Here is a 72,089-nt window from a genome sequence, read left to right on the forward strand (position 1 = left end):
ATGCTGCAATGAACATAGGGGTTCATGTATCTTTACACATTTGTTTTTGCATGTTCTTTGGATAAATTCCCAGCAGTGGAATAGCTGGATGCTATGGTAGTTCTATTCTTAATTTTGTGAGGAATCTCCATTCTGTTTTCCATAGTGGCTGCACCAGTTTGCACTCCCACCAGCAGTGTATGAGTGTTCCCTTCTCTCCCCATCCTCTCCAACACTTCTTGTTTCCTGTCTTGCTAATTATAGCCACTCTGATGGGAGTGAGGTGATACCTCATTGTAGTTTTGATTTGCATTTCCCTGATAGTTAATGATGTTGAATATCTTTTCATGTGCCTGTTGGCCATCTGTATATCTTCTTGAGAGAAATGTCTGTTCAGATCTTTTGCCCATTTTTTAATTGTGCTGTTAGTATTTTTGTTGCTGAGATGTATGAGTTCTTTATATACTTTGGATATTAACCCCTTATCAGATATATGGTTTGCAGATATCTTCTCCCAGTTGTTAGTTTGGTTTCCTTTGCTCTGGAGAAGCTTTTTAGTTTGATGTAGTCCCATATGTTTAATTTTTCTATTGTTTCCCTTGCCCGGTCAGACATGGTACTTGAACATATGTTGCTAAGACTGATGTCGAAGAGTGTACTGCCTATGTTTTCTTCTGAAAGTCTTATGGTTTCAGGTATTACATTCAAGTCTTTAATCCATTTTGAGTTAATTTTTGTGTATGGTGTAAGAGAATGGTCTACTTTCATTCTTTTGCATGTGGCTGTACAGTTTGCCCAACACCGTTTACTGAAGAGATTTTTCTTTCTCCACTGTATATTCTTGTCTCCACTGTCGAAGATTAGCTGTCCATAGATGTGTGGGTTTATTTCTGGGTTCTCAATTCTGTTCCATTGATCTGTGTGTCTGTTTTTGTGCCAGTACCATGCTGTTTTGATTACTATAACTTTGTAATATATTTTGAAATTAGGGAGTGCGATACTTCCAGCTTTGTTTATTTTCCCTCAGGATTCCTCTGGCTATTTGGGGTCTTTTGTTGTTTCATATAAATTTTAGGATTCCTTCTTCTATTTCTGTGAGAAAAGTTGTTGGAACTTTGATAGAGATTGCAATGAATTTGTAGATTGCTTTAGGAAGTATGGACATTTTAACTTTGATAATTCTTCCAATCCAAGTGCATGGAATATCTTTACATTTCTTAGTCTTCTTTACTTCTTTCAACAATGTTTTATCTTTTTTTATTTTTTATTTTTGTGAGGAGATCAGCCCTGTGCTAACATCTGCCACTCCTCCTCTTTTTTTGCTGAGGAAGACTGGCCTTGGGCTAACATCCATGCCCCTCTTCCTCCACTTTATATGGGAAGCTGCCACAGCATGGCTTGCCAAACAGTGCGTCGGTGCACGCCTGGGATCTGAACCGGTGAACCCCGAGATCCGAACCGGCGAACCCCAGGCTGCCACAGCGGAGCATGTGCACTTAACCGCTTGCCCACTGGGCCGGCCCCCTCAGCGATGTTTTATAGTTGTCAGTGTACAGATCTTTCACCTCTTTTTTTAAGTTTATTCCTAGGTATTTTATTCTTTTGTTGCAATTGTAAATGGGATTGCATTCTTAATTTCTCTTTCTGCTACCTTGTTAGTGAATAGAAATGCAACTGATTTTTGGATGTTGATTTTGTATCCTGCAACTTTACTGTACTCATTTATTGTTTCTAAAAGTTTTTGGTGTGTTCTTTAGGGTTTTCTATATACAAAATCATGTCATCTGCCAATAGTGACAGTTTCACTTCTTCAATTCCAATTTGGATCCCGTTTATTTCTTTTACCTGCCTGATTGCTCTGGCTAGGACTTCCAATAATATGTTAAATAAGAGTGGAGAAAGTGGGCATCCTTGTCTGGTTCCTGTTCTTAGAGGAATAGCTTTCAGTTTTTCTCCACTGAGAATGATATTAGCTGTGGGTTTGTCGTATATGGCCTTCATTATGTTGAGGTACTTTACTTCTATACCCATTTTATTCAGAATTTTTGTGATAAATGGCTGTTGTATCTTGTCAAATGTTTTCTCTGCACCTATTGAGATGATCATGTGATTTTTATTCTTCATTTTGTTAATGTAGTGTATTATGTTGATTGATTTGCAGATGCTGAACCATCCTGCGTCCCTGGAATAAATCCCACTTGATCAGGGTCTATGATCTTTTTAATGTATTGTTGTATTTGATGTGCTAGTATTTTGTTGAGGATTTTTGCATCAATATTCATCAGTGATATTGACCTGTAATTTTCTTTTTTTCTGTTGTCCTTGTCTGGTTTTGGTATCAGGGTAATGTTGGCTTCACAGAATGAGTTAGGAACCTCCCTTCCTCTTCAATTTTTTGGAAGAGTTTGAGAAGGATAAGTATTAAGTCTTCTTTGAATGTTTGGTAGAATTCAGCAGGGAAGCTGTCTGGTCCTGGACTTTTATTTCTTGGGAGGTTTTTGATTACTGTTTTGATCTGCTTATTGGTGATTTGTCTATTCAAATTCTCTATTTCTTCTTGATTCAGTTTTGGGAGGTTTTATGATCCTAAGAAATTATCTATTTCTTCTAGATCATCCAATTTGTTGGCCTATAGCTTTTTATAGTATTTCTTATAATCTTTTGTATTTCTGAGGTGTCCATTGTAATTTCTTCTCTTTCACTTCTGACTTTATTGATTTGAACCTTCTCTCTTTTTTCCTTGGTGAGTCTAGCTAAAGCTTTGCCAATTTTGTTTATCTTCTCAAAGAACTGGCTCTTAGTTTCATTGATTTTTTCTATTGTTTATTTAGTCTCTATTTTATTTATTTCTGCTCTGATTCTTATTATTTCCTTCCTTCCACTGATTTTGGGCTTTATTCTTCTTTTTCCAGTTACTCTATATGCACTGTTAGATTGTTTATTTGAGATTTTTCTTGTTTGTTAAGGTAGGCTCGTATTGCTATAAAGTTCCCTCTTAGAACTGCTTTTGCTGTATCCTATAAATTTTAGCAGGTAGCATTTTCATTTTCATTTGTCTACAGATATTTTTTTGATTTCTCCTTTGAATTCTTCATTGACTGAATCATTGTTCAGTAGCATTTTGTTTACTCTCCATATGTTTGTGGCTTTTCCAATTTTCTTCCTGTAGTTCATTTCTGGTTTCATACCATTGTGGTCAGAAAAGTTGCTTGGTATTTTTTCAATCTTCTTAAATTTATTGCGACTTGTTTTGTGGCGTAATGTATGATCTATCCTGGAGAATGTTCCATGTGCATTTGAAAAGAATCTGTATTCTGAGGTTTTTGGATGGAATGTTCTCTGTATTTCTACTAAGTCCATCAGGTCTAATGTGTCATTTAAGGCCAATCTTTCCTTACTGATATTCTGTTTGGATGATCTCCCCATTGGTGTAAGTGGAGTGTTAAAGTCACCTACTATTATGTTACTATCTATTTCTCCTTTTCTGTCTGTTAATAATTGCTTTGTATATTTACATGCTCCTATGTTGGGTGCATAGATATTTATAAGTGTTATATCCTCTTGTTGGATTGTTCCCTTGATCATTATATAGTGCCCTTCTTTGTCTCTTGTTACAGTTATTGTTTTAAAATCTATTTCGTCTGAGATAAGTATTGCTACCCCAGCTTTCTTTTCATTGCCATTTGCATGGAGTATCTTTTTCCATCCCTTCAATTTCAGTTTGTGAGTGTCTTTAGGTCTCAAATGCGTCTCTCATATGAAGCATATGTATCGGTCTTGTTTTTTTATCCAATCAGCCACCCTAATCCTTTTGACTGAAGCACTTAGTCCGTTGACATTTAAAGTAATTATTGATAAGTATGTAGTTATTGACATTTTGTTACTTTTTTTTCTGAGCGTTTTAGTAGTTCTTCTCTGTTCCTTTCTTCTTCTCTTGCTGTCTTCCCTTGTGGTTTGATGGCTCTCTTTAGTAGTATGTTTGGATTCCTTTCTCTTACTTTTTTGCGTATTTTTTATAGGTTTCTGGTTTGTGATTACCATGAGCTTCATATATAATAACCCAGGTATATAGAAATCTATATTAAGTTGGTGGTCTCTTCAGTTTGACTGCTTTCTAAAAACTCTACTCTTTTACTTCCCTCCTCCCACATTTTATGTTTTCGATATCAAATCTAACCTCTTTCTGTGTGTGTTTATATCTGTTACCCTCTTATCATGGAAACAGATAATTTTAGTACTCTTGTCTTTTGACCTTCATATTATCTTCGTAGGTCGTTGATCTGCTCTCTTTACTGTATTTTTGCCTTGAGCAGTGATTTTATTGTTTTTTATGATAATATTTTTATTGCTATTTGTATCTTCTTTTTTGCACTTAAATACATCTCATTAGCATTTCTTGTGAGACTGGTTTCTTGTGACAAACTCCTTTAAGTTTTGCTTGTCTGAGAAACTCTTTATCTTTCCTTCCAATCTGAATGATAACCTTGCAGGGTAGAGCATTCTCAGCTGTAGGTTTTTCCCTTTCAGCACTTTAAATATATTGTGCCACTCCCTTCTAGCCTGTAAGATTTCTGCTGAGAAGTCAGCTGATAGCCTTATGGGGTTTCCTTTGTACATCGCTTATTGCCTTTCTCTTGCAGCTTTTAGGATTCTCTCTTTATCTTTAATTCTTGACATTTTAATTATAATGTGTCTTGTTCTGGGCCTCGTTGGGTTTATCTTGTTTGGTGCTCTCTGTGCTTCCTGTACCTGGATGTCTGTTTCATTCCCTAGGTTAGGAAAGTTTTTAGCTATTATTTCTTCAAATAGATTTTCTGCCCCTTTGTCTCTCTTTTCTCCTCTGGGATGCCTATAATATGGATGTTAGTGCTCTTCATGTTGTCCCAGAGGTCCCTTAGACTGTCCTTATTCCTTTTAATTCTTTTTTCTTTTACTTGTTCAGCCTGATAGAGGAGAACACTAGAGGTGATTTCCTCTAGTTTTTCATCCAGGTCGCTGATAAATTCTTCAGTATCATCTACTCTGCTATTGAGTCCCTCCAGAGAATTTTTCATTTCCAGTATTGTATTCTTCATTGAATTTTTCATTTCCAGTATTGTATTCTTCAATTCTTTGTTGAAATTATCACTGAGATCATCCATTCTTCTCCCAAGATCAGTGAGCATTCTTATGACTTTTTCTTTGAACTCTTTGTCAGGTAGATTCTTTATTTCTGTTTCATTTATTTCTTTTTCTGGGGTTTTGTCCTGTTCCCTTACTTGATATGTATTCCTTTGCCTCCTCAGTTTGCATCTTTCTATGTGCTTATATCTATGTATTAGTTAGGTCAGCTATGTCTCCTGATCTTGGAGAGGTGGCCTTATGTAAGAGATGCCTTATGAGGCGCAGCAGTATGCTTCCCTCTCATCAGAGTTCCAAATGTTCTGGGAGTGACCCTTGTGTGGGCTATCTGTGTCCTTCTGTTGTGGCAGGGTTGCTCTAGCTGCAGGTGCCCAGGGAGCCGAGGGTCCTAGCTGGCTGGTTGTAATGCTCAGCTGTGTGTGGCTGCTATGGACCTGTCAATCACTTTATTGGGTGTGAGGGGCCCCAGCACGGTTGGCTGCAAGGTCTAATAGCACATTCCTGTTGCAGTTTTTCTGTTAAGTGAGTAGGCCCCTAGCATGACTTGTTGCTTAGCTCAGGGGCTTACAATTGCTGTAGCCCTCTGGCCTGCTAAGCTGTTGTCAGCTATCAGAATTGTAGCTGAGTAGGGTAAGCCCCAGACATGGGAGCACCCAATTGTTTCAGGCTTTGGAAGGTGCGGCCCATCCCTTATGTGGCTGTTCGAGAAGCATCAGTCTGCTGCAACTGACAAACCCCACTGCTCACAGGTTCACACACACTGTCAACACAGTCCTACCCCGTGCATGTGCCCCAACTCACTGAAGTGGACCCAGTCACCCCACTGCAGAGGACCCACACACTCTACCAATGCCCACACACTCCACCTGCTCCTCATGCATGCCCTGCCCCACAGAGGTGGATCCACTTGCCTGGCTGCAGAGGATCCAGGCACCCCACTTATGCAGGCCCACAAGTTGCGCTAAGCCTTTCTGTTGGGTTGGGCCAGTCCTTAGGGTAGGCTGCCTGCCCTGACTGAACTAGATTAAATCAGTGCTCTAGTTGGTGGGCAGATCCCTATGCTAATAGGCCCCTGGGAGAACTCTAATAGCATCTGCCAGCATCCGTGTCAGCAAGCCTATACTAGGTGACAATAATGGTCTCTGCAATGTCTCAGCCCCTGGAAAGGTCTCACTTTTCACTGAGGTGCACCCAGAGCCTATCAGACGAGTCTCTCCGGAAGGGACGAAAGAGCTGTGTACCTTACTTTCTGGTGATTTTAGGTTGCTTTCTAAAATGGGTGAATTTGTGCTTGGGCCCTTTAAGAGCTGGCTTTTTTTTCCTTATGTCCAATAACTTTTCTGGGTGTATTCCCCATTGTAGTTAGTAGCCAGCAAAGCCAGATATGACACTTTTCTCAGTAGTGCTGAGTCCAAAAGCTGCTTATAGCACAATGCTCTCCCGCTTAGATCCCCCACTCCTCCAGGGAAGGGTTCATACCTTAGGATTGCTCCTGGCTGGCCTTGAAGCACCATGGCTCATGAAAGTGGCTTTTTTTCTCTCCAGAAAGGAATTTCTTCCTCTTCCACCTCAGTTAGCACTGTCCCTTGTTGCAGGGTTTCTTTTAATCCAGTTTTAAGTTTTCTCTCAGGGGTAGTTGTTCCAAGAGTAGTCATAAATTTGTTCTGTCTGTGGGAGGAGGTGAGTTCAGAGTCCACCTATGCCACCATCTTGACATCGTCCCTCAAGTTTTTAACTTTTAGACAGTAATACTGTTGGAAAATTTTCAAACTACCATCTTCTGTTTTCTATTTATGAAGAGAAGCTAAACTGAGAGGAATTTTGGCAAAGATTTAGTGTCAAATAGTATGTGTGTGGATATATACTTATATGTGTGTATGTATGCAAACTCTTCAGAATTATTCTACATATATATCAAGCTCAACTCACTTCAATACTTGGGAATGGTAGAGTTTTTTTGTGTTTTGATTAAGTCACTAATTGTGTATGAATTAGCGAGAAAAATGTAAAATTGGGTGATGAAATTATGTCTGGTACAGCACAATGCACAGAAACTGCCCCCACATTTGCATACCCTACCATTCTCCCATGCCCAATAATCTGCAGACGATTATTATTTGTCTTATTTCAATGAATGGAAGCAAAATCTATGGAAAGTAAAACCTTCATAGTTATCCCAAGGAATCCAAAGATGAGTAGTGAAAATTCCAACCTTCCTCTGCTTTGTGACTTTTCAGTACTGTTGACTATACTGCTGACATTTCATCATTTCCAAGTTAAGCAATTATCATGATGAATCAGAATATATACAGAACAACTTTATTTCAAATAAAACTGCATTAAATGGGGAAGTTACTTTCTTATAGGTGATACTGCTTTTGTCTCTTAAATTCAAACATGATATTTTTCTTTTACTTACCATTTTGACCATTTAGAAACTATTGTCAGTATTCATGTGGCAGGAGGCATATCTACTCAACAAACTCTTCTATAAATTTTGATCTATGAATATAACTTCTAGAAACATATCTTTAAAAATATAAGTGGACAAGTGCACAAAGATATACATAATATTATTTAACACAATGTTTATATTAGTGAAAAATTGAAAATGATATAAATGTATCACAATGATAGGTCAAGTTAAGGAATGAAATAATATGTAAAGATTAAAAATGATGATGAACATCTTTGTTTAGTATGCACTAGTGTTCATAATATATTGTTATGTAAATAAACCATGGTTTATAAACCATATGTAGAGGTGAACCATTTTTGTAATATATCACACAGGTATATAATATACATATTTTTGATAAATGTATAGAGACATTTTTTTCTTGTTTCTGGATATGGTAACTCAAGTTATTATATTTTCTTTTGGGCTATATTAATTTTCTATTTATCTTTAATAAACATACAGTGTATATTAAAAAGAATACAGCTTAAAATGCATTTTTGTTCCTCCAGAATTCCATGAATAGGCCAGTGTTCTTTTGTTATGCAATATAATGGATTTGTCACAAATAGACACATTCAAGAGGCTAAAGGACGTGTTAATAGTATATAATGATTAAGGATAAAAAATAAAATACTAAAATATAAAGAGTTTCAGGCAAACATTACTTTATGGCACAATTTTAGCTTAGATAGAGTACCAGGAGCACAGCTTCCACTCTGAGTAATGTCTTGTGATGTAAATAGTCGCAGGTCACCAGAACCCTGTACAGAATAGTAAAGAAATGCATTTCTAAGGCGTTTGTAGTAGGCATTCAATTTTTCATTCAAATCCTTCTGCCAGCAATTAGCCATAGGGGCAGAAATCAGCCTGCAAGTAATTGCATTTGTAATGGGTTCCTTGAGTAATAACTGTTACCTGCTCCCTAAAATGAAGAGACTTCTCTTCAATTGTATGTTCAATTACATCATTACGAGGTCAATTATTCTCAGCCTCAATTTGGCCAGTGCAAAAGATTTGGAGGTCCAAATGGTGAATGTGTAAAGGACAAATTCTAAGAATGTACTCATTCTAGTTATTTATTCCTGTGCATTACGAACTATCCAAACTTAGAGCCGTAAGAAACAACCATTTACTAAATATGGTTACGTGGTTCAGAAATTTGCCAGGACTCAACTGACCAAGTCTTCTACTCCACATGGCATTGATAGTGGTTACTTGGTGGTATCTAACTTGTGAATGGGCTGACTAGGTTTTACTTCCATATCTGGCAACTTGATGGCCGTGGCTCAATAGTGGCGATCAGATGGGTCTGTCAACCAGAGCACCAGCTGGTGGCATTAGGTTAGTTGGAATTTTTATCTGGGGGTTCACAAAGTCAAGATGAACTGTTCCAGGGAACAAGACAGGAGGTGCATATACTTTTGGCTTAGTTTTGAAAGTCACTTATTATCACTTTCATAATCTTTTGGTTGAAGTAGTTACAAGCCTTCCCAGATTTAAGAGGAATGGTGGAGGAGTGTCAAAGAATTTGTAGTCATATCTTAAAACTAGCATAATAGCCTAAGAAAGAAAGGTGGGAAATACAATAGAGAAAAACGTATTTATACTCAAGCACTAAATGAGTAAGTGAAGTAGAATTTTTCATAGATTGGATGCCAAAATTGAAAATAGAATAAACTACTTGTTACAATAAATGTATGAAATCTTTACCGTGTATAAAATATAGATGCAGAAATAACAAACTGCAGAGAAGCAAAATATCCTCTTGTTTAAAATGTCAAAGATGCTTCTCTAAGTTTTCAATTTATTTGTTAAGCATGATAGCTACAATTTATAGATCATGGGCTCTATGCCAGACACTGTATTAAGTGCTCTGAATTCATTATCACAATTAGTTCATGAAACAATGAAATGGAGATACTATTCATCTCTGTTTTATAGTTTAGAAAATTGACATTCGAAGAGGTTAAGTAACATAGCAAAGATCACATAATTTGTTAATAGAAACAACCACAGTACAACCCCAGGTCATCAGACTCCAAAACACATTGTTTTAACCACTACATTTTACTACCTTTAATTTCTTTGAAGAATGACTTTTAAGTAAAGATATCTTCAAGTTAAACTTTTTTTGAAATACGATTACTGAAGTGTCAGAGAAAATTATCTTTAATAATGTATGTCCCCGGACTTTTATGGGACAAGAACTATTCTGAAACGTAATTCAATCACTAAAAGTAAGCTCAGAGTTATAGGAAGAAATCTGTATTATTTTCTATGTTCATTTATTAATATTTGCCAAGAATTTTTGTAAAGAAGCTACCACTTTGGAATTGTCAAATCATAGAAACTTAGAGATGGAAGGGAATGTGGAGGCAGCCTAGTCAAGTAACCTAATTTTATAGTTGATTTTTTTGCAAAATCATGAAAAAGCACTAAAATGGTACCTTCAATGGAATAATTTGGAGTACCGAAGTTTTCATTGTAAATTGTAACTTTTACCAACTCCACCTGTCACCTTAAATTTCCTAAAATACTTGTTACTTTGGAAGTACCTTTCAATTTTTGCCCTAAAAAGAAAGAAAAAAGTTCATCAATATCTACCATAAAGGCTTCTAAAGAAGGCTATTATCCAAGGACTCTGATGATATATTGATCCACCTTCCTTAATGTATCCTGAAAATTTTTTGCTTGAAAAATACTAAATAAATAATCAATTATGTATTGCACACTAAGATATGAAGCACATTCAAAAGTAATTTGAACCAGATGTGACAAATCTAGGTGATTTTCCTTAAGAAAAGACAATGAAGGTTGGCTTGAAAAGGCAAAATTATAGTCCGTTTTCTGAAGTTGTTGAAAACTAAAATGATTTAACCAAGACAGAGAGATTTTCCAAAATAAACACAGCATGACAATGCTTTGTTTTTATAGCTCAACAGAAACCCAAATACATCAATGAATGAAACAGGACCTGAAAACCGGTTTAAAGATTCCATTTTGCACAATTATTTCTATAAATAATTTATAGCTCCAATATTTACATATTTGCATTTATTTATGTTATATCTTGATGGTATAAAAAATATAATCTCTAAATTTCTCAGTACACCATTCTAGGCTCTTCTTGGACTAGCATTTAGACTTTTTCCCCAAAGCAAGAATCCTAGGTTAATCATATGAGGCCACAAAATTTCACCTTCATGATATTTATTGGGTATTCTGAAACCTTTTCTCAATTTGAACCATCAGTCCAATATGACCTTATATTTGTTTGCCTGTGGGATCCTTGGTTCTCTCTAAAAGATCATCTCAAAAATCTCTTCCTTCTTGAAATCTTCCTTCATATATCCTCTTTTACTAGAATTTGCTTCTTTCTTCATATATTAATATTGTTATTTAGCAGTTGCCTCAACAGACACGTATTGCTCAAACTAGATTCTCAATAAGTACATACTGAGGCAGATAAAAGGGAAGAAAGGAACAGAAAAGGAGGAGGAAAAAGAATGGGTAAACACAAAATGCAGGATGACAGACAGGCTCGAAAATTAGTATATAAAGGGAGGTTAAAACTCCCTTTATATCAGACATAGTTCATATTATGTGCAACACTGGACAACTATTAAGGCCTGAGACTGTGAATACCAGGAAGACAGGCACCATGTCTGTCTTGCTCAGTATGTTTTCCCAAGTTCCTAGAAGAAGACAGACTAAGCAAGTTGAGAAGTCCCAAAATCTGCAGTTAGAAAGCTGGAGACCCAAGAGAACCAATGCTTTAGTTTCAGCCCCAAAGCCAGCAGGCTCCAGAGCCAAGGAGAGGTAATGTTTTAGTTGGAGGCTGAAGGCAGGAAAAACACAATGTCTCAGCTCAAGCAGTCAGGCTGGAGCAGTTCCCTCTTCCTCTCAGTAGGGTTAGACATTTTATTCTATTTAGGCCTTCAACTGATTGGATGAGGGCCACCCATATCAAGGAGGGCAATCTCCTTTACTCAGTCTACTAATTCAAATGTTAATCTCTTCCAAAAACACCCTCACAGAAATACACAGGATAATGTTTTATTAAATATCTGGGCATATCATGGGCCAGTCAAATTGACACATAAAATTAACAATCACATCACAAGTCCACCCCTTGTCATCTTTCCATTCCTATGCATCTCTTTAAACCACACTTAATCTCTAAGTGAAGACAATAACAAGGTCACAAGTCCAACTAATATGATACAGCTAACCTGTGTAAGACTGGAAATGTGCTAAACTCTTCCCCAGAAGACGAGGTAAAGTCCTTGAATTATGGTTACTCTTCTGTTTGATAATCTGTAACTTAAATAGTATCATGTAAAGTCAATATATCTTATGTTACATGATTGCGGAATGAGGAAAAAAAGATACTGGAATGACACAATCACACACACAAACATATTCATAACAAAAGAAAGAGAAAATATTCATGACAATTATAGTTCTTTCTGTAACTAGTCACGTGGTCATACCTGGTATTTATAGTTACCTTCTTCTAATATCAATTTGGTATTCCCTGTGGCTTTAGCATGCACCTCAACTGGTTATGGTTCTTTACCCGGTGGTATGTTTCAAATCTTAATTCCTGAAGGATATGGGCCATTAGTAGTCCTTCCTGGATTGGGTTGTTGTAGTTTACCATTGACCTTAACTATAGAGCATGGTAATACTAAGAGACAGCCCAAGGAATGCTGTATTCTAGGCATACTCTTTCTTACCTCCATTGTGGAGAAGTAGTCCAATTTCCCCTTGGTAATCGGGATCAATCATCCAAGCCAATACATTAACTCCCTTCTTTGCTTGTTGATTCAGAGGTGTGAGGAGCCAAAGTGGCTGGGTTACAGTCTTAACTTCCAGTTCAATGGGATCATTGTTGCGTCTCCTGGTGGAAGCATCATATACAAAGAAGACAAATCTATATCCAAGTAAGTGTTTATTCCATCAAGAACAAAATGCTGACTCTTCCATGACGGAAGCTATTCATTGTGATTAACCTACCACCAGGTAGGTGGTTGAGCACCCCAAAGAATGATACCATAGTGGGGACTCAATGTTGGTCTCTGCTGCTGGTAAATTGGGCACTCTGCAGCGGATGTAACCAGGTTAGCCTTGGTGAGTGGAAGTCTATGTTGCTGAGTTCATGCATAATCTCCATCCCTACCACCATGGCAACTTTGCTTATGATCCTATTTTGTGATGATAAGAGTGACTGGGCAAAGAGGTTGTCGGGTATCCACAGAACAAGTTAACCAATCCACTTGATTATTAAAAACCTCCTCTGCTGAGTCACCCTTTATTGAGCATTCAAGTGGGTCATAAATATCTTTATGATTTTTTCCCATTGAGAGAAGTCCATCCACACACCTCTTCTCCAACTCTCCTTGTCATTAATTTTCCAATCATCTTCCTTCAAAGTCCTTGACCATTTAGGGGCCACAGCCCTTGGCCACATTGTCCACAGCCTATGAATCAGTATATAATTATATATTTGGCCATTTCTCTTTCCAAAGTGAACAACAATGTACACCACTCAAAATTCTGCCCACTAGGAGGATTTTCCTTCACCACCGTTCTCCAGGGATGTCCCACAAAGAGACTATAGTATTGCAGCCATCCACTTTTGAGTGGTTCCTGCATATCTTGCAGAAATACCCGCAAAACAGGCCTGAGTCTTCTCTTTCTCTGTCAAGTGATCATAGGGAACTCTCCAAGAGATCATAGGTAAATGCTGGGTGAGAGAAGGCAGTATAGCAGGCATGGAAACCATGGATGTTTGAGCTACTTTTTCATATAACTTACTTGTGCCTTCAGGGCCTGCTCAGACCTGATCTTTAGGCACCGTTCCCATTTAATGTTGGAGTGCTACTGTGCATGCCCAATGTTATGGCTTGGTGGATTAGATAACACCCAGTTCATGATGGACAATTCAGGTCACATGGTAACTTGGTGGCCTATGGTTAAGTGTTCAGTCTCTACTATGGCACAGAAGCAGACTGGGAGCTGTTTCTCAAAAGAGAAGTAGTTACCTGTAGAAGATGGCAGAGCTTTGCTCCAAAACCCAAAGAACCTGTTCTTCCATCTACCTATAGTTGCCTGCCAAAGTCTCCAAACAGCATCCCTATCTGCCACTGCCATTTCAAGCACTATTGGATATGCTGGATCATGTGGCCCAAGTAGTAGAGTAGCTTACACTGCAACCTGGACCTGTTGCAGAGCCTTCTCTTGTTCCTGGTCCCACTTAAAACTAATAGCTTTTCAGGTCACTTGGTAAATAGGCCAGAGTAACACACCCAAATGAGGAATATGTTGTCTTCAAAATCCAGAGGCCCACTAGATGTTGTTCCTCTTTTTTGGTTATAAGAGGGACCAAATGCAACAACTTGTCCTTCGCTTTAGAAGGGATGTTTTGATATACCACTGAGGTAGAGGCCTCTGAATTTTAGTCAGATTTATTTGCCACCCTCTGACACACATATATCTTATCAATTAGTCTAGAGTAGTCATTACTTCTTGCTCACTAGGTCCAACCAGGCTAATGCTATCAATGTAATGGATCAGTGTAATATCTTGTGTAAAAGGTAATCAAGATTCTTGCGGACTAAATTATGACATAGGCCTGGAAGTTGATATACTCCTGAGGTAGACAGCAAAGGTATATTGCTGGCTTTTCCAGCTGAAAGCAAACTGCTTTTGGTTGTCTTTATTGCCAGGGATGGAGAAAAAGTCATTTGCCAGATCAATAGGTGCATGCCAGGTATCAGGGAATGTGTTAATTTGTTCAAGCAATGAAACCACATCTGATTCAGTAGCTGCAATTGGTGCCACCACCTGGCCAAGCTTACAATAATCCACTGCCATTCTCCAAAATATATCTATCTTCTGCACAGGCCAAATAGGCGAGTTGAATAGGGACGTGGTTGGAATCACTACCTCTGCATTTTCCAGATCCTTGATGGTGGCAATAATCTCTGCAATCACTCCAGGAATCTGGTATTGCTTTTGGTTTACGATTTTCCTAGGCCGAGTCAGTTCCAGTGGATTCCCTTTGGCCTTTCTTATCATAATAGCCCTCATTCCACAGGCCATGGAATCAATGTTTCAGCTGCTGAGTGTCTATTCCAATTTTACATTCCAGAACTGGAGAAATAACCACAGGATGGGTTCAAGGACCCACTGAGCTCACTATGAGATGGCCTAAGCTAAAACTCCATTGATTGCCTGCCTTTCATATGCCACTACTTTGACTGGTGGACCACGATGACATTTTGGGTCTCCTGGAATTAGCTAGTGTCCAGTAATCCCTGCAAATTCTGATTATGTCATTTCCCCTAATGGACGATTACACTACTAAAACACTCTCGGTCCCTTTGGGGAACGTGGGGAGAACAATTAATGTATAAATTTTAGACAGTGTATTGGGGTTCTTCTGCAAGAGGACCTGGCCTCCACTTTATTCGAGTGATTCTGGGTCTAAACTGGCTCAAGTCTGGGAATAGATGGAGGGGCCATGACTCTGTTTTTATGATTCAGATTGGGATTTTGCTCACTAGACTTAGAAGTTTCTGCTTATACAGACGGAGTAAGAAGTTAATAGGCTTCCTATCTATTTCACTTCTAGGAACACGATGATCAAGTAGCCACTGTCATAAACCTACATGAGTCAGATTGTTCTGATTGCTGCTTTGACTCTGCTTTGCATTAATTACAGTAAACCACACCCACCTTGCCTTTGGTGGTTAAGTACCGTCACTTGGCTTCTGCTAACCCCATATCCAATTACTCCTATTGCATTTAGGTTTCTCAATTCAGTGACTGCCGTCCCCACTGTATAGTCTAGCTTATAGAGGGGAATGATCACAGAGATCTTCAAGAATACTGAGGCTCCCTCACAAATTTATTTCTCATGTTGGTGAAAGGTATGTCTTCTGGACTCTCCCATTGTAGACTGAGTAGGTCTTAAATGACAATCCTCTCTAATATTCCAATTTCCCTAAGCCTTTGACTCCCTTACGTTACATTAAATGAAGACAGCTCTGGCATTTCCAACTCACTCATTATGGGCCACATTTTGGGCCATATTTCAGCCAAACAACCAAACAGTTAGAGCCCTTTCCAACTCCTGGAGTTACAACATTAAATGCAGAATCTCTGCTTAGTGAGCCTATGTCAGTAAACTTGGCTCGATCTGACTTTATGTTACTTCCACAATTATGGTCCTGTTTTATTTATTTAGAAGTAAACTTTGCTCTATTAACATTATTGCTCCTCATTTTACCTAATCCTGGGCCTGGGACATCAAAAGCGCTTAGTAGATATTCACTGATAAAGAAATTAACTAATGAATGTCTTTAGACTTTTAAGCAGAGGTACTACTTTGTAATGAAGAGTTGAGTTATTGCTTCTATTACTAGAATCAGAATGTGTAGGCGAGGTTACAAAACATAAGGATGTGACTAAGAGTTATTAATTCAAGCAAGGTAGATGTTTGAGAAAGAGTTAGCTCAGACTGGTGGCTCATTCCTGAGTTGCCTTCTATACTGGGAAGTACTGATTTAAGACTTGGATTAAGAGACAGCAAGCTAGAGAAAGCTCAAAATTTAACAACTGGCTTCCTAGTCTCAAGATAGGAGTAAGATCAGGGACTAGGCTGACCCTATGATTAGCCTCTAGTCTAGAGAAATCAAAGACAGATACAGCAAGGAAAAGAATACAGAAATAGAGAAAAGAATCCAGAGCAGCTCATCTCTGTAGCCTTGGAACCCAAACTCTTCTAGCTTACAAGAGTGTTGTTCATGAGGAAGAATCAAGGAAATAGAAGGTCACTTATTTCTGCTTTTTTGTATGCGTGATTTTATTTTTTACATTTATCTAGCTTTTTAAAGTAATCACACATGGTATAGAGCAGAAAGTTACTAATCTATACCTAATTCTGATTGCAAAAGCCAATTCATTTTCTCTACCTTAGGTAATTTAAGTGCAGAGAAAACAATTAGGCAGAGAAAAAGGCCTAATGTTTTTACTTTATTCACGTTATGTTTCTAATTTGTCACTGAACTGGCAGTCCAAAAAAGCTGGAAGGAAAAACTCAAACGCATCTTGCATTCTAGAATTTGGCTTTAGACTTTCCAGGTCAAGAGTGAAGCAAAACATGTGTGTAGGGTTTGTATGGATAGGTGTGTGTGCACGCGTGTATATTTCTAGGTGGAGATGCAGAACTATCCTGAGGTACCTTGCCATTTTAATAGCTTATTTTCAGAACAATGAAAAGAGAAAGGTTTGCCCTTGATAAAGAGAAAAACGTGGTGGGACATCAGCAGTCCTTTCTCAAGGCACATTTCTCTTTGGGATGAAGTTTAGAAAATGAATGGGGACAACCTTAGATTATGTGCTAATTTGTTCCAGGTTGCAAATTTATTGATCTTTGGCTGCAGGCAATTACTTGAATAGGTGGCAACAGGCACAAAGTGTGACAAGAAAGAGAAGGAACAATGTTCATCATGTAACTCAGAGTCTGCAGACATCACAGCTTCAACTCAGAGAGAAAAACCCCCAAGGAAGCCTAAAACTCTTTAGTGGAGAAGAACAGATTTTTTTAAGGCATGTTTTCTCAACCTCAACACTATTGACATTTTGAGCCGGACATTTCTTTGTTGTGGAGACTTTCCTGTGTATGGTAAGATGTTTAGAGCATCCCTGGTCTCTACCCACTGGACACCAGTAACAACTCTCCTTCACTCCCAAGTCTTGATAAGCATAAACTTCTAAATATTGCCAATAGTACCCAAGGATCAAAACCATTCTCCCTCTCCCAACTGCTTATGTGTTTTAAGAGAATAAGAAACACAAAGTATTGAATTCAAGTATTGAACTCCTTATGGACAGTCTATATCCTCAAATAAATAAAATACACTTTTAATGTAAAATATGGAGGATTCAAAGCAAGATATAGCAGTTTAGTCAGTCATAAAGTTGACATTAGTAATTCATTCATTCACTTATTCTACCAACATTTACTGAATGCTAACTAGATGTCAAGCCCGTGCAAGGATCTAGAGAGCTTAGTCTGATGAGACAAATAATAAATAATGGGACAATTTTAAAGGAAGATATGCACAGGGTATTGTAGAACCTCTTTGTTGAGTGAGCTAACCAGTCTGAATAGAAGCATCTTTCTAATTATTCCTCTCCATAAAATCTCTTGACATATTTTCTCTTGGGACATGACAAACTTTTTCTGGCAACCCATTAATACTCTAATCTCCTCATACCACAACCACCCTTTTTATTATTTTCTTGGTGTAATGTTGGAGTTTAAAAACAAAATTAGTTTTATTCCTTGGCATTAGCAGTGTAAGTCCTCATGTGACAGCAGCTTGAGTGTCTGGGAACGCTCTCTCCCTGAGAGCAGCAGCAGAGGATGAACTGGCTTTTAAACAGAATCATATTCGCAAGTGGCCAGCAGGTTGGAATGTGATAACAGCCAGCAGACACTTCACACGGGTTTACTCAGCCAAATTTGGGAAGCTTCTGTCATACGCCATTGTAAAGTGAACAATCAAAGTTGGTCTTGGGGGAAGGTTCTTGCGCACTGCCACCAGGTCTGTTTACGGTCGTTGAAAGAGGAGGGGAAAACCATATAGATTAAAAGAGAAAGACGAGTTGGATTTTGGGGACAGATTGCAAATTTTACAGACATTTCCGAAAAATAGGTGTATTTTGACTATCCTGACTCAATCTGTATTTTTCATCTAATCCCTCTCTTTCAGTATGCCTAAGAGATTTAATTTAAAGAGAATGGTTGGGCCACATTGTGACGCAGCTTTTTGTAGGATTCATTTTATCTTTACTTTTCAGAATATGGCTGGGGTGGGGAGATTGTGTCTGTGTTGACGTCTCGTAATCAGCTTGTTACTTATGGAATGAACTCTAGTATTTTAAAACATGAAAATGATGATATTAAAATAATATTTACTTGTTTTTAGTTTTATTTATTTCCCTGAATTCCAAATGTTCGGGAGTCCCTCTAAGTTAGAATATCTCAGAGTGCTAAACTGAATAAGATAAATAAATGTTAAACATGTTAAATTGAAGATTTATAAGATAAATAAATAATTTGCATTAAAATAAGTCGTCCATTGTATGAAGCAAGATTATTTCACCAAAATGATTTAGCAAGGACTGTGCATGATTTTATGGATAGTGGGGTAGCCCTGGGAGAAGAAGGCTAATCTAGGACTATCAGAGTCAATAGGCACTTCTGTTATAAAAAAATGCATGCTAATGCGATAATTTACAATTGTTATTTTCAAAGAAGTACTTGTCTGTCTTTTTTTTTTTTTTTTTGGTGGGGAAGATTGGCCCAGAGCTAACATCTGAAGCCAATCCTCCTCTTTTTGCTGATGAAGATTGGCCCTGGGCTAACATCCATGCCCATCTTTCTCTACTTTATATGGGACACCACCACAGCATGGCTTGATGAGCCGTGTGTAGGTCCTTGCCCAGGATCAAGACCTGCGAACTCTGGGCTGCCGAAGTGGAGCACATGGACTTAACCGCTACAACACTAAGCTGGCCCCAAGAACCATTTTTCTTACGTAAGATTGTTCCAGAACCCATAATAATCATCAAAAAAACTACAGACCAAGGTGAAGAAAAATGTTTACTTTTGAAGTATAAGTAGAACTTAGAAACTTTTTCAACTCATTTTTTAAAAATGATGTTTCTACCTCTGCTTCTAGTAAAATAAATCTTATTTTAGTGGAAATAAATGGCATAAATGTAATTTACTTTTCTGACATTTATGTGTTTGTTTTCTTTTCCCATTTAACTTTACGGGAACTATAAAACCAAATTAGTTAGAAAACCACTCCTGTGCTTAAAAATGTTTTCTGTGTAATTGGTGTATGTTTTACGGATATGAGATCACCATTAGTAATAATATTAGTAAATGTAGACCATCATTTATATTTAAATGGTATCCCATTAACAATATGTAATCAGAAAATTATGCAATTGGTAATGGAATCGATTTTATAAAACTGTTATTATACTTCTCAGAAGTGTACTTGGGAGGTAGTGTTAGAGTTTCCTTTCAGATCATGTCTAAAGAAGATAGGGAACAGCTAGAGCTTCTCAAAAGAAGTCTGCATTTTTTTATTAAAAGTGTATCAAATGAATATTTAATATCTTTGTTAATGGTATTATCTGATTGGTTTCATTACATTTAAATGTTAAAAAATGATTTTTTTAAACAATAGTATCTTAAATTATCAGTTTTCAAAATACTTTGAACAATTACTGCATCTGATCCTCAGGACAATAAGGGAGATGGAGCCTAGAGTGATCGCCCTTTTTACAGATGAGGAAAATTAGTAATATCTGAGAGAGACCTATCTCACAGTATATATGAGTCTGAACCCTAACAAGATCCAACAGTTTTACAGTATAACAATATGGCAGTGGTTGACTCGCCACAGAAGGATAGCTAAATATATAGATATTTATTATAAGTTTAAAAAAATGTCATGTGTTATATGTAATAAATATTATACATCACAGACTGAAGAAAGAAAGAAACTATGGGTAAAAACTTCCAGAAGAAAATTGCTTTCAGATTTAGATTATTTAAGCAAATCATCCAATCTAATCTAATCTAATCTAATCTTCAAAAAGTGTTTATTAAATGCTTAATTATAGTGTCCAATTTTAAAATATTAAAATATGCAAATCAGGGGCCAGCTTGGTGGCATAGTGGTTAAGTTTGCATGCTCTGCTTTGGCAGCCCAGGGTTCTCAGGTTCCGATCCTGGGTGTGGACCTATGCACTGTTTATCAAGCCGTGCTGTGGCAGGAGTCTCACATATAAAATAGAGGAAGGTGGGCACAGATGTTAGCTCAAGGCCAGTCTTCCTCAGGAAAACGAGGAGGATTGGCAATGGAGGTTAGCTCAGGGCTAATCTTCCTCACCAAAAAAAAAAAAAAAAGCAAATCAAACAACACACGGCGTTAAGAAAAGCAAGATATCTTTCTACGCAGCTGATATCATTGAAAGATTAACTTGGGCTACTTTGTTCTGTAGAATGGGCCTAGTAAAGGTTATACACACACAGCAAGTACAGAAGGAGAAGGAGAACTGCATTTTGTTTAACAGAAACCTAATGGTTCATTTTGGTTGTTGAAAGTTGGCTCTCAGTGCAGGACTGAAATGAAATAGAGCGGACAAAGGAAAAGCTAAATTGCTCTGCAAAATCAAGTGAGGAGTAATTAGAGATTTTCATAAAGTGAATGAATGATTTCCAGTGAATGAGGAAGGGAGGGATTTAGGAAGAATTTTGAGAAATAGAAGCACATCATAGTAGGAAATAAACAGAAGTTAGGTGGAAAATCTTCCTATTTTTCTTCGGGTGTTGAGTACACACCGGGTGTTAGGCACCATTATCAGCACTGAGAAAGCAGAAGTGAACTGAACATACAATGGTCTTTAAAATCTACTGATGAGATATGCCCTGTGTTGGTCATAGTTAAAAAGTTTCCTATGAAAATAGATGTCCGATTAGACCTCTCTCCCACTTATTAGTGTCTCTCTCTTACTCAGAATCTCTTCACTGCTGTCTTGTACTAGTCTGTTGCTTTTAAGACCAAGTCTTCAGTAAAATTTAACACTGTTATTTGTATGAGAGGTAATTTGGGGGAAAAAAGATAAAAAGTTCGCTATAATATAGTTTTAGATCTCATGAGGAAGTAAGAGAGAAAGAGACAGAAGAAGCCAAATTAGAATTTGACCAAGGATTCAGCTTGAATAGAAAATCACAGCAAAGGTGATTATGACTAGAAGCCCTGAATAGTCACAGAAATATTGGGAAAAACAGTGAAATTCTGTCAACACGTAAAATAGAATATGAGCATTTTTTAAAAAGGTCAGGATGACTTCAGGTGATATCTGGGTTTATATACTTCAGAGGATTGCAGTTAAGATAAAAATAATAAAATGTATTAAAACAATCTAGCATATTCCTTGGCTTGTAGATCAATAAAAAGGCAATGTCTCTTCCACTGCATCTTAACTCAAGTGACTGATAATGGGCCACAGTAATGATGGAAACCCAGAAGTAATAGTCATGTCCCAAAGTGAATGAATTTTGTTATTCACTTGTAACTAATTCTGTCACGACGACACAGATATAACATAAGTGTTTGCAAGAGTATTAGGGGAAAAAAAGGCTTATATGAGATTTGGGGAGAAAAAAGGCTATCCCTTTACATTTCTATTAAATATTTTTCAGTCTATAGTCTCATAACTGGATCTTGAGATACAAAATTAAAGATTGCAGAAGCACCAATAAAAACAAGTGCTCATCAAGTATGGGTGGTCTCATATAGACCTTTACATCTAATTGTGCAATGTGTCTGGAGAGCAGGCAGCTTGCTGAGAATAATAACAATTCTGGAACTGGCAAATGGCAAGTTTTAAAATATTTTCAAAGGTGCTTCATTTGGTGATCAAGTTTTGACTGAACCCATCCTTCACTTTAAGATTACACAGTATGTAGAATTGTTATGTAAATTACGACAGGGAATGTATTGTAAAAAAGTTCCCAGTGCTAATGTCTAAGCTTAACACACACACAAGCACAATATATAAAACAAACTCTAATGTATAAAAATTAGAACATATAGATACACTGGATGGGTAGAGACTTTCATATAAAACATTTGTCCTGTGATTTTGGGTTTAGGATTTTGCCTAGAGAAACAAAACAAAACAAAAACTCTAAAATCAGAATAAAAGAGATTATAAAAACCTAAAAGGAGATTCTCTATTTCTGAGGCGGTTGTCTGTATGTACTTGAGAAACAGTTGGAAATGAAATGAAAGCAGAGCATGAATCTTGAGCAACATTCACAATGGTTGAAAAGTGGTCTTTCCTAAGACTATATCAATAATATCATTTAATGGAAAAGGGAATTATTTTCAGTATCCCCAAGTGGGTCACTGTTAGAGAATAAAAATCAAAATAATAAAACCTAAGAACATGATTCCTTTAAACTTCAATGAGTATAGATATATATTCTTTATCTGTCTAGATTTAAGCTTTTATATTAATAAAGTTTGATTAAGATGCTTTGTTTAGCATCAACAAGCACTTACCATTATTCAAAAGAAAAATAATATTCAAATTTCTCCTAATAGATGGTCTATTCGGACTGAAACTAGTCTACATAGCAAGAAATACTTGAATTGTATTTTCTTTTCAAGGACTTTCAAAATGACTGATATATGCTAGAATTTTTAAGTACATTTAGATATTTAAAAATTAAAATGATCTCTAAGAGTAATTAGATCTTCAAGTAGCCACAAGAAAGCTGACTTGTGTAATATCAGATTTAAGAGCATCCTAAGCCTGGTAATTTCTCCCAAGTGTTATTAAGGCATAACACTGTGCACTGTTAAAATATTTGCTAGTGAATTATGTGTTATCTTAAACGGTGAATTAACATCAAAATAGTGTGAGCAAAGATTTACTTTAAACATCAGGTATAATCTAGACCACTGTGTTTTAAACCCAGGGGCACTGTTCACATTGTCCTCATCGTCTCTACTAGGGTCGGGCAGTTCACAGTCTCACGGACAGAAGACGCAAGCCTGTATATAATTCTAATACAATGAGGCCTTAGATATAAACGTGGTAGCTACTGAATAACAAAAATTGCACCCAAATATGGGAAGTCGGTTTAGTATTTGATAGGAACTAGACTAAGAACTCAATATCTATCATCTACTCAATCCTCTTAATATCTAAAGACCGGTAAAATATCTAGCACATGGTAGGCACTTGATAAATATTCATTAAAAAAATGAATCTTTATGTTTGAACTAGGAAACTGAGGCTTGGAACCTTAAGTGACTTATCTAAGGGATTCAAACCCATTTCTTTCTGATTCCAAATTCAGATCTTATAACCATAGAGAATTTTAGTTGACAGGTTCCTACTTCAAATCCTAAATAATCTATGGGTGGCAAAAACTGTCTTTCCTTCTAGGTCTGAGCATCCCTGATATAGTAGACAGATGATTCTCCTCATGACGAGTCCAGATTTGCCTTAGTTGGGCTAGTCTGCTGAAAGCAGCCTATACTTATGCCGTTCATGATAAAAGTGGTACGACTGATAAATATTTACAAATTGTAGCTAAATAATGTGACTTGCTTGTTAAATATTCATTAAGCCAATATCCTCAGAAGCAGACTATTAATTTTTCAGAGAAGATTTTTTTTAAGAAACAGGAATAAGTGAATTAGTTAAATTCTTTTCTTATTTTGTCTGAAACAAAAATAAAATAAATGCAGGTCTAAGTTTTGGCCCTAAGATTTGAGTATCCTCTAAAACTCAGTAAGGTTAGCTTTACATTTTTATAAATAACACTTATTAGAGATTGTGTTTGCAGGGCTCCAAGACAACCTTTGGGATCAATGATTTGTTAAAAGGACTCCAAGAACTCAGAAAAGTTGTTATACCTGCAGGTATAGTTAATTACAGCAAAAAAAGATACAGATTTAAACCAGCAAAGTTAAAAGGTGCATAGGGTACAGTCCAGGAGAGACCATGTGTGAGCTTCCCATTGTCCTCTCCCAGTGTGGTCAAATGAAGAATTCCTAATTCTCCCAGCAATGATATATGACAAGGTACACGAAGTATTCCCAACCAAGGAAGCTACATTAGCCTTCATGTTCAGGGTTTTTATCAGAGTTGGTTACACAGGCGTGGCTAACTATGCATAAGGCTGGTCCTAGTTACACAGTGTCTAGCCCTTCAAGGTCAAACTGGTATCATATGACCCAAGGCCCTCACCATAAATCACATTGCTGGTATAAGCAATGTGGCATGGCCCAAGTCCTCAGGTAAACAAAGATGCTCTTATCAGGCAGGCTATTCCAAGGGCTTATAGGTTATCTCTAGGAGTCAGGCAGGGCCAGACTTTTCAATGGAGTGAGCAATGTTCAGACACCCAATCCTGCTGAATTAATTCTTTACTGCACAGGGACTGAGCAATGGGTAAAGTAAAACTGACCAGTGTTAATCTTATATATAATATTTATAATTGTATCTAAATTTAATATATTTTGACATCAATATGCACATTATCCAAATCATTAACTTCCCTATCTGTCATCCCCTCCTCCATTCCTATATATTTCCCACTGAAGTCTGAAATTTCTTCAACATATGATTGGGAGAATTGTGCTGTGCCTCTTAGGCAAAGGGAAGAGAGATAGACATAAAAGCATTTGGAGGAAGATGACTTGGAGGCATCAGCAATAAATAGAGGTAGAAGTAGAAGAAAAATTGAAATGCAATTTTAGAACTTATGACTAAAAACGCAGAGTTTTGAACAATTTGCATGAAGATGACAACTGAAGTTTCAAGACACAGATACAAGTGGGTTGTCTAAAAGAGAAAAGTGGTTAGAAATTATTGTTGTTATTTTTCTTTTGTGTATTCCCTATTTAATTTATTTGAGTTAGACTTCAAGATTCAAATCTCTCCAAATGTTGTTCCAGTAAATCTTGGCTCTCTGGAGAGTTTCATGGAAACATGTTGCTGTCTGTTGCCCCCACAGAGTTGAACTTGCTCTCATTTGAGCAGTTGCTTCTGTCTAGCTTGGTTGTTTCCAGTTGGAAACAGTTCCTATAACTCTGAAAATATTTATCTTGATTACATGTTAAACCCTATAGTGTTGAGATATTACATCTGCATACATGCATAAACACATGTGAAAATATATGTTTTTAATCATTTATGTTCAATCATGATGTACATTTTAATTTCTCTACTATATTCATGGTGTAGTATCCTACTTAGTTTTCCAAATGTTGGCTTCCTAGAGTACTTTGTAAAACACAATTGAATCAGTGGCTTAATAATAACTATGATTGTGGGGAAGTCATTTTGTGCTAGGCACTGGTTTAAGAGCATAACCTATTTTCTCACATAGTGCTAAGAAAACTGTTACAAAGTAGGTAATATTCATCACACTTTTTGCATGTGAGGAAACTGGACTTGAGATAATTTAAGCTGATAGTTGAAGTCCCAATCTAGTCAGAGGCTGAAATAAGATTCAAACCCAGGATTTCTGACTCTAAAGCCCTTCACATCAACACTGATGCTGTGTTCAGGGTTGTTTCTCAGGCCACAGCCTCCAGTGAACATGTCACAGCCCTTCTGCAGGCTGATGCAGATACCGATGCCTCTACTATCATGAAAAAGATGTAAGAAAACAGGCCTTTGTGAATATATATGCTTGGTTTGCCTAATAGGTATCTCTGAGATAGTACAATTCTGATTACTAATCTTTACCTATTTGCTTACTCTAATAATGTCAACAAATAATATTTTGCATGCTAATTGATGCATGCCAGTGTTTATCCTAGTAATATACGTTTATACATAGTTTTCTTTTCTTATGGAGTGGTTTATTTTGATTCCATCCTACAAGGCAGGTGGGAGGGCAGCAGCTTACATGAACTCCAAGCCCTTGACAGACGCCTGCCATGGGCGCCCACAAACTGTGCAACATGGTTGAGAGCACACACTGGGAGATGGAGATAACACCGGACATGGAGCATGGAGTGAGAAACAAGGCTGCAGTGACAGGTCCCTAGAGAGGGGCCTGGTCCCCCTACCCTTGTGGACAGGACAGGATAAATGAGATTCGTCCTTCTTGTAAAATGCCCATTTGCTGGGTACTTTCGTTCTCATCTTGAAAAATAATAAAAACTAAACACACAGAAAAAATATCTCAAAAAAGGAAGGGAATTGACCTCTAAAAAGGTGAGATGTGGGAGGCCAGGAGAAACCTGACCATGATAGAGGGCGTCTGCCTCCTGCTCCTCAGCCTCCTACCTTCTTGGCCCCTTTTGTGGAGCTCCAGAAGCCCCACAGGTGGGGCCATGAGAAAAGGTGCCAGGCTTAGGCAGGTTCCTTGGGGTAGGGGGTGTGGCAGAGGGGACACAGGTTGGGACAGAGAAAAGAGGCCCACTGACCCACTAGGCTTAGTTCTGGTTTGGGCCCAGGGAGTGGGGGCACCAGGTCCACAATCCATCCAGGTTCAGTCCCCACAGGCCCATGACCTAGGTGGAGGCTGGCGGTCACAGGTGCAGCTCATGGATTTTGATGTGCTCGAGCTGTTCGAGGAGCTACAGGAAGGAGGGCTGCGTGGCAGGGTCCAGGTGACAGCAGTTCTTCCTTACCTTTCAGACTGCAGGTGGGCAGCCAATGGGAGCAACCATCTCGTAGCCATTCTCCACCTGAGGGATGACGTCCTTCAGGGGAATTCTTGGATAAGGCACTTGCCCAAAGGAGTAGACTTCCCAGAGAAGGATTCCGAAACTCTATACATCAGATCTGGTGGAGAATTTCTTTTCTCTCAGGGCCTCAAGGGCTGTCCACTTGACCAGCAGCTTGCCTGTGTCTGGAGTCTGTACATGATCTTGGCCACGTTACCCCTGGACACCAGCATGATGCCGGAAGCCAGGTCCGGTGTATGAAGTTGTTGCCCTCTGGGTATTCCATGGCCTCACAGAAGTCTAGTGAGAATTCACAGAGACAGTCTCCACCCAGCATCCACTGACCCCACAACCACTGATAATCCACTAGGCTCCCCTTGGCCATGTACTCAGTAACGATGTAAAGCCCACCTTTCTCCTCCACGATCATGCCCAGAGGCTGTGCCTGGCTGCTATGCTGAAGTTGTGTCTTGACAAAGGCTGAGATGTAGTGCTCCACCTGCTGCATGAGGTTCTTGAAGTACACCTCCTCGTCAGTGCTGAGCTTGCTGGCGTGGTATATGATGCAGTAGTGCTCCACCTTGCTGTCGCAGTTCACACACAGCGTGTAGTCTCCGGGTAGTTTGTGCTCTCCCGCACCAGGAACAGGCCTGTCTCCGGGCTGGCACAGAAGTGCCCCCAATGGGAGGCGTGAGCTGGTGCTGTCCGTGGTGCTGATACTCCTACTGCTGCTCAGCTGGGGCCTCCACCGCCTCCAGAGACTCGCTGCAGGTCAGCGCCAGGGCGGGGCTGGCCCTTCGCCCTTGACCACCACTCAGGAGATGGCCTTGTTGGTTTTGTTGTCTTTTTATCTGTCTTCTGATGATCCTTTTTTGTGTTTAAACTCTGGGTGCTGGGAAACTGCTAAGGTTTTATACTAGTTTTTCCTTCCTTGTTTTTTTTTTTTTTTCTTTGCAAGAGAGTTGAATTCCTTATACCTCTGGAGTCCTTACTGGTTAGCCTGGCCTATGCAAAGACCTGGCTGGGACTGCTTTCCTCCTGGCTCCAGCCTACTCTGCAGAGGCCTGTCCTCAAGAAGGAGCCATCCTCTCCTGGGTTGGTCATATGGAGGTCAGTGGGGGGAGTACTGGTCACACTCTAGTGTCTGTGATGCCCAGAGCAAAGAGAAAATCTGAACGAATAGATTTTTGAAGGGTGAGGATAGCTTAATAAGCTATTGGTTTCCAAGAAGAAAAAATGTACACATTACATTACATTTACCTATTTTTTTCTATTAGTCAGTTTCCACTATGGAAATACATATTTGAAGATATATTTTACACATAACAAGAGATAAATATATAATATATAACAAGGCACAAAATCTGGATATGAAGCTGAATTGAGTTTCTGCAAATATTTTGAAGTAAAATATGCGGAAAGTTTAGTTTATCATAAATATTTGGGAAGGTTACCAAGGGAATTCTGTACTTGGTCTCTAGATGTCTTGAAATTGTCATTTATACCTCACAGTTATGTGCTAATATGTGTCTAATTCCCCTATAGGCAGGCAATTTGAGATTTAAGCTAATTCTTAACATGGAATTATTAAAACCTCCTTTCTTAAAAATGGTCATTATTAAGGAGAAATTAAACTTTAATCTAAAAAAACCTGCAATTTTAAATGTGATAGTTTAAAATTCATTAATTGAGCTATAGATCTTCATTAATTTATTCAGTAAAATTTTACTGACCATTTACTATAGGCCAAGTCTAATGCTTGGTTAGGAGAATGAAATATGTACAAGAGATAATTCCTGATCTCAGCGAGCTAATAGCAAATACAAGAAGGCTTACAGTTCCCGAAAAATCTCAGTTGAATATGATGAGTGTTGGGGATAAAAAAAGGTGTTAAAGTAGTTTAAAGAAGAGGCATCAAAATCAGCAAGTTATTTTCTTCTGGCTTTCGAGGTATCATTGACAAATTGTATATATTTAAGGAGTATGATGTGATGATTTGAGATATATATATATATATATATACACACACACACACACACACACACACGGTAAAATAATTACCACAATCAAGCTAATTAACATATCTATCACCTTACATGGTTACCTTTTGTGTATGTGTGAGTTGAGAATACACTTAAGACCACTTAGGGTGTACTCTGTTGACAAATTTCACATGTACAATACAGTATTATTAATTATAGTCATCTTGCTGTATTTCAGATCCTCAGAACTTATAATTGAAAGCTTCAACCCATTCACCAAGTTATTTTAAGTGGCCGATTTAGTCTTTGTTATATATTTTCTTTTGTGTGGAGATTTAAAAAATTATTTTATATCTAATTTGTATCTGTTCACATTCAGAATCATTTTGTTATGTTTTTCCCCCCAGAATTGTATCAAAAAGAAAAGAAATGTTAACATTTTGCGTGAATCAAGCCTAATATCGTAGAGTAGACTTCCTTCTCTTGTAAGCTCCCCAAAAGGCAGAGAAGTGAAAGATGATGAGCTGGTATGAAAATTACAGATAGGTGTATTGTCAGAAGAATTTCTCATTCACGTCTATAGTTGGAAATACTCATTTTTTCCCAAGTCCTTTTTATCTGCCATTTAGCAAAAATCCAATTACCGAGCATGAGCCGACTGCCTCATAAATAACATCCTCTTAGCTTTCCAATCACACAATTCCAATTCTGTATTTTGTCAGCAAAAGTCCTGTTTTTAAAAATAATACTTCGGCCATCTGCTTACCCATATGTGCTACACATCACTGAATGTTAGATTTTCTGCAAGTTTTATAGACAGTACTACAAATCTTGAATGTGTTTTCTCTCATAATTAGCATTTTACAACCACATTAAATTGATCACAGGTAAACTGTTTCATTTTGGCGTGTTATTTTGATTGTAATCAGACTACTTGCTGAAAAGTGATTTTGTAGCCAATATATTTTAGTTACAGAGAGTTTTCTTTCCTCTTTTATAGCAAATACATTATTTTAAAGGTCACACTTGTCAGACCTATAAACTGAATCCCAGACTTGCAATGTAAGGCATCCCTCAAAGGATCCTTCAATGTTTACACTGGGGTGAAAAATGTTATCTTAGCAGCTCTATCGATTTCAATGACTGATGATGTCATTTGCAATCTCTACAAATGGCTCCTCCCAAATGAAAGAGAAAACTGCTTGGTCAGGGATTCGGCTTTCAGTTTTCATGTTCTCCTAAGTCATATATGTTTTGACCATTCCCTTTTCCTAAAAAACAAGATAAACCGCAAGCAGATGTATAGTGGAATCTGAAGTTACCATAGCTGTTCAACTGAGAAACTGTCCTAATTATGAATGAATTAGGGAAATTTTAATTCTCTTGGAAACCTGCCAAACTTAGACTTCAGTGCTTTTGTAACACAATCGTGAAGAATAAAACATTTCGACTCCTGTTTTTTAGTACCTCGTGTTTTCATGGTTAAAATGTAAGTTGAGTAATTACACATGAAATGTGCAACAAAAAGTTGCAGTCCACAATTTGTGATGCACAGTTTTTTAGCTATCTTTGAATTATAATATGTAAATACATCTTTGTTTTATATTTTAACTCATGAGTGTATGAGCGTCAGCTTCTGGTTACCAATTTGCAAGACTGATTTTTTTCCTTCTTTCTAAAGCTTTGCTTTTTCGTTGATTCCTTTTTCCTAGAGATTTATTTAAATTTTATCTTCACAAAATTGGGAATTGTGCGATGTGTGTATTTCTCATTGGTTTCTTGCATGACACTACCCTAGATTTAATATCCTGCCCCTTTACCTAGTGCTGATAGGTGAAAAAGTTGAAATTTTTCTAGCTTTCGTTAAAAACCTTCATGGCACAATTTTGTTTTGGTGCTAAGTGCCCAGGATTCCTGCTTTCAGTTTAAAATGGTTCTCTATGGGCCGGCCTGATGGCATACTGGTTAAGTTCGCATGCTATGTTTCAGCAGCTGCAGATTCAGATCCTGGGCATGGACCTACACACCGCTCATCAAGCCATGCTGTGGCAGCATCCCACATACAAAATAGAGGAAGATGGGCACTCAGATAGCCTGAGGTAACATCTGTGCCAAACTTCCTCACCAAAAAAAAAAATTATTCTCTATGAATTTATTATTAGCATTTCTAGTCTCTGATACAATTCAAATAGTACTTTCTTATCCCTCTTCCCAGTTTTTCATGATTTTAATGTTTTTATTGGGATAGTTATTTATAGTTCTTATTAGTCATAGTGCCTTAAAACAAGGACTGAGTAACTGAGGAAAGCCACTTTTGAGAGTAATTTATTATAAGATTATAATTTGCTCATTTTTAACATCTTTTCACAAGTAAATTAATAAAAGGTTCTTATTATGTACAAGCTCTCTCAAATGTGAATTTAAAAGGACAACCTAATGGAAAGGCTTATATAATTTAACTTTAGTTATATTAGCTGCTGAGTATTCTTAATACATCTAATCCTTGCTAGATTGTAAAAATATTAAGGGATCTTAGTTCCTGAATGTATTCTGGTATTACATACAGGGAAACTGAGGACAATTATTATAATGAGATTTTCTTAAGGTCATACATCTAGCTAATGACAGTGAAAGGATTCTAATTCAGGACTTTTGACATTGATTTATCATTCTTTTCACTAATGCTAGCTTAAATTTATCATATAAGCTCTGTATTATGCACTTTGTGAAAAAAATTATCTTATTTAATCTTCAAACCAAAATAGTAGTTGTGAATCAGCAGCGACTTTATTCTAATTTTGCAGATAGGAAATTAAGTCTTGAAGAGGTTAATATTTGTCTTTCTTAAATTCATATCATGGGAGAGTAGCATGAATAGCATTAGTATCCATTGCTAGATTCTCCAAAAGCACGTTACTGTGTGTGTGTGTGTGTGTTAATGGCTATATTTCCAGTCTGTCCTATTACATGCCTAAAGGCTCTTAAGAACCACGTAATTAAAAAGTCGGTTTGTGGTGATGAGATTTAGGCTTACAAAGGAGACTTAAAGAACTCTGGGGGGCCGGCCCCGTGGCTTAGTGGTTAAGTGCGTGTGTTCTGCTGCTGGCGGCCCGGGTTCAGATCCTGGGCGCGCACTGACGCACCGCTTCTCTGGCCATGCTGAGGCCGCGTCCCACATACAGCAACTAGAAAGATGTGCAGCTATGACATACAACTATCTACCGGGGCTTTGGGGGGAAAATAAATAAATAAATAAAATCTTTAAAAAAAAAAAAAAAAGAACTCTGGGTTCGTTCTAATGAAGTGAACTACCAGGGTGCTAAATGAAATTCTGTGCTTGGCAAACTCTCTTTGCTTTTGCATGGAGTTGTATTTCTGGCTGGAATATTCTGACGATGAATGTTAAAAGCCCATGTGACACCTAGACTCTCTCCAGAGCTATTTTCTGAAAACACTCTGCAGTTTGGCAGCTGCCTTGCAACCTAGGAGTGTATTTTAATTGGCATCACATAACTTTATGACTGAGGGATTTATTCCTCTCTCCACAAATTCCCTCCCCTCTTTTAGCCTATTAGTAGAAATGTTTGAGTTAATATTATAGGCATTTCCCATTATAAAGTCTTTGGGGCCATAGTGTAATGAAATGTCCAGTTTTCCTCCAGAAAAAAGAGTCAAAATCAGGATCTGCCAAAAAATGATAGTTTTGTTAATTTTTAAATTTCATTTTTTCCTTTTGTCTTTTTGTTTTGATCTCTGACTACTGTTATTTGCCCAATATGACTCAATAAAGTTGAGAGAAAATTTATTTTGATAGACATACTTTGTCAATATTAGCATATCAGTAAAGTTTTCAGAGAAGAAATGTCTTCTGTATTACAGTCCACTGGATTTCTCTCAATAGCTCAGACAATTTGAGGCTTTCAGCTAGTTTTAAGTAAGCATTTTTGCTTGTTTCCCAGAAAGAGTAGCTCACATCATCAGTGACTACTTGTGTTTTTTAAAAGGCTAAGCATCTCTTCCATTGTTCCCTGGATTTATCTTTAATAAAATGCAAAGCATAAAGTGAAAGTGTAGTGACTAAGAACTTTGGCTTTGAAGTCAGAGATATCTAAATTTGAATTTCAACTCTGTCTTTTTGGATTTATCCTTGGACAAATTACTCATCCTCTTTTAAGTTTAGTTTCTTCATCAATGATAAGTTGAGGACAAGAGTATTAAGAGAAATGAAGAAATATGTCAAAAGCTTAGCATCGTGCTTGTCAGATACTTGTTATGCAGTAAATTAATAGTAGTTAACTATTGCAATAAAATAGCATAGTAAAATAGTTAATAATATTGTAAGCCGTGAACTGACAAGAAATGAGCTTTAGAGGAATTGTCCCACTTTGAAAGAACTAAGAAGAGAATCATAGATTTATGGTGTCTGAGATCTGGCATTTGGTTATTAAATAATAATTCAAGAAACTTATAGGTGGAGGAAATTTTAAGAACAACTGTAGTTCATTAGTAGTTTCAGATGGGTAATAATGTTACTTAAAATTTTTAAAGTGCATAAGTTATTTTGTGAATGTAAAATAAGAAAGAAATCACATTTAACTTATCACACTTTGTGAAAAATTTTAATGCATTTTTATTATATCATTTCATACTAAAGTAAACTTGAAGACAAAAAAAAAAATCTATGTGCTTCTCAGGACTGGCCTGGTTGCATAGTGGGTAAGTTCCTGAGCTCCACTTTGGTGGCCCAGGGTTCACAGGTTTGGATCCCGGGCACAGACCTATGCAATCGCTTATCAAGCCATGCTGTGGCAGCCTCCCACATATAAAGGTAGAGGAAGATGGGTGCGGATGTTAGCCCAGGGCCAATCTTCCTCAGCAAAAAGAGGAGGATTGGCAATGGATGTTAGCTCAGGACTAATCTTCCTCACCAAAAAAAAAAACCCCATGTGCTTCTTTTTGTGAACTGGTATATTAGTTGGATCAGAAGTAAAATAAAATAAAACCAGGATTAATGGATATGCTTTAGGCTCTGATGTTTTAGTTTAGTTGTAGAACACCATGGTTCTTAAATGTAAGTTTAACTGTAAATTGGTTTTCCCTCTGTGATTATATTATTTCTGATTCTCCGACTTGTATTAATTGGAAGGAATCTAATCATTCAATAGAGTATGCCAGTTCTAAATATTATATAAGATTTTGGAAAGTAATAGAGGCTGAATTAAAGGTATATGCACCCTTGGAAATCCTTTGGGTATTGTATTCTATTGCTTTCTAACAAATCTCTGGTATAAGATAAACTGTATAAAATAGAAAATATTGAATTAAGTGAAAGATACTACGGTAATCAAAGTCTCTATCTCATTGGTTTTGATTTATTAATCTAGTTGTTTTTAAATTATATCTATATACAATTTATATGCATATATATGTACTTATATATAAATTATATGTATATGTGTATATATATGTATGTGAGTGTATATATATGTATATTTGTGTATGTGCATATTGTATATATACACACACACACCAAAATGCTCACATATATAATACAGATTGATCACAACTATATATTGTATTATAACTAATAACTTAAAAAACATTAGCAACTTTTTTTTTTTTTGGTGAGGAAGATTAGCCCTGAGCTAACATCTGTTGCCAATTCTCCTCTTTTTGCTGAGGAAGATTGGCCCCGAGCTAACAACTGTGACCATCTTCCTCTATTTTATGTGGGATGCCTGCCACAGCATGGCTTGATAAGTGGTGCGTATTTCCACGCCCAGGATCCGAACCTGTGAACCCCAGGCTGCTGAAGCAAAGTGCATGAACTTAACCACTACTCCACTAGGCTGGCCTCCATTAGCAATTTTACTACAGAGTTATTTCTTAATTTCTAATGAAACTCTAATTTTTAAAAATAAATTAGCTGCTTTAGTCTATATTATAATATCAAAAACGCTAAAAAAGCTTTTCAGTTATATTAGATTTCCCACCAGTTCTCAGCATCACAATGTAAATCAGAATGTATTAGTTACCTTTTATGCGCCTATAAAATATGAATATAGGTTAAGAAATAAGATATGGTTTCTACCATTTAGATTTTTACCATTTTGATGGAACAGTTTATTTATTTGAAACCATAAGGTTCCCTAGTAAATAGTAAATGATGAGTTAAATTTTTTTGTGCGAATGGAGTATATGCATTTGAGAGGATCTGAGGGAAGCATTGTTACGAAAGACAGGATTAATAAAAGAAGGCTACAGAAAAAGGAAACTATTGAGTTGGGCAAGATTTATCAGTATTTGAATGAAAAAAAACGTAAGAAAGGGTGGTTTAGGTGAGGAGAATGGAAACAAAATTAAAAAAAAAAAATCACATTAGAGGAAGAAATGACTATGGCCCTGTTTTAGAACAACTAGAAACTGTTCTTATTGCCTAACTATAGGTATTATGTGAGTGAAGAGTAATGAAAAATGTAGATATAAATTAAAGGGGGAATTACAAGATGAGACAGATTTTCTCAAAAGGGTGGCAGAATACCACCAGCATCATTGTCGTATGCTATTCTTTTCACAATGCAGATCCTGGGCTCTACTCCAGAGCTACTGAAATATTTCCTGGCAGCTAGTCCCAGGGACCTTGCACTGTTAACACTGTCCCAGGCATTCTTCTCTATCCTAAAAATTGAGGTCTTTGCTATGAAACATTCCAAAGGCCAGTCTAAAAATTTATACTTCAAGTGGTAGGAAAGAGGTAGTAATTGTTTCAGTATTTATTTGGCTATACATCTGGAATGAGATAAATAAAATTTAAATTATATTGATAGACGTATGAATTTACATTAAAGGAAACTAGGCATTTTGTGCTCATAATCTATATCTCAAGAATCACATTAATTTTTGCACAATGCTCTATGAGATAAATATTAGGAAACTAACATGTACCCAAAAGAGTATGACTATAATGGTAAAAATCCCTTGCCTTTATATAACTAATTTTTCAAGAACTCCTGAATCAGTTGCTGTTGTTATTGCATGGTTACAAAAAATAAGATGCTTGGGGGCCAGCCCCATGGCATAATGGTTAAGTTTGGCAAGCTCCACTTTGGCAGCCTGGGTTCATGGGTTCGGATCCCGGGCATGTACCTATACCACTTGTCAGCCATGCTGTGGCTGTGCCCCACATACAAAATAGAGAAAGATTGGCACAGGTGTTAGCTCAGAGCTAATCTTTCTCAAGCAATAAAAGAGGAAGATTGGAAGATGTTAGCTCAGAGCAAATATTCCTCACCAAAAAAAAAAATAAAAAAAAATAACAGATGCTTGGAAGACTTATGGTTTGAAAATGAAAGCACAGATTTTTGTGGAAATAAGCCAGATCAAGCTTATAATATAGGAATCCATAAGTAAAAATATACATCTGCTTCTCCATTAGAAATTGCTAATAGCGTATTTAGAGACATAAATGAGTTAAATTAGTTATAAAAAATTCATCTGAGAACACATTTCATATACCAAAAACAAAACTTTGAAGTCCTGAATTATCTCTCCCTGCACTCATCACATTCTCCTTAGATCTCATATTCTACATGAAAATCAAAGCATTAATTTTGTGTTGATATGCATGTTAGGATATTAGATAGTTAATGTCCACAAGGGCAATTGTGTATATGTTAGATACTAGATTTTTTTCTCTGAATCACGTATGTCTCTTACTCTTCTGTATTTTCAATCTTTTTGTCTCTTCATGCTTCATTATGAATATTTTCTTATGACCTATCTTCCACATCACTAAATCTCTTTTTGGCTGTGCCATATGTGTTTTTTAAATAATCTATCTGTTTATTTTTTAATTTTATTTACTCTACATTTCAGTTCTAGTGACTCTATCTTGTTATTTTTTAATAGATTTCACTTTGGGGCTGAAATTCTCATTTTCTAAAATCTCCTTTATACTTAATAACGTTACCTATTTAATGTATTTTTCCATTGCATGTAATGTATCTCCTCCCCCTTTTTTTGATACTTGATCTTTTCTTATTTTCTTGCTTATTATGTTTTTATCTGATAAAGAAAAATGATTCTAAATTCTGAGAGGTATTAGTAATTTTATTTTTTGAAAAAATTGAAAGCTAGTCTTCAGTCCTTGCAATTCTACCTATTTCTGGTTCACTCTTACTCTCAGAGTATGATCTTCTGGAATTCTGACTCTTATGGTGTATTTCTTTGGAATCCTAATCCAATTCATGGGAGATTTACGAAGGTCTCCAAATCTAGGGCCCTGCATTCTAATCTTTGTACAGCTAACCCCACAAGGTTGTCTAAAGTAATGTGCAGCCTCTCAGCCTCTCAGTCATCTCTTCTGAAAATGACAGATGCCCCAAGGATAAAATCAGTCACAAATGCTGTCCTCAACTTTTCAGGTTTTCTCTTTTTGGATCTAGCAATTACTCATAGTCCATAATTCATCTATGGCTTATTAGCTCTGCGATACCTTTATGTCTTGTTAAAACATTTTGCTCTCTGGAGGTAGGAATGTGGTTTTTGTTTTGCTCACTATTAAATCTCCTAGATCTAGCACAATTAAAATAACCAACATTTATTACATGCTTAACATATCATAAGCAGTATTCTAATTTATTTATAGAAAAATCATTGTGAGATAATTACTACTATCCCTATTTTACCTACATGGAAACTGAGGCTTAGAAAGTTTAAATGACTTGCTCACAATTGCATAACTGGCAAGTAGCAAAGTCAAGATTTGAACCTGAGACTCTGACACCATAAACCAAAACCTTAACCATTGCAATATAAATTATGAGCATAGTGGTTTGCAATAATATCTCTTGAATAAACTAATTTAAAATTTAATTTCCTGCTCTTATTCTTCCCATATTGAAAAATTTTCTAAATTCAGTATTTTTACATTGTGAGATTACTATATAAAGTAAGTTATATTCAAGTTCTTGCAAATCTTTGACATTTATCTTGAATATGAGTCAAAATTATGTGTTTTGTTTTGTTGTTGTTGTTGGAGAAGGAATTTAGGAATGCTTACTAATCTATAAGCACAAACTCCAAGTTCTTTTTGGATTGAAACAGTGATAACATTTGTTTTCTTATCATTTGTACATTGCATTGAAATTGAAATAGAGCCAAAAAAAAATCTCACTTAATTAAGGCTTTCTGTTAGTTGGGTACTGGTTTCATAGAACTGCTGCTTACGTGTTTCTTGTTTTAAAAAGGACTTTGCTTTTGGAAAACCTTAAGATAATAATGTTTAGGGCAAGACTTTTTTCCTTAGCATACTTTGATGTCTAATGATTTATAATCTCTATTATCGTTACCAATTAACATTTATTGAGTGTCTGTGGGTCATATTTGGCTATGCTGAATATTTTCTTGACTTAGAAGTATATTATTTTGCATTTAATACTGTATATGTATTTGACACAAAAGAAAATACAATATGTAGATACAAAAGGTGTTGGGCATTAAAATACTTATCACACTAGCACACATACACACACGTCAAAAAAATGCTATACCACCATTATAAATGTATTTTTTTGGTCTTTACACTTATTCTTGTATAATCCTATGCTTATATAATGTTACTAATACGTTCATTTTGTTTCTGTTGTACATTTTTCCCTTTATATAATTTTCTATATAATTATGGAAATTTTATAGTGTTCCATTACAGCATATTATGTTTCTCTATCATTTATATGTTCATTATTTTTACAGTGGCAGTGTAATTCATCAAATAGATGTACAAATAATTTTCCTATTTTCTTTAGTATAAGATAGATATTTCAAGTATTTCTAAATTTTACAGTTATAAATAGTATGCAATGTATAGTTTCATACACTTAAGATTATGTATCTAGGGTAAGTTATAAAATATATGATTACTGAATCAAAAGGTGAAGATCATTTTAATGGTTATTTATAAATAGTAAAATGACTGTCTAAAATTGGTTTCATCAATTCGCAGATCAAAAAGCAGCAATGGTTTCACTGTCTTCTTACCATCCGTGGGTATTCACACTGCAGCAATTTTTCTTTTTTATTTATTATTATCTAAAAATTTTTTATTGATATTTGAAAATGAATAACTGTCATTCTTAAGAGCAAATTTTTCTTTAAATATACATATGACATTTATGCGCTGCCGTGGAATAGGTTTAGAATACTGAATTGGAGATTGCAGAAATTAATTTTCTCTGATAATCTAATGAGTTTATCTAATGCTAAAGTAAAAAGACTTCATTTCATGTCCCAATCTTTCATTCACAGAGATGTGAAAAACTACCAGCATTAGAAGCCAAATAAGCAAAATTAATTTGATCCCAACTGACGAATGACATGGTGGTGAAAGTTGATGATCAGTTGAATGTTGATCTTTGACTCTCAAGCCCCATAAAATTTCAACCTCAGGTCTCCCAGATGCCTAATAATTATGGAGGATGCCTCCAGTTTCCATGGCTTTTGCTAGGTAACATCAGTCATGTCCAGGCGTGATTCATGTTGATTCCTTGTCAGTTGTTCTTCATTCCAAAGAGGCCTTTAATCACCCAGCGTTCCTTTTTGAAGTTGGCTATAAGCAAGGAGACCTTGAATCCGTTGTGCTCAGGACAGAGGTTTAAAACGAGGTGAAGTTCAACAAGTCCATGTCAGGTGTTAACATGTTCCAGAATTTCTCACAAGTCTACCAAAGTGAGAGATTGATGCATCAACTCCTTATGGTCCTGCTTATGATTTAGGATAATTTTTTTTTTTTCCCAACACATACCAGTTTCAGTTGTGAATTAAAAACAAAGGCGATTCAGTACTCTTTTTCCTCCGGTCACAATATTAACAAAGTGTTTTAGCTGATAGCATACAGTTTCTAGGGAACAAGCTCTTTGAATGCAGTTTAACTTGAGTGAATGCTAACAGCTATTTTCCCTAAGGGTAGAGGAAGAGACCTGGTGATTGGGGGCTGAGGGCAAAAGGTGCATTAAAGATTATTCTGACATTAGTTTACTTTGAGCTAATCAAGTCCAGGTGGCCGCAAATTACTGCTCAAGGCCCAAATGTCACCAAAATATGGCCCTAGCACTCACTTTTATGCTAGAGTTGATCCACTCCAGGATGCTTTCCCTTAGCATCCTTTAGCTGCCAGAATAAATTATCTATATTCACCTTAGAAAAGTAAGCATTAAAAAAAATTCTGACTCTGCACATGTCACTGACACTAAAATATCTATAAATCAGTATCTGGTGAAATCATGACAAAATAATTTTTAGCTCTGTGTCCCATTTGTCAAGGGGCCAGATGTCTAGGCTAAAATTTTTTTTTCCTACAAACGTTTTTCTTTCAAATGTTAAAGATTGGTCATTTTGATAACGCTTAGGCACATAAAATGTCAGAATAACTGAAATTTGCACTTCTATGTGGAGTTTTAGGGATGTACTTTAGTCAAGAAGTCATTCCAACATTTCATTAAAAAATAGCTCTTAAGAGAAATCAGGGCTGTCTTGAGAACACTATTTGATAATTACACGAAGCTGAGTATATTAGAATGCAACCTGTAAAAGTTAGTCAATGACTATTGGTATGAAAGACTTGATATGCCAGGTATGACATTTATCCCACCTAAATAACAAAAGAAACATGATTAAAATATTGTTTATCTGAGCAATTAGTTCACCATGAGAATTATTTATGTCTGAAAATGCTTCAGAGTTGTAAAGTAGTAAATAGTAAGAAGGAAGCTTTAACCGAGAGGACGGAAATACATGCTAGAAAACATTGTCCGTATAAGTCTTTGGTAAATGCGTCATTGAAATGCTCACAATGGTCTGTATCCAGGATAAAGTCTCAATGTCTTTTCATAACAAGGCAGATATAATTTAAGGAACTGTCAACAAAATAGGTTAAAAAACCTTCCCTAAAATCAAAGTTGAGATCATCTTTCTTCCTCTAAGTTGCCGTCTAGACCTAGAAAGGATGGAGTAAAGGTCAGAGAACAGGCGAAGAGGGACCAATCTGGAATCAAACTGCTGGCTTCGAACTTTGGCTCCACTAACTTCTAGCTGTGCCGCTGTGGTTCTGTTATTTTGTCTCTCAACACTCTATTTTTTCATCTAAAAAAAAGGGATAGTAATTATTCCTATTTCATATTAAATTCACAAATAGATAACCATTATTATCCAAGAGAATATGGATTAATTAACTGAATATATTGAGACAAACAGAGCCCTCAAGTTATAAATAATAAAGTTTCAGTTGAGGGGGAATTATACTCCTGTTTTTGCCCCAAAAGTAAGGGGTCCTAATCACTTATATAAAACCTAGGTTCTAACGTGTTTCAGAAATAGTTTGGGGGAGCACCTAGATTTAATATTTTTGAAGTGAAGTGTATAACTTTTCACATTAAGTGGGTAAATAAAGATCACAAATAGGCTCACAGCAGCTCAAATAAGGTTTAGCTTTAAAATGTGTTAGTTCAAAATCATGTAAACTGTGGCTTTCACAAGTTTGTGGATTTCCAAATTTCAGATAAATCCAAATTTGGATTTCCAAATTTCACGTTTATCCACAAAATGGGCCAATCCGTGTGCAAATAGTTTATAGCTAAAGTGTGTATAATACATTGTTTTAAGCTTCATGATAGGATAATTAAATTATTTGAGCGAAAAGTTAGAGATCACAATGACAGTCCACATGTTTAGGATTATTATCTGTGCAAGGCAACACGCCTGACTCGAATGAACAGACTTAGCTTGCTGAGTTTTTGTTTGAGCTTGATTTGAGAACTCTCCCCTCTTCTCCTCTTTCATATAATTCAGAGAGAATTGTCACAAGAAATGTTACCAGCCACTTTCAAAAATCATCATGGTATATAATTCTTTCCTTGGGAAAAAATAACCATTCCTTGCTGGTGAGGAGCAGAGAGTACAGACTAATGACTGAGCACTAATTCCTGGTGGTTGTCAAGTCTTAAAGTTAAGTGATGATGAAATTAAAATTAATCTTTTGAGAGTGGAAAGATCTGGCAGTAGAAAATAAATATGATATATATTGACAAATGCATCATTTGCTCTGTATTATGACTTTTAGGTACAAAGTGTTCTATGTGACTGACAGAATACACTTTGTAGAGATTTATATTCTAGAATAATAAAACTTTAGAAGTCAAACTTAATCCTCAAATATTCCACTAGAGAAGTTCATCTCCTCCAAAATCTCTTGGTATTGATTTTAAAATAAAATTATACATTGGAGAAAGCATGCAACTATAAGACATTGATAACCTATAAATATCTTTTAGTTACAACTGAGAGTCAATAAAAAATAAAATGAATGATTATTATATTTGAAATATTTACAGTTATAATTTTCCATTCTTTGCTGATTTAGCCTGAACTAATTTTGATTAATGTCAAAGATGTTTTATGGTATTAAAGTATTATGATGAGCTATTTATTCTTGCGAAGATCTCACAAATTCCTACCTTTTCCCTCCCTCATTCTCTTACTCACTCTGTTTCCTCTCCTGCAATGCTCCTCTTGCCAGTTACATGTTTGGAAAGTCCTCCTTGTCATTAGGTTTCATTTAAAGGTTATCCCTATTTCACAAAACGTCCTTCAGCCCACTATCTCTCTTGCAAACCCTTGGAGTTAATTTTATCTCAGTAGTTCTTCATTGCAGATGGTGTTTCTACAGCCTATATTTTTAGAATACCTTTTTTATGCTTTTTGATATCTGCTTGTGTGTGTCTATACTTCTCAGTAGACTGTGTTTAATTTTCATCATTGTATCACAGTAGCACACAACATGGCAGACCGTTCAGAGGTGCAAACAACTGTTGGTTAAATTTGTTGTTCTATTGTTATATTAGACCAATTTCTAGAAAATTGTAGCCCATATGAATAAAACCAGAACTTAACTGAGAAAAATTCAATGAATGGTTATAAGAATATATATAATAGAAAATAAAAAACCTGTTAATAAGGGAAGAGATGTCCAATTCAACTGTTGGCAATATTGCATTTGTACTCTGCACTGTGTTGAGTTCCTGTTATAGAAGTCAGCAAAGGGAGTTAAGGGATGTCATGTAAGAAGCAACTAATCCAGGCACAAGAGGGTAGAGAAGGATGCCTCTAAGCTGACACTGCAAAATGAGAAGGAGTTAACTGGAGGAAAAAACAATTAGGGCTGGGGTGTCCGTTGGAGATGTTTCCATACTCTTACTGCTTAGCCATCATCTCATGTAAATCACTCAGTTTCTAGCTTAGGCCATGATATTTTATGAAGTAGATAACTATTCAAATTAGTTTTAATTATAAATGTATTAATATATTCAATGACTTTTCTCCTTTACTCTTCTGATGTAGTAATCTTAACCCTAAATCAATAATATATACATATGTAGAAAGCCTGCAGCATGAGTGAAGAGATGTAGCTAGACCTAATATGGTACATCATATTTTAAGAGGTTTATACATTCTCAAGAATTTAGTTTTGCTTTGATTTTCTTTAACGGCATGAGTCAAACACTCAGCCTTCTTAAAACTCTGAAAGGTGAGCTACTTATTCTCCGCTCTCCCTGTCCCCAGGAGTTTATATATGCTGCTGGGATTTTTATGGCATTGGGAGAGAAATGGCAGAAAAATAAGTGATATTTACTATTAGAGTCTAGGATGGTAGTCTTTGTAAACAACTTTCTCTGAATATCTAAGCAAACCATTTTCTTGGTGATAGAGAGGAATCAATTTTAGGTAAAGAATTCCTTCCAAGATTTCCAGGTAGAAAATTCCTTCCATGGTGCTTCTACTACCCACTAAACACAAGTTAAATAACTTGAACCTTCTTACAATATCCTGGTGTAAGAGAAGCAGAGCTCAGGGAAAACTTGGATTTATCTTATTGCAAGGTTTTTGGATTCTTTTTCATACCTTTTTAACTCTAAAGAATTTAAGAAATGGGATAATGATAGTGTTTAGCTCATGGAGTGGTTTAGTGGATCAAGTGTAATAATGGATGTAAGGTGGTTATCACAATGTCTGGCATACACTGTGTCCACAAGGCTAGCCATTGCTTTTGTGGATGCACTAAATGTATAATCCTAGGGTTTTTTTGATTAATTTTCTCAATGAGAATATCTTACTTTGGGGTAAAAACATACAAAATGGAAGAAGAAGCACGAGAAAGAATTTGAACACCTGGTGCTTCAGAGAATTACTAGCCATCATTATATACATTATGGGGTAGGTGAAGCAGGTTGTAACACATTCGAACTCATTCTAGCAGTGGTGACCCTTTCTCAAACCCAGATGTTTAAATGACTGCTAACTGGGGATGTTGGGGATTACAACTATGTCCCATCTGCTGCTACCATCTGCCTGCTCTTGAAAGGTGTAAAATCACCCACTGCACTCAGAATCAGCAGCAGTCCACATTCCACGGGAAAATGAGAGGGTGACCAGAAACCTTCCTTGTGGCAAAGCCTTCCAACATTGGCCTAAAGAGAACAAACGATACTCAAGGCAATCACTTTGTTAATGTGTTACGGGATGGAAGTCGTATGGTAAATATTTTATGATTTAATTATGAGATGTATCAATCTAGATAATCATAAACGAAAATGAGAGTGCATTTAAATTTTCAACTCTGGAAATTTGAAGGCATGTTTGCAACACTATATGGAACACATAATCCTTCTCTTCAAATGGGCTCTTAGCTGCAAGAATTTAAAATCTTAGGAAAATAGATTCTTACAGCTTAAATATGTAATACTAAGAGTAGTATTAATACTGAGTAGTATTATTAATAGTAAGCATGTATTCAGGTTAGGCAGTTCCTCTGCTTTCCATTATTTTGTAATTTAGCACCCCAGTTTTTTTGGTTATTTCATTCATACGCTTTGTACTTTGCAATTACTTTATTATGTAATTGTTTGCTTGTCATTAGATTTTCACTTCATTAAACGATGTTCTTCAGGAGAGCAGGGACTTTATTTTTCTTATCTCTTTTCACACAGTACCCAGTAAAATGACTGGCATACAGTAGACTCTTAATAAATAGTGTAGAATACGCTTAAAACAGATAAAGATCAATCATATTGTCTAAAATTGTTCCAAGTATCAGATACACTAAACTGAATATCAACAGGAAAATAATTCCAGATTTTCAGATATTTTAATTACCCTTTAGTTCTTCCTTGAACATAAGACCATATCATATATATCTACACATAGACCCATGGACTGAAATAGAAAAGAAAGCAATAGGGAAGTAGCCTTAACGGAAAGTATACTGCAGACCTGAATTTGTGTTAAGTGTTGTCTTAATGTAAGGGGATTACACACTGAGGTGATTCTATTAGCATCGAGAAGAAATCACCCTAGAAGGATGATGATAGATAGATCCTTCCAGTGTTAAACGTCTGAACTCCCTTTAACAGGAGACAGGACATAGACTCAGACAACCTGAATCTTAATCTTATTCTATCGGTTACAAGCTTGATCTTGAACAAACCATTTGGCTTCAATAAATACACGTATTCTTACCTGTTAATTAAAAGAAAACCTGGCACATGATTTTCATTATCATCAAACGACATATGACATGTGAAAGCAATTTGTAAACTGTGAAAGAATAGCCCAATACTGACAGGTTTTACTCTCAATCGTTAGGCTTTCTAAAAGATTTTTGATGACATAATTTTCAGAAAGATAAGAATGGTTTGATGAAAAAATAGAAAAGTCAAAGTATTGGGTTTGGACTGAAAAAAGGGCTGAAATAATCTAATTTATGAAGCCACAAATCAGAATGGAAATCTAGCTACTTATATTACTCCATAACAATATATTTTTTTTGTAAAATATGGAGATGGTAACAACTGATATATGTCTCTGATATTGATGTTTCTCATATCAATTTGATTAATTTATTTAATTAAAATATAATTTATTATTTTTGAATATAATTATGTAATTGTATTACCCATTCTTTCTCCATCAATATCTGATATTTGCAATGCTTTTCAAACTTAACCATGCATAGGAGTCATCTAGAGAGATGATTTCAACACAGATACCTGGGTCCCAATTTTAGAGATTCTGATTCAGTGGGGCTGTGATGAGGCCTGAGTCTTTGCAATTCTAACAAGTTCCCAGATGATGCTGATGATGCTGTCCCACTAAAGCATTCTTTTATAGAGTGATAGTGAACAAGAACCATTATAAGTGATTTACTTCCTAAATAAAAGGAAAGAAAGATATTTCAAATGTATAGCTATGTTGTTTAATGAGATTTTGAAAATTTTGAAGGGAATTTTTTTTTTTAGCATGAACGTAAGCAAAAATATGTTTTTGAATCCGTGGTGTACAGGCCAAGTTCCTCAGGAATCAAACCCCGAGGCAGAGATTTGCATAAAACAGTATTAACTGAGAGTACTCTTATGAATGAATGACAGTTTTAAGGGAAAGAGGAACACAGAAATGGGCAGAACAAGAATACTGAACCGTGATGAAGCTGCAACACAGGACACAGCCAATTCTATAGGGAGCGCTACAGCTGCTGAAACTCTTCAGAGTTGTTGCTATTCAAAGAAAGAGGGTCAGGCCTTTTAACCCCCACATCAACCTGTAATTTGGTGTAGGTCTACTCTGGGAAGGAAGTAATATTAGGTGAAGTGATATCGTTCAGAGAGGGCATAGAGGAATTCCTGGAGAGGGACTCATCCCTGAGCCCTCAGAAATCAACACTTCTGGTCGCTTAGGACTTAAGTACTGTGTACTGAAGGAGGAAGCTTGCTGTGCTTGATTCAATTCACTAAAGATTGTCTATTTGATATTTTGAATTAGTTCCATGCCTCTAGGATCCAGGTACTGAAGCTTATACTTCAGTTGCACATTACCTGGATAATAACACATATTACATTCAATCTTAATCATCTAAAATTTGAAGTCAGCAAAAGTAAACCAGAACCTCATAAAAGTATGTACCCCCATCTTGCACTATTTTTGTTGTTTCCTGCTTTTGAATGAACTGGAAATGGTGTATCAGCACTTTAGTTTCAAGACTGTCAATATAAAGATTGTGAAATGAAAAATGGTGAGGATAAAATGATCCTTGAACTATTTCTCCTGTTCATAAAAGTAATATAGTAATTGATTTGGCCTGGAATTATAATATTTGCCCTAACCCACCCCACTAACCCAACAAATACATTAATTAACTATGAATCAAATAGTATGGCTTAGACAATCAATTTGGATGAAATAATTAGACCTGTCAAATTATTTTATTTAAGTATACTGTATCACTTTTATTGATGTGAGAAGGGACAATATGGATTATCTAGCCCTATGCCTTAATTTGATAGATTAATAAACTAAGGTCTTGGGATTAATTGCCATTCATTCTTTCAACTAGTATTTATTGAGCCTTTGCAATATATCAGGCATCTGGCTAAATGCAAAGGATAAAATAGAGAATAAATGAGACCTTGCCCTTTGTTCATGCAGCTTAAAGTTGTGAGAGGTGTCTAAAAAAGAAGAAAACAACAAAACCAAATACATAAAGAGAAAATATTTAGAAATCATGATACATTGGAATCAATAATCACTTTTTGATAAGAAAGGCAAAAATAAGGCTCTACTTCAGTGGGAGTTTGGGAAGTTCTCTTTAAGAACTATAAAAAGGGCGGAGAAATCCACCAATGAACAGTGAGGAGAGCATTTCAGGTAGTGAAGGGCTTGGCATTTTCAATAAATTGAAGGCAATCCATTGAGTTGTGTGTGTGGGGGGGGACTTGAATGTAATGAAGTTGCATTAAAGTTTGGAGTTTGGATTTATATTTTATTTTCATTGTGATGGGAAGTCATTTAAGATACTATAGCTTGGAGGTAGGCAGGAAAAAAATGACTTGGTGCATTGAAAGTAAAACTTCCTATAATCTGGATATCCTGTAGATTGTTCTGAATGCAGGATGGGTGTTGAGGGTTGGTGGCAAGGGTTATTTTGGGAAAGATCAGATGAGTAGTTGTTGTTGTTGCCCAAGCAAGGAGAGATGGCTCAGTTATTGATGGTCATAGTCAAAACACAGTGATAGAGAAATCCAGAATGTTTCAAGATAGAGTTGGCAGGATTTAGAGATGAACTAAAAAGAAGAATTAAAGATCATTAAAATGGAGGAGATGTAGAAAGACTAGGTTCGTGAGGGTGAGGTTAAGACATCAAGAATTTGATTTGAACACACTAAATTTGAAATGTAGTTCATCCAGATGAAGGCCAGAAATAGACAACTTGGTATGCAAGTCTTATTCATCAAGTGAAGATACATTATCTTATATTCATCAAAGTGAAAACTCGACCTTGGCAAAGAAATCTTAGCTAACCAAGATTAATTAGGAAGAGCTTTATTGAGGTATCATTGAAAAATAAAAAGTGTATATATTTAAGTTGTACAATGTGATGATTTGATATACGTATACATTGTGAAATAATTACCACAACAAGCTAATGGAATACTGTCTTGATTTTCCTTCTGTTTATCTGGCTATTTTTTCTTAGTCTCTAGTCTTTGCTCCAAACCACTACAATATTAGGCCTTAAAATATTTTAGTTTCACACGTACTATTCTCTTCTCATCCTTTATCTTTCCTCTGCAATCTCATGGCTTCATTTATTCTCTTTGACCTACGACTTATACATTTATTTCTCTACCCCAAACATTTTCTCTGAGTTTACAATGCATCTATCCAATTGTCTACTTGTCAAATTTTCTTAGATGTTTCAAATAAAAATCAAGCTCATGTTCAAAATCAAAGTTAATGATCTTCACTGCAAACTTGTGAATGCTACCCTATGAAGTTGGGCAGTGTAATGATCATTTAAGATCCCTGTCTCTGTGAATGTCCCCAGCTGTGTGTGCAGCTAAGAACCAAAGTTTAATCCTGGAACTTTTTTCCCCCACATCCAATTAGTCATTGAGTTCTGCTCCTATATTATATATTTCCATAGCCCTCTATACCTATCTTACGTAAAAATTAAAAGATTATATAACTAATTATATATTTCCCTGATGATGTAATCAATATTAAACTCCCTCAGTAGGCTGAATTCTCCATGAAATCATAGACTGTATTTGTTTTTATCACTATTACAGTCCCAGTATGTAAGGCAGTGCTAACATATACTAGGTGCTGAATACATACTTTCTCAATGAATTAATAAAGCATATAAGTAAAATAAAAACATTTTATGAAAAGTTGTCTCAAAACTTTTTTAAAATTATGTGACTCTTTTAAAGATCTTTTTTTATCACAGCCAAATATTTCCAGTGGTTCTTTTTTTTTTTGGAAACACAATTACATTTACTTTGATCACTAATAAACGTATTCGGTTTAATGAGTCTATTTGTACTCCAATTATGTGAAGAAATAACCAATTAGACAAATAAAACTCTCTACTTATTTCAAATATTTTGATGTAGCAACAGATAGTGATGTTTAGACATTGCATATTGTCTTACAAATTATAGACATTTCATAAATGCTTTTTGAATAAATACATAAATGAAAGTGAATTAATGGTATTTTCAACAATATAGGTCATAGAAAATATATACTCAATTTCTGATCTGATCATTTTGTATAGCACAATATCTGTGATTATTTCCAATATAGCATTATCTTGATTAGTAAGGTTAAGGAGGTTGGCTATATTTCTATCAAGTTCAATTCTTGTTCCTATTACTCTAAATTTATAAAACCCTACAGAGAATTGCAGCTAAGTAGTAATTCAATCTAAAATATCAACTAGTACAATTTAAACCATTTGCTAACAACTCAAATTTTAGTAAAATGAATTTCCATTCTTGGAAATCATTGTTTCATCTATTGATGTCAAGGGTCAGGTAATGCAGAATCATAGAATTCTGAGCAAATCAAATCTTATAATAAGTAATATGTACAGTGTTTATCATCACTTATGTTTAACTGCTAGATTATTGCCCCACTAAAATTATATGAATTTCATGAAAATTTTATGAACTGGCAGGATTAAACCAGGTGTCAGGCATTCACACAGAATTTCTCTCTGCCTAAATGTTTCAATAGTATTCACTACATTTAACAAGTATTAATTGGTGATGTGTAATCCAGTTATCCATTTGCTTTAATGAAGTAAAAAATCCAGGAAGTTTCAACAAGGTTTGGGTGCCTACTATTCACAAGGCAGCATATTGGATTCTGGGTGGATAGAAAGAATAAATCATTTTTGCAAGGAATATACAAATGTGTGGGAGAAGGTGTATATGTCCACAATCATGCAAATCAAATTGAAATGAGTAGAAGAATGAGAAAGATGTAAACAAAGAAAGAGATCAATGCCAACTATGAAGAGGGGTACTCAATACAAATTTGAAAGGAGAATGTATATATATATACACCTGTACCCAATCATGGTAGTAATTTTACAAACTAAATTAATAGCATGAGTCAAAACAATAGAAGCAAGGAAAAATCAGGATATTTTCATATTATTCAGCTCAAACATAAAACTTGTTAAGTTGCTAGACGTTGACAATTTCGAACAACTAATATTTACTTATCAGGAATTTGAATCAGATATTCGAATGTTAGTATATTCTAATACATTTATTTAGAAATCTTCTCAAATCAATGGCTCAAATGTGTGGTACAGTGATACAAATATTTAATCTCTGTAATATAATTAATGGTTTCATAGATCAAAAAAACTTGTGGGAGTTATTTGCTTTAATTCTTTCTCTTTAATTTCCCAAATAAATAGAATTACAAAGACTGTGTAAATCTATCCCTAATTTCTGATAATGATTGAACTGTCATCTTGTTTTGTTTTCAAACATCTACCTGGACGTAATAACTTTCTACTTTACTCTAATATTTCAAGAAAAAAACCCACCTATTTCAAGTTGACACCTTGTATGCCAAGTGATAAAGTAAGGAAATCTGTTAAATGGGAAAACTAGCAGGTTCTTTACTAGCATCCTGTAAATGGATTCCTCCATAATTGTAAGTCAGCATTGATTAAGAATTGCATTCTACTGTTTTATATGATCTGTTGTTGCAAGTTCTCAGCTTATTGAAGCTTTATTTGGGCAACTCTGATGAAATTAGTTCTGAATCTAAGTAATGTCAGCTATTGGAACACATTTCTCCTCAACCTGCATGAAACTTTTCCCTTCCATTCAGTCCAATGACTCACAAGCAGACACCAGATTTATAGATTTTTATTTTTGCAACAAAAGCATAGTCACATGCAAAAAGAATGCTATTTATTAAAAGATAGGTGCAGATATCTGTTTACCTCTTTGTACAAATATCAGAATGCCCTTTTATATCTTCAGTCTTGGTAGACAGGGAACATGTTTACATGCAAATCACTATTTAGCTAGAAATAAGTTTTGACTTGCAATGTGAAGAGAAGTTGTGATACACTGACACTTTATACAACCATTTTTATCTGAAATTTCCTAACAGTGCCTAGCACACTGTAGGCATGATCTATATCTAATCTCTCTCTCTATATGTATACATCTATATTGATGTGAATATCTATATTCGTATCTGTTGAATGAATGAATGAATAAATAATACGTTTTCACTGAAATGACATTTAAAATGTACTTATCAGTTCCAGTCAAGTGGAAAGGTTGATTGTAATTAAATCCTTTCCTACATTATAACTAGATTTAAAGCAAACAACAAAAATACTACAATATCAGAAAGAAAAAATTCTGCATTCCTCCAAGAGAGAAAATCCCTTAAAATGTCTTATTTAAAGGTATTATGATCATAGTTTTGGACAAAAGTGATGTAATTAAGCATGAGTAATAAGTGGCTCCTTATGTAGGTATATATAATGAACCAGCACAACAAATAACTGTAGCTGAACAACAAATATCAAGGGCTGGCTTTCAATTAGCAGCCAGGTCTCCTTTTTGCTCTCTGCAATTAACAGAATACATTTCTGAGCTTGAAGTCATGGGACCACTGTTTAGAATTGGAAGTGCAACTGTGATCATGAATGTTACCTATTTCATTAAGGAATCAAGTTCCCACTTCAGTCTTATTAAAAACAAGCCATAGGCAATTAGACTTTAGGGGCTGGCCCAATATTCTTAGTAAAAAATTGAAAACCAAGTACTCCATTTTGTTAACTTTAAAGGTCTTCAAAAGCTGTGGCTATGTATATAATCAAATGAATATTTTGATAACTATGCCAATAATTTGGTTTTGATTTCTTTTAAAAATAAATGTGTGGTACAATGGTATACATCCTTGTGTGAGACAATTTGCTCAGGGGAAATAAAGCCCATGAAAAATATAAGGATTAGTCTTGTTCCATTTTCTACCAAATTAACATACGCTACAAAAAGACCAGCAAGATATTACCAAATCTGTGACCTATAATGAGTCCTAGTTGGGTCACCAAATTTGTGTGACTTTGGATACATCACTAAAGTCTTTCGGCTTCTGTTTCATCATTGGTACATGGAAATAGGGCCCCAAATCCTTCCTATCTCACAGGACATTCAAGAGGATGAAGTCATTTGATAAAGGACTTTCAGATTAATGTGGTCAGCTACTGCAGCCAATTTATTCTCTACTACTTGACAACGAACTACTCATTACAATGCTCAAACAACTGCTTTCTAAAATGGCCAGGAGCGTTTCAGATCCTAACTCACCTTACTGCCCGTAGTTTATCTCATATATCAATATGCATTTAAAGTCTACATATTTAGGGGCAGAAATAGATCAATTACAGTACATTGCAATTTGAGATGTGAATCAGTAATTAGAAGTGGTATGAACAAAAGGTAATTGGACGTGAGGCATCTATGCAATGATGAGGAGAATTCCCAAGAAAAAAGCCAAAGAGATTAAATTAATGAGAGCAAAAATGTCATCTATGGAGAATTTATCCAGATGGGGGTGTGTGTGTGTGTGTGTATGTTTATATAATATGTTTATACATATGCATACACACATAATATTTTTGAGCATTAGGACAGAACAAAAGAAAAAGATGCACAAAGTATAAGATAATAGTAGAAAATTATCCAGAGCTTGAGACTTGCATCTACAAATCAATACGTTCACCAGACCCAAGGAAATTTGAAGAGATAAACTCTTAAATAGTAGTTCTATGAAATTTTTGAGTTTCAAGGAAAAGGAAAACTCTTTGTTCTGATTATTTAAGTTCCAGAAATTAACCTGAAGAAATATTCAAGGATATGTACAGAAATTTACATATGCATATAGTTCATCTCAGAATTTGTATAATAATTAAAATAAGCAGTAACCAAAAAAACCACGGTAGAAAAGATGAAAACATCATGATTATTACATACTATTAAAAAATGCATGCCATCACAGATCCCACTCCCCATTTTTACCATATGTCTGAAAAGAAATGCTAATAATCAGAGTGCTGATAATTATTTCTATCAGAAGATGGAATCACCGACTATTTTTCTTTCTTTCAGTGTATAGCTCATATTTTAAAATGGAGATTTATATTGCTCTGATAATTTCAAAACAACATTTCAGGTGGTGGAATATTTGATAAAGTCCTTGGGTTAAAATGAAATTCGATTTTCACTTCAAATAAGAAGGAATTATACATATTTTAAAGAATTAATAAAATAAAACTAAACAGCTGGATAAAGACAGAAAAAATAAAATTAAAAATGCAGATAAATATACTTTAAGAGGAAAAGACTTTGCTTAAAAAATTGGAATATAAAAAAATTACTCTTGGTATAGGATGAGCTCTCTCTTATATTATTGGTACAAATATTAACATTTCTGAGAGCAACTTGTACACAAATATTAAAAAGTCAATACATTTGACCTAGTAATTCTACTTCTAGGGACTTAAGGTAAGGACATAACTAGAAATTCACATAAATAGTTACGTATAAGAATGTTCATTTCAGAAACAGTATAATATTCAATATATAGTAGTAGTTAAATTAATTACCATTCATTCACGTGACAGAAAATGTTGCAGAAATTAAATTATTATTAAATTGTTTCTTTCAAAGAATGCCATACAAAATATCTACGATATAATATTGATGAAAGTACAGGATACAAATCTGTGTAAACTACAGCCAGATCTCAAGTTTTTTTTTTTAAATATAACATATGCCTTATCAAGAGAGTTTGATCAGAAAAACAGAACCACAAAGAATTTACCCTAGGGATCAATCCTTACACAATTGTGGGAGCTGGTAGAAAAGTCTAAGCCTCAAGTCATTATAGGTCAGCAGAACTGGGAGTCCGGAAGGAATGCTGGAGGCAAAGTGAGGGAGAATAAGAATAAGTGGAGTCCAAATGGAAAAACTGGAACTTAAGAGAATGAACTGGAACCCATGAGAACACATTGGAGCCCACATCTCTTTCTCAGAGCCTCAATGACACCAGTGACATGCAGGAGAAACTGGTATCCTTTGCTGCATACCACTGGCCCAGGACTCAAGAAGCTAAAGGATAAGATTGGGTGGGATTACCTAGCAGATCAGAGACAGAGTGTATGAGGCACCATAGTGCTGTAGTCCATCCTTCAAAGCATGGAAATACCGGCTCTGTCACTTATGTCTTTTAATTTTGTCCAGCTCTCTCTGTGGTCAAACCTAACCTAGAATCATGCAAGGAAAGGAATTCTGTTACAGATAGCTCCAGCTGAGCTGAGTTGACAGGGGCAAAGTCATGATATACGCATATGTATGACTATACATGAAGATGATGGTGACATTAAGCATAGCTAGAAATTAATAAGTATTTTTTCTGGTGAGATGATGGATAATATTTATTTTCTTCTTTATATTTTCCTACTTTTAGACCGTGACTGTTTTTTTCTAATAGGAAGAAAATAATGTTTAAAAAAGTTAAATATATGAATCCATGGAAAAACTAGATGATGATAAGTAATTTATAAACATATTAAAAGAAACTTGTCTTGAACTAACACAACGTCTATAAGGTAAAAAAAATCGAAACATATTAAAAGATGAAAAGTCTGGCTGAGCAGAGAGTAAAATGGTGATTGCCAGGGGTTGGCGGTAGGGGAAAATGGGGAGGTATTAGTCAAAAGGTACAAAGTTTTGGTTATATAACGTTAATAAGTCTTAGACATCAGCATAGAGCCTATAGTTAACTATACTGTATTGTATACTTAAAAATTTGCCAAGAGGGTAGATCTTATGTTGTATTTTTTTTTTTTTTTTTTTTTTTTGTGAGGAGGACCAGCCCTGAGCTAACATCCAATGCCAATCCTCCTCTTTTTTTTTTTTGCTGAGGAAGACTGGCCCCGGGCTAACATCCGTGCCCATCTTCCTCCACTTTATATGGGACGCCGCCACAGCATGGCTTAACAAGTGGTGTGTCAGTGCGCGCCCGGGATCCGAACCGACGAACCCCGGGCCGCCGCAGCAGAGCGCGCACACTTAACCGCTTGCGCCATGGGGCCGACCCCTTATGTTGTATTTTTATTACAAAAGATAACAATAACAATAAATAAAGAGGAAGGGAGGAAACTTTTGGAAGTGATGAATATTTTTATGGCATAAATTGAGGTGATGGTTATCTCCAAACTCATCTAGTTGTACACATTAACTATGTACTTTTTGTATGTCAATCATACATCAATAAAGTGGCTAAAAAATCTAGACAAATATCAACAATTGTTACATAGAGCTGATGTGATATTCTAATAGATAAACTCATAAATAATAATATATGAATACTTCAGTGATAAAGATAGACAAATGAAAAAATAGAGAATACTAAAGAAATACAAATAAGCAAATATTAATTTAGGCTAAGCACTAATCAAAAGAATTAAAATGAGTTTTTCTTAACCAATTAAGTTATAAACTTTGTCAAAGAGGATGGTTTAGATTGATGAAGATTTTGTGAAATGGAACACACAGTCACTGCTGGTAAAAACGAGTTGCTGTAATTGTTTAAAGGACTATGGGAAGGTATATATAGCAAGATTTAAGACATTTTTATACTTTTGACAAAATTTCTTCTAAACATCTCTATTAAAGAAACTTTCAGAGGGGCTGGCCCTGTGGTGTGGTGGTTGAGTTTGACTCACTCCACTCTGGTGTCTCAGGTTTGCGGGGTCGGATCCCGTGTACCGACTTACACCACTCATTGGCCACACTGAGGCGGGGACCCACCTACAAAATAGAGGAAGAGTGGCACAGATGTTAGCTCAGGGCTAATCTTCCTCAAGCAAAAAAAAAAAAGAAAAAAAAGAGAAAGATGGGTAACAGACGTTAGCTCAGGGCAAATCTTCCTCACCAAAAAAAAAAAAAAGAAACTGTCAGCTATTTCCCTAGTTTGATAGGGAAAAATAATTTCTTATTTGACTTTCATGAATATTGCAAAAAAATGAAAACCTTCAGCCTGATGTAACCATTATATGTTTCTTACTAACATATTGGGGAAATTGATATTATCAGTGAAGTGGAAAGGGCCTTATGTACTGCTTAATCTAATAAATTCATTTTACTAGTGGCAAATTTGGACAATAAAGCCATAAAGTAACAACAGTACAACAACAAGACACCACACAAACTCATACACACACACACACACACACACACACACGCACTTTCAGAATGAAGTCTCAGATCATTGTGTGAAATAGCATTTAAAAAAAAAAAAAAAAAAAGAAATATAGGGCCAGCCCTGTGGCGTAGCGGTTAAGTGCGTGCGCTCCACTGCTGGTGGCTGGGGTTCAAATCCCGGGTGCGCACCATTGCACCCCTTGTCAGACCATGCTGTGGTGGCGCCCCACATAAAATGGAGGAAGATCGGCCCTGTTGTTAGCACAGGGCCAGTCTTCCTCAGCAAAAAGAGGAGGATGGGCATGGGTGTTAGCTCAGGGCTGATCTGCCTCGCAAAAAAAAAAAAAGTAACAAAACCCACATATGTTACTCTCTGATATTTAACAAGTGAGACAGAGTTATACTAGAATATTTTTGTTATATTTTTTTAATGGTAAGGGCACTTGTTCTGGCAGTGAAAAATCAGGTGTTTTTACACAAAGCAAAATTTTAGTTGCCAAAATTGAATGCAACTTGCAACACTATGGACTGATAACTACTGCGTAGATCCTTCTGTAACACAGAAGTTCATTATCATGCCTAATTCCGTCCTATTACCTGAGGGCCAATCTTTTCTCAGCTCTTTACAAATAGCCCTAGTTAGTTCTTTTTTTTTTTGGTGAGGAAGATCAGCCCTGAGCTAACATCCACGCTGATCCTCCTCTTTTTGCTGAGGAAGACCGGCCCTGAGCTAACATCTATTGCCAATCCTCCTCCTTTTTTCCCCCAAAGCCCCAGTAGATAGTTGTATGTTACAGTTGCAGATCCTTCTAGTTGCTGTATGTGGGATGCCGCCTCAGCATGGCCTGACAAGCAGTGCATCGGTGCATGCCCGGGATCTGAACCTGGGCAGCCAGTGGCAGAGCGCGCGCACTTAACCACTAAGCCACAGGGCCGGCACCCGTAGTTAGTTCTTGTGAAGCAAATTCAGTGCTGGTGATCAGATTCTCTTCCCATTAGGTTCCTGCTGAGCTGAGCTACTGCCCCAAGTGGCTTCACTCTTCTGAGCAGCCACACTCCAGCAGGATGGATTCCAGGACATGCTTTGCTTGACATTGAAGGGTAACCCGAAGACTCCAACAGATCAGGCATCACTGTATCAGCAGGAGGGCAGGGACTTCACGAGCAACGTGAAGTAGATGATGGGTCACAACATATTCTACTTCGCCGCAACCAAACTGGAAGTATCCCTATTTCAGGGTCTGTGATCTTTTAATCCAGTTTCATGTGACAAATATTTAATCTGCTCTGCTTGCCAGTGGTTATTACCTTCATCAGCAACCTCTGTGGAAAAATCGATGACTCGGTATCTCCTGTTATTAGCTGTGCACTATTATCTTAAAAATAAGGCAGAAAAAGAAAAGGAAAGGACAAATCAGATGAGATTATTCTTATTTTATCTTTTCAGGCTGAGAGGTCGGGTGTTCTCTCCCACCGATTATTGGCTGAGCTGCGCCTGCTTACCAATTAGAGTTGAATCATGTCCCTTGCGCTCACAGTGCTCGTTAGCATTCTACACTCTCCCCTTGAACTTTGATGTCAAAACAAAGCTGCATCCCTCATACCTGGAGGTCTAGCCAACGTCTAAGAGGGCTCAGAGAGGGATCTAAATATCAAAGGCAAAATAAGAGGCTGATATACTATCCCAAATCCCTGCTCTATGTTACTTGAAGTCAAAAGATTTCCTTTAATTTTAGGCTGTCATGGAAATGCTAGGGAAATGCTGTTTTCAGGAGGGGATTAATCTCACGCATTGCACACGACCCTGTTCAAAAATCTGGGTGCCTGAATGAAACAGCAAGGAATAGAACAAGGCTGCCTCAAGGGCCTTGGAGGAAGACTGTAGCAATCGGGTCAGAGGGTAATCCAATTTTGGTTACGATATCTTACCCAGTGAGAAAAATGTAGAGTGTGAACCAGGAATTTGGCTAAGATTTTGTGCTTCTCTTGGCCTTTGCTTTTGCTCTGAGTATTAGAGGTTGAACATCTCGGCATATACTTGCTCTTTGGAGTTTCGAGAATATCTGTGAAAATGTATGTACACCTCAGGCACAGGGGTGTCATCTTTTACTACAACTAAAATAAGATATCTACCTGAAAAAGGTGTTCTCTTTATGCGTTCAATTTCCCAAACTACCAGTAATTACTTGATGTGTGAAATTATGATCCATAAAGTCCCGGGAAGGAAGATGCTGACCATGAGGACAGTATTAGTTAACACAACTGCATAGCAGAAACCACTAACTGCTCTAATGACAAGCTCATAGGTTTTCTTTATCAGTGAATAAATCAACACACAAGATATTGCATATAAGCACTACTTGTCTATAGTTTAAGAAAAAATAGTTTTCTCTGCTTTCAGATATATTTTCATTAAGACAGGAAATTTAGAGAAAGAGTAAAACAAAATTCAGCTCACCACCTAGGAAAAACATTGCAACCATTTTAGTATATACGATTCAACTCTTTCTTCTCTCCATGTATTTCACTGATTATGTGAGTACATACCCAGGGTACTTAAAACCATATGCTCTTACTCCCTTAAACTTTTTTTCACTTGATAAATTATTTTACCAATATTTAAATATTCTTCTAGAAGAAAATTTTTAGAGCTATATTGTATTATATTAAATACCTGAGGAGCTGTTTGCGTTGTATTGATTTAATGAATTCTTTAATATAGAATGTTGTATTGTTCTTAATTTTTCAGTATAAAGAATGTTAATTTTTAATAGATAAACTATGCCCAGTAAGGGCATTATCAGATATAATGACATATTTTTAAAAATTTATGTTGTTCAATTGTCATCCTGGATTTTATGATTTACAATTATAGCAGAACCATAAAAGGGCTCTTATTTCTTTGCTTTTGCAGAAATATTGGATACTATTTCTGTGTGACATGAGACATGTAAATTCGCCTCTCGGTGCCCTGTTTCCTCATTGGTAAAGTGAGGAACATAATAGTACTTGTTTGTGTCAGGTCTCTGATGTTCTTGAGGGTAACTTTATGTGAAGAAAGGGTTATTCAGGTGTTATTTTGATCTTATAATTAGTATACAAATTTTCTAAATTCCTAGATCCTCCTTCAGCTTTTATATGCCAGATATGATTTCTATTATTCTATTTACAAATCTAAGAAATTTGAAAAATATTTTAAAATGGCCTTTGCATAATGCTTGGCAACATTAATATACATAGTTAAATTAAGGCCAAACATTCTAAATTTAATTTATACTACTTGATTTCATTTCAAATACTTCAATTACTTGACTTAAACACAATATTTATAGGTACTTAAGTAGTTATTAAAAGTACAAGTGTATAAATATTGTAAAAGATGTTATTAGAAACATAAACATATGTATAAACTTAGTGAGACCTCAAATTAAAATAAAAAAACCTAAGTAGATTGCTAAACAACATATTTTAAATTATAATTATGAAGCTATTACATTAAATTTATATGCCAAATTATCTTATATTAACTATTTGTACTTAACTTATCTCAGATGCATAGATTTCTGTTTTCCAGGAAAATAATAAAGTGTTTGTTTTTTAAATATCTCTTCACTTAATTCTAAATTTTCCTGGTTTAAATTTGTTCACCCACAAGTAGGTAATTACATTTGAGGACATATCTTATCAGTGCAATCTTTTTGGTCCTTTAAAAAGATTTTACTCTGTTTAAAGTTAATGTAAAATAAAACTGACTCTTCTGTGATCTACAGTTCCCACAAAATTCCCTTATGCTGCCCTTTTTAGTCACAAATTCCCTCTAACCTTAAGCCCTAGAAACCACCAATCTGTTCTCTGTCACTATAGTTTTGCTTTTTCTAGAAAGTCATATAGAAGAAATCATACAGTATGTCATTTTTTGAGACTGATTTATATCCTTAGTAATAATGCCTTTAGATTTGTCCATATTATGTTTATCCACAGATCTTTCCTATTGTTAATATTCCATTGTAGGGATGTACCACAGTTTGTTTCTCTCTTCACCCACTGAAGGACATTGGGTTGTTTCTAGCGTGCAATGATTATGAGTAAAGCCGCTATAAACCTTTGTGTATGGGTTTTGTGTAAACACAAGCGTTTTTGTATCTAACATGGATACCCAGCACTGGAATTGTTCCACCATAGGGGAAGTGCAGGTTTAACATTATTAGAAACTTTCGCACAGTTTTTCTGTGAAACCATCCCATTTTAAAGGGAAGTTTTTTCTTATAAATCCATCAAGCTAAGCCTTTTTATATAGTTACTATGTTCTTAAATTCTAAAACTTAAGAAAGTGGAAACCGACATCTTTGAGATTGTCACCTCATTACCTAATTTTCAGATCAGATTAAAATGAGTATCATTAACACACACAGCTCTACCATTTGATAGATTCATCTAATCTATTTACTGCTTCATGCGATTCTGAATTATGTTTTTAATTATTCTGTATATTGGGGTTACTACTATAGCTATTTAAAGAATAACTAATTGGAATTTGTTCACTACAAATCTACAGTGGATTTTTTGGTCACAGGTTTTAAGATGGTCATTCCTATATGACAAGAGTGAATATAGTCACAATGCATAGAACAACATCTAGCAAAACAATACAAGTTCAAACCATATTGGCTATTATGATTACCTATTTCATTTTTATTTCTTTGATTTCAAGTGTAACCTTGGCATCTAAGATCTAATAGCCTGTTTCTACAAAATAAAATAACATTTGATTTTATAGACCAAATTTGGTGGTTCTAGCCTCCACGAGCCAATCTTTTTTTTTTCTAGAGAAAGTTGGCTTCTGAGAAAGTGCATCCAGTTATTTGCTCAAGTTCTCAAGGGCTTGCCTCACTTGTGCCTGCTAAGTAAACTTTTATTCTTCCTTTCCTCCTCCTACTCCAACTAAGGCATTTGTAAAGTCACCTTACAATGGCCAGTGCGGGAACTGCAATGTGTTGGCTTGCCAAGGGCAGTCTTTGGCTTTGCCCAAATCTCCCAATCCTCAGGAAGCTGCTAGTTTCCTAAAGAAGCAAGTCAGAGCAGTCCCTTCCCTGAACTCTGTTGCTTACATCTCAGAACTGCTTCGCTATGTTCATAGATTCAAAGTCCATTGTGAGCAATTCCGTCTGTTTGGAGTGCTTTCTCCTCTAACCACAACAGACTAAAGAATTATCTGTCCTCTATCCTCCATCCTCCTCAGCTTGTCTACTTCTTGTCTTCTCCTTCCCAGGCCAAATTACCCCCTCTTTCTAATGAAAAACAAACAATCCTCCCCTCCCCCTACCCCCCCACAAGGCTTAAATATCCAAAGAATTTCAATGGCTATAAATACTTTCTAGGAGAGTAAATAAATCCTCCATTAGCATAATGAAGTTGAATATTTTTAAAAGATTTATAGCCTTTCATATTTCTTTCCTTGTAAAGTCTTGCCTATATGCTTAAAATACTTATTTGAATGGTCTTTTTAATTTATCAGTTAATAACATTTTTTGGGCAGTGTTTGTATCATTAGTCATTATGCTTGAATGCACTGAATTCAGTGAAAGATGTATAGAATATTGAATAAATGATGTTGAGGATAAAGCTAAGCAGTTTGAAAATATATTGTTGGATTCTTATACAACAACATATTGCAAAATAGTTTGCCTCTGTGTTAGAAAGGGTAAATACATAAATTTAAAATAAAATAACTAGAAAAAAATCTATGAATAATTATTTTCACCTCAGGTTGATGATTGCTTTTCTATTTATAAAAGCAAAAGAAGAAATATAGACGGCTCTGGGTTCACAAAAATTTATAAACAACAAAAGAACAACTATTGCCCATGAAATATTTATATGTCAAAAAATGAGCAAAGTTAAACATCATGCAAACATATGTGATATACAGATTTGTATCTGATCAGTCATCCTGTTGTAGTCCATTACTTTATTTATTCTTATTTCACTATTAAGATTTTTATTAAGATATAGTGTGGATTTACATATTTGGGGTTTTAAGCCTCACACTCTCTTTCTTTTCAAATTAGTTTTGCTATTCTTAACTGTAAATCTTTTTGGTGGATTTTATGAAGAAAAATCTTTGTCAGATTCACAGTGTCTGTGATGTTGATTGTCCATACTACCTTGGGATTTGGTAATTTCAATTGGATCTGCAGAATTTCATTTGATTATTATGTAAAGCTTTGAGATATTTTCATTACGGAATTTAGCCCTGACATCTTTTCTAGGTTAATGTTGTCTCTCTAGAGTTTGGGAGACATAATGCAAAAGAAGCCAAGATACATCTCCTTCTACTCTTCAGTGCTTCTGTGACTTTACTGTTCTTAAGTTTTATAGAACCTACTCGGAACTCTTATACCCGTGACTTCTTTTCTGTTGCCATGGTTTGGTTAGTACGTTCCTGCTAAAACAGTATCCTGAGGATCTGTGCTTCTATTTTCTGGTCTCTCCAATCCATCCTTCACACTGAGGACAGATTGGCACATTTTCCTAACTCCTCAATGCGTGTTTAATCAAATACAACACGTCAATACGACACTAAAGACCCCTGCCTTAGTCTACTTCTTCAGTCTTCCTCATTACACACTATCACACTTATCCCAAACCCTGTCAGAATCATCCACCGTTTGCCGATATTTCCTTTGCACAGTTGTGCATTTGTGCCTGGTGTTCTTGGGGCTGAAATATGTATGCCATGTCTCTGTTTTTGAAATGTTACTCTATCTAAGGAAACTATTATCTTTCTTTAAAAAATAGTACAACCCATGCCTTAACGAAGTTGTCACTGAATGGAGAAACTTCACACAGGCAAAGGAAGTTAAAAATTTTAAGCAAGACTCTGTCCCTCATGATTTGTCTTCCCATAGGGTTCTTCTCATTTTTCACTCCTGAGACGAGAATAAATGTCATCAGGTAATAAATAACTGAACATTGAACTTCAGATGATAAAATATGTGAGCTGCAAATGTATCTTCACCTAACAATCTCTCTCCACGTGTAAATGATTCTTTCAGTGCTAAGCTTAGACAGTGTGGATTTTATATTTTTATTATTTTCTTTTTTCAAGGAGGCAGATGCTTAAAATTTCAGCTCAAATAAGACCTCATCCACAAACTTTTTTTCCATCTTTCCAAACAGGATTGAATCCCGTGCTTCCATAGAATGCTTTCTTATCTCTGTCATAACTAATACCCCTCCACCTTATAATTAGATCTGTAACTATCTGAATTACATCATAGGCCATGATTAACTCAAGAGAATAGATTTTATTTTGTTCTCTTTTGTACGTCTTATTATTACTTATGTTATTTTGCAGATGGTAAACTATCAGTAGACAATTGCAAAGAATATCATTAGTTATTATGTCTATTTTTGAATGTTAGTTTTGGAAAGTTACTTTATGAATAGCTGAGACCTGAGTTTGAATTTCAACTCTAATATTGTCCAATTAAGATCACCACTGGCACTATTCTTGGCTCTGGTGAAACATCAAAAAACAAAAGAGAATTATATCCTTACTTTGATAATTTCGTATTCTAGTTGGGCCAGAAAATAAATAAATATAATAAATATACACATCATATAGGGTGTTAGAAACTGATAAATATTCTGGAAAATAGAGAAGCAGAACAAGGAAGACACTTCCAACCATGCTAAGTTCTAGTGTCACAAAATTATTCTTGCCATGTTCTTTGTTGCATTTTGTAGGTGCTATTACAGCTTTCAGGAATGCCCTTTTCCCCAACTCTCCATCTGGGAAAATATGATATATTAATTAATTCATCCATTCTTTTAAATGTTAGCACAGTCATTGCTTCATATGCTGTTGCTACATAAATTAACAAAACCAGCCTCTCTTGGTCTTCAGAGAAGTCAGTGTGATGAGGCAGATGGGCATTAAAACTCAAATTACAATATAATGTAATATGTGCAGATGTGATATAAAAGTATCAGCTATGATCTGTGGTCATCTTGGAGGATCTGAGAAGCCACATTAAGGAAAGCAACTAAAACATAGTCTGTAAGGTAGAAGGAGTAGAATGATAAGAGAGTCTTAGAGAAGGAAGAGGGTAGACAAACATCATTCCTTGCAAGCCCATTTTAAGAATCACCTCCTTAGCAAGCATTTCAGTAAACTCAGTACTCCTCATTCACTCCTCATTCACACACACAAAGCTTTTACATAAATGCTTTCTATATAGCACATATCAAAATCTATTGTAATTACCAATTTATGTTATTATCTCATCCGATAGACGGTATACTCTAAGAGCCAGGACCTATAGCTTATTATTGACCTTAATAAGTAGCCTATTCATCCTGCACTGAAAGAGAAACCCAGTAGTCACTTAAATGTTGAAGTGGTGTAATGCCAATCATTCCTTCCCGTTTGTTAAAAACATTTATGCCTATCATTAGTAACCACTATAGATAATATGATATATCTATTAAGTTCCTAGAATTATTGAGAGATCAATTTATGTTTATTATTTTTTAATTATAAAGTTTTACCTGAAACTGTATGAATGCGTATAAAACTCAACATTCTGAATCATAGACCTTTTAGTAAATTGGCATTTTTGATTTTCTATGTTGTGAAAATGATGGACGACATATCGTAAATCTAATTCTGTATGTGTCAAAACCATTTTATTTCCTCTCTTAACAACATACATGAAAATCTAGAAGGTGAAATAAATTTGTACTTTAAAGGAATATAGTGTTGGATCAATGCTGAAACACATCCAAGTTATTCAAAAACTAGTCCATGAGTTAATTTTTATGCATAACACTTAAAATATGCTATTGTTTTGTTACTCATGACTCCTTGAAGCTTAAATTCAAAGATTCAATAAAATGACCCCAGAAGTAGAAGACAGATTAATTAATTTAGAAAGATTATTTATAAAAAGGCAGAACCTGTTGCTTTTGCAAGCAAAAATACTTAAAATTCACTTTTCTAGGAGCAAGAAAAATGGGTTTTATTCTTTTCAAGGTAAAATCTATTTCATGCACCTGGGTCACCCTTCCCTCTCTGCCCTAGCTCCCTACAGTCTTTTGGTAATCAGTCAAGAGAGACTGAATTTAGACTTGATTACTCTTCCTTCCTGTGGAACTTAAAAAGTATTACCAAATAAATATTTATTATATTGTATTTTGAGAAAAATGTAAAAGAAAATTGGCTTGAGCTGGATGATAAAATATTGCTTTTTTTTCCCATGGGGGAAAATTTGCTTTTAAGTATTTAGGTTGCATAACAATTTAGAACAAATGATACTCTGCTCAGAAATGTCTCTTCTTAGCTATGCAGGTGATTTTCAGGCAGGACAAGAGAAATAAAAGAAACAAAATTTCACAATTTTTAATAGATTTAATAACTTTTCCTGAACCAGCCGGATTAAATTCTGCCTGAAATCAGCCTGAAGCGGCGACTTTTTGGAGTCATCTAATCATTGATTGCTGGAACCTATTCCAATTAATTCCTTGGGTCAGATCATCAGTGTGTTCAGTATGATAGCTTGTCTCTAGCCTATATCACTATCATGTATCTCAGTGGAAAATAGAAAACTCTGTTAATGCATCGGGTTCTTATTTGGCACTTTATAGGACTTTTCTTAATGGCTCTAGTTACCTCCTGTGAGAATATTTCAATAATGAAGTTTACTGCTTAAGAAAATTGGTGATATCAAAAGCAATTAGTCAATTTATATGACCACACCCACTCCTGCTCCCCTTTGTCCCTCCTCCCACAAATACACATGAAGGTGCAACACCATCAATACACACATGTCCACTAAGAATGAAAATAGTAGAATTTTTTACTTTATTTTTTAAATCATTTAAATTTTTAAAAATAAATATTTTCAATTGTTTGATTCTCCCTTTCATCTAGCTCATTTACATGCTTAATATAAATTTCTATAGCTATAGCTATGATATTGGTAATTAATGATACCTCCTGTTTTTTTTTTTTTCAACATCTCTTACATTTAACTCAACATTTTTACCTGTCTTAGTGAGATTGGTATGAATTAGACAATGTCAGGTGTTTTTGTTTGTCACTTATTTTTTCCGTTCTCAGAGAATCTCAAAACTCATTCTAAATTCTTCAGGTAACAGCAACAATGAATTGTATTGGACTTGCCAATAACCCACTTTCTTTCACTATGGGTTTGGAAATAGAAGAACAATTAATAGCTTCCTTTTGGTGAACTGTGTTCCAAACAAGGAGCCAAATCTTTAAATCTGATTTTACTCTTTACCATCCCACAGTTGTTTCTCCAAAAGTCTATTGCTTGGGACATTTCTGTCATGTTCCTTTTTGTTTTTCTGAACTCAAATAGTAATTTAAAAAATATATATTATGGAAGATGGGGGAAGAAGTGGTCAAACAATAAGCTGGATTCGAAAATGTTCCTTTCAAAAAATAACAAAGTGTTCCCACAAGTACGTTTATTCCAGCCCTTGGTCTTCGAAAATCCCTTGGTGGATGTTCTTTATTCTTCTTCTGAATTATTTTTATTGGGTATGGATATATCATAAGGGGGAATCAGCATGTTTATTAACACTCGATCACAAACTAAGCTGTGCTGTGGGCAGTCAGAGGAGGATACTGTAAACTTTGTATACAAAAATATTTTTAGGAGGTCAAAGAAACCCTGATAAAGATTAGATAGATCGATAGATAGAAGATAGATAGATAGATAGATAGATATTATTAAAAGATATAAGACTAAGTTATTATATATATATTCTTAAAAGATAAAAATCTTTGAAATTCTAATTATCATTTTTATTAAAATTTATCAAATATTTTATCCTGATTATTTTGTTTTGATATAAACGGTAGACTTAAGAAACAGCAGCACCAGTTTCCTAAATTTTTGCTCAATTTATCATACCTATAAATATTCCCAAGTGCCTAGCATGTGCCTATTGGGCACTAGCTCTATAACTACAAGCCTTTCTGTTAAAAAATGAAATCAAAAGAAAATAGCCTTCTCACTGTTCTCGTGTTTTGTATACACCTGAAAATCTTGACAGACGAACACAGTGTGTTTTATCTTTGTGAGGAATTAGTTGACAATTACTAATGCTAATTCAGTTTTCATCTTAGTACGGGTGTTCAAGTCTCTTGGTAACATTTTCTTTTGCTTTCAAAATGTTTTTGCAATTACCTCTCATATAAGACAAATGAGTTATTTTAAAATACTCTTTCTTCAGTGCAAATCGTGTCTGGGACAAAAGTCATAGGATAGTTTTTTCCTTAAATTCTAAAGGAATAAAATAAATTTAGTTTGGTGTTATGTCAACACCTATGGATTATTTAAATGAGTTCAAATCGTAAAATAATTATGCAGTGACAACTGTATTTCTCTGAATATTAGTTTCCTATGTATAATTGTTTTGAAATTAAACAGTAAATATGCAATATTTTCAGCAAGTTTGCCAATACGTAAAGACTTTGGGCAAATGGCAGTTCCTGTCTAGCTTTTGCTTGTATTGTTTTATATCCCCAGAATTGTGCACAGAATTTGATACCATACAAAGTTTGTTGATGATGAAATCCCTAATTTTTTATTTTAACTTATTCTTTCTCTTTGACAATCTTGTGGTACCTTAGATGTATACATGACCTTGATAGCTCTAGTTGTCCTCACCAGAAAGCTGGACAAAGTACCAAGCTATGGATTTATAAATTTATTTCATATCTCCCCCACTCCCTACAAGCAAACCCATCTGAATCTGTGTCTCATTTCCAGAGGAAATTTTGCTCAATTTATCATACCTAAAAATATTCCCAAGTGCCTAGCATGTGCCGTATTATGCAAAGTAAGTATTCGATCAAAATGTGTGGAATTGCGTAAAATAATTGATCTCAAATTTGTTAATAGTTAATAACAGGTCATAGTGCTAACATTTTTTTTTTGGTGAGGCAGATTGACCCTGAGCTCACTTGTTGCCAATCTTCCTCTTTTTGCTTGAGGAAGATTAGCCCTGAACTAACATCTCTACCAGTCTTCCTCTATTTCGTATGTGGGGCGCTGCCATAGCATGGCTTGATGACTGGTATAGGTCCATGCCTGGGATCTTAACCTGTGAACCCAGGCCGCCAGAGCGGAGTGTGCAAAACTTAACCATTATGCCACTGGGCTGGCCCTGGTGCTAACATTCTTGGTGTTTCTGGAGAATAAAAATAATTTTAAGCTAGCAGCATCTTTGAGAGTCCAAGTGATGGCTGTAAAATGGTAAATTGAAGCCATTAACAATAGCTTGCTGGGGTTGATAATTGTAGTCATGCATACTTCTCAAAGCAGACAACTTATGTGAGTGTCTGCTCTGCCTATGAGTAGAGTTTTAAATATATTCATAGAATTAAAAATATACAGTATTCAAAATGGACTATGTTAGAGATATTTTGTTTATATTTAAAAGCAGAAATTTATGGTAAGAATTGTTTATATCTAACAAACACCAAAATTATATAACGAAATTCCATTATAAAAGTATTTACATCTGCTAAATGCAGCTGAAATCATCATTATTAACACAGGATGCCAAATAACCAGGGGCCTTTTAAACAATGTTGCCAGCTAGCTAGTCTACTTTAATGACTCTTATTAAAGAGATTATCTGCTTAGCAGGATCCAATATGTGGTCAGGGATTTTTCACTAAACCTTATAAAGGGAAAAAGACAACAATCAAAAAAAAAAATCAAAAACAAACCAACAAATGAATCCAACTTGGAACCTGCATTAATAGTGAGTTACCTAAAAATATTTCAGTCAGCCATTTATTTTCAAAATAGATAGACCTCTTCATTTTCTTATTATGATTTTTTTTTTTTTTTTTTTTTTTCCTTTCTTTTTTTGTGAGGAGATCAGCCCTGAGCTAACATCCGCCAATCCCTCTCTTTCTTTGCTGAGGAAGACGGCCCTGGGCTAACATCGGTGCCTATCTTCCTCCACTTTATATGGGACGCCGCCACAGCATGGCCTACCAAGCAGTGCGTCGGTGCGCGCCCGGGATCCGAACCAGCGAACCCCGGGCCGCCGCAGCGGAGCGCGCGCACCCAACCGCTTGCGCCACCGGGCCGGCCCCTTCTTATTATGATTTTAACATACCATTAAGCTAGAGTGCTTTTGACATTCTTTAGTTTGAGAAATGCACTTCCTCACATTTTTACACAAAATATTTCAAGTTTATAGACAAACTTTGTAAGTGAACCCTATTGCAAGTTTTTAAATAAATATTTTGACAAATGAATATATAAGAAATATTCTTCACACACTAGCTACACAGCATATTATTTCATGATATTTTATTTTATTTATTTATTTTTTTTTGTGAGGAAGATCAGCCCTGAGCTAACATCTGCCAGTCCTCCTCTTTTTTTTTGCTGAGGAAGACTGGCCCTGAGCTAACATCTGAGCCAATCTTCCTCCTCTTTATGTGGGACGCAGCCACAGCATGGCCTGACAAGCAGTTCATTCGTACGCGCCCAGGATCTGAACCCAGGCCGCCAGCAGCAGAGTGCACCCACTTAACCACTACGCCACGGGGCCAGCCCCACAACGTATTATTTCAAACAAAATAAGGAAGAAAAACAAAACAACAACAGCAGAAACAACAACAACACAATATAATACTTTCTTATATACATTACTTTAATTCTGCTAACCATAGCCTTAATATTATTTAAAGATGGAAACACCATAAAATACCAGGTATTGCTACATTAAACGTTATAATAGAATTCATCTTACACAAAATTTGTTCTCTATCTAATGGTTTTATAATGCATGGGCTGAAAGTTTTGTCCCCCAAAATCTGTATGTTGAATCCTCCACACAAAATGTATGGTATTAGGTGGGGCCTTTCAGAGATAATTAGGTCATAAGGGTGGAGCCCTCATGAATGGAATCAGTGCCCTTATAAAAGAGACGTTACAGAATTTTCTCATCCTCTTTCTGCAATGCCGGGACACAGCGAGAAATGGCTATCTATGAACCAGGAAGTGGGAGCTTGCCAGACATGGAATCTTCCAGCATTTTGATCTTTTACTTCGCACCCTCCAGAACTGTGAGAAATAAATGTGTCTAGTTTAAGCCACTGGTTTGTGGCATTTTTGTTATAGCAGCCCAAATAAACTAAGATGATAAATATTAACCTAAATGATATTATACTAGGATGTTGCCTAAAAAACTCTCCTATTCTAAAATGTCAATTTCCCTTTTATCTCATTGTTAGAACTTTGCTTCTTAAAGGAGTTTTGATTTTTAAAAATCCCCTTAGGTGTTAAGAGACTCATGAATTATCAGGTAATGCATTTGCAGTTTTTATTGCTTCTTACATAACAGCCAAAATCTTTGGGAAAGAGATAGGAAAATTATGGCCAAGTCCCTATTAAATGTTATATCTATAACGAAGAACTTAAGTTTTGTAAAGAAATATTACTGTCCTTCCAAGTGCAGAAAATATGGAGGAACTTTCAGTTCTTGATTGATAAACAATGAAAGCAAAACTAAATGAAAAGATAATGATTCTTGAAACATTATATTTAAAATGATAAACGTAGGTTCACAGTATGGATCATACATTAGGCCATAAATAATTCTCAATAGACTAAAAAAATAGACATCATACAAAGTGCCTTCTCTGACCAAGGGGGATGAAGTTTGAAATCAATAACAGAATGAAAAATGGCAAATTTGCAGAAAATAAAAAATAAGACATTATTAAACAGTGAATGCATCAAATAAAAAAAATCACAAGGAAAACCAGACAATATTTGAAGATGAATGGTACAACATACCAAAACTTATGGGACACAGTGAAAGCAGTGTTAACGGGAAAATTTATTGCTATATATAAACATTAACATTAAAAAAGAAAAAAGAGCTCTGGTAAACAATCATACTTTACAAGTTGAGAAACAAGAAAAAGAACAAATTGACCCCAAAGCTAACAGAAGGAAGAAAATAATTAAGATTAGAGAAGAGATAAACAAAATAGAAACTAGAAAGATAATAGAAAAAATTTAACAAATCCAAAAGTTGGTTTTTTGAAAATATCAGGAGACAGTGTCAGGACGGTGGTGTAGGCAAACTCTGAACTCACCTCCTCCCGTGGGCACAACAAATTTACAACTACCTTTGGAACAATTACCCCTGGAGAGAGAACTGAAAACTGCATGAAAAGAACCCTCGCAACAAGAGACAGTGCTGACTAAGGTGGAAGAGGCAGAAATTCTTTTCTGGAGAGAAAAAAGCCATCTTCACAAGCTTCAGCACTCCACAGCTGTCTGGGAGGAATCCTAAGGTACAAAGCCCTCCCCAGTGGGGCAGGGGATCTGAGTGGGGGAGCGTTACCACTATAAGCAGCTTTTGAACTCAGCACAACTGGGACAAGTGTCATAATATGTGGCTTTGTTGGCTACTAACAACAATGGGGAGTACCCTCAGAAAAGCTATCAGACATAAGGGAAAAAAAGCATGTCTTAAAGGGCCATGAACAAATTCACCCATTTTGGAAAGCAACCTAAAATCACCAGAAACAAAGGTG

The 72,089-nt window shown here is 35.7% G+C and overlaps 2 pseudogenes; both read right to left on the reverse strand.

The window, feature by feature from the left end:
* Positions 1 to 12,420: 12,420 nt before the first annotated feature.
* Positions 12,421 to 26,195, reverse strand: LOC131420730 (uncharacterized; annotated as a pseudogene).
* Positions 26,196 to 26,724: 529 nt separating this feature from the next.
* Positions 26,725 to 29,495, reverse strand: LOC131420731 (tyrosine-protein kinase CSK-like; annotated as a pseudogene).
* Between the last annotated feature and the right edge of the window lie 42,594 nt (positions 29,496 to 72,089).

The sequence above is a fragment of the Diceros bicornis genome, chromosome 24 (assembly GCF_020826845.1).
Source record: "Diceros bicornis minor isolate mBicDic1 chromosome 24, mDicBic1.mat.cur, whole genome shotgun sequence".
In the NCBI taxonomy this organism is placed as follows: Eukaryota; Metazoa; Chordata; class Mammalia; order Perissodactyla; family Rhinocerotidae; genus Diceros; species Diceros bicornis.